This window comes from Bidens hawaiensis, unplaced genomic scaffold, assembly GCF_021521415.1.
Source record: "Bidens hawaiensis isolate Kalapana, Puna unplaced genomic scaffold, B.hawaiensis_p1.1 tig00008883_1, whole genome shotgun sequence".
Classification (NCBI taxonomy): domain Eukaryota; kingdom Viridiplantae; phylum Streptophyta; class Magnoliopsida; order Asterales; family Asteraceae; genus Bidens; species Bidens hawaiensis.
In genome coordinates, this window is record NW_027491643.1 from 472087 (window position 1) to 544175 (window position 72089).

Below are 72089 nucleotides of genomic sequence, written 5' to 3' on the forward strand. Positions count from 1 at the left end.
TACCGAGCCCTAATAATACTCGAGGAATGTAGGGCGTAATGCTCTTTATAACGTAAGATATGAAAGTAAGTTAATACAAAAGAAAGTATGAAAGTATGAAAGTATGAATGAAAGAATATAAGTTTATGTGTATTGTATAGTGTATGATTAACTAGAACTCACTCAGCGTAGCTGACTTTTAGTATGCACGCAGGTGAGTAGAATGAGACAGCTAGCTTGAGCGGGCACATGGTGGGCGAATAGGAGACTGGCATCTGAAGACTCAAGATGTTTTAATGTAATTGACGTTTATTTTGAAAGAAAAGAATGTTTAATTAAGGCAAGTTTTGGATTGCTGTAACGTTTCATGAAAGTTTTTTTATTCCGCGAAAGTTTTAATGAACTCTGATTTGTAAAAACTGTGTTTATGAGTAAATCCGACGCTAAAGTAGGGTTACCGGGTTCGGGGCCTTACACCTAATTTGGCACAATTACACGCTATTTGTATAAATCACTTTGCCATATTTGATAAACAAGTTGTATGTGGCCCAACACCGGACCTTCAATCGGATACAGATTGACTCTACATGTAGAACTCTAGCCAATCTGGTTTGGTGTTGCTTCACTAAGAGTTGCATTATTAACATATGATTATTGTATGGATGTGATCCGGTAGTATTAGTTAGGAGTGCAAACGAGCTGAGCTACTCTCGTGAGCTACTCAAGATTGGCTTGTAAAAAATCTCGATTGAGCCAAGCTTATACGAGCCCGAGCCTAAAAATATGGTCATTAGATAAACAACTATAACTTTGTCTTATATCATTTGTGAGATGTCTATCGTCTACTAAGAGAATTCACATCCAACTGTCTATCCTTAATCCAAAATTACATTAAAACACATTACAGTTTCTCTCTTCTTTTCAGTTAAATAATATGTTTTTATACCTTTATCATTAACATTTCTCTTTCCTTCATTTACAACCACTTTCAAAATATATTAAAAAATTATAGGGAGTGAACAGTAACTTTTCAAATATACAGAAAAATTATTACGTTTTTAAAAATATAAAAACTTTTTACTCATAACACCCTAAATTATTCTCTAAATTATAAAAACACCCCTCACAAAATATGAAAGATTGGATAAGAATGCTCTAAGACCCGACTTGGCTGCCTCTATTCTCCAAGGGGAAGTCGTTTATGCACAAATTAAATAGTTGTGAAGCTATTATTAAAAAATCCCGGCACAAATAATATATATAAAAAATGAATAAATAAATTACAAGGTCAAAATATACACATTACAAATATAGTTTTCTAAAATTGGTGGGTTTGTTGAACTTAAAAACTAATTTGTTAGTCAAAATGAATTCATTTCTAACGTATACGACTTTTTGTTCTCAATTAACTTCCTAACAGCTTCGGCTGCGAAATCCTCCTCAAACGCCCCACTTGCCAACCAAACATCATCATCCTTAGCCACCGCCGTCGGCCTAATGACCGCCAATGTGGCCCCCTTCATCACGCCACCCGACCCCGGCAGCTCCAGCATTGGCATATACCACATCTTTATCGTTACAGCCGGAACTCTGGTCCTATCAAGCTCCCCAGCCATTGTTGACCTCAGCTCCACCACCTGCTTCTCCGTCATCTGTATATTCCCTTGCTTGCTTCCGTCGATGATCTTAACGTCTCGTATCGTTCGATTCGATGATATGATTTGTTTTAACATGTGATGACGTGCGGAAGAAGCGATCAGGCATGAGATCATCCAGATGACACGTTTTTTAAGTTGCTTGTTTGTCAGGTGTGTAGAAACTGATACGGGCGGTATGGGTTCACCGACGGTTTTAGGTTTCGGTTCGGATTTGTGAAATCCTGTGGCTCCTAAAATCACGCAGCTCTCGAGTTCTTTCCCGAATTCGGCTTTCCATTTCAACAGCGCACCTGAAATCGTCACCCAAAATCAGACCTTAAGCAAATTATACATTATAAAAATTATATTCTTTTATAAAAAATTGTGAATTCAGTTTTGGGTTTGATTTTTAACTTTATTTAAAATTGGGATTCGGTTTTTGATACTTGATTTTTTTAAATCGGTAATTTGGTTTGTTAAGATATCTATGGTGAGGAAAAAAGTCAAAATCTGAATAAACTAATACGAACAAATCGAATAACAACGCATCGATGAACCCCCCCTAGTCATTGTTTCTTGGTAGGGGTGTAAACAGAGCTAAACTGGATCGTTTATAATTATATAATTTTATTCAGTGTGTTTATAATTTATTTTTTTTCTTTTTTTTGTAATAGCTATATACATATTCAGTATATTTTAATTATAAATTTATAAATTAAACGAAAATCATAAAAAATAGATTAATTAGGGTAATCTTGTTTAAGTTTGGCTTGATTAAAGCTTTTAGCTAGCTGATAATGAGTAGCTCGTTAGCAGCTTTGCTCGTTTACAGTCTGAATACGTTTGTTTGTTTGTTTACCTGAACTGTTTTCGGGCGAGATATCCCCATCATGACCAGGAAGTTTCACGGACAAAGACCGGATTTCGTTAAAAGTCTTAAGCAAATCATTAGGCAATCGAAACATATTATCTTCATCATCATCACAACAATTCGAACACGTCTTCGGTCTCCTTGAGACGATACGATGAAACAAAGCATGGATGGGCTTCAAAATGAACCTACCAACGAACCCTTTCGACTTGTTCATATCCCAACCCGAACCCGACCCAGAACTCAACTCTGGCAGCGTGTTTCGTCGAGTGATTTCGAGCGAAACATTATGCGTTTGGGCAACGAGATCGCCGAAACGCTTACAAAGAACCGCACAAGCGGATAACGACTTGGCGTCTTGGACTCGGTTAAAGATTTCGAAAACCAGGGCGTCTGGTAACATGTCGAAAACATCGAGTAGTTGTTGTTCTGAATTGTCTTCGATTCCCATTTGCAGATGAATGTTTCAGTGAATTTGAATTGGGTTTTCTTTGAATTGACTGATTGATTGATTGGTTGAATGTTATGAAGATTCATGGTTTATATATATATGGGAATGGCGGGTGGAAGAAGCTTCGTGTAAGATGAAGGCCGGCACACACGTTTAATTGGCAGGTCAAGTTTTTTGACTTAGAATAACAATTATAATAATAATAATTTATTTTATTATTATTAACAGTTTACAAGACCCTAGAAAGAACTGTATTGTATATTCTTCTTAAAATTGTTTCATTTGAGTCCATGCTTTTTTTAAGTTATGACAGAAGATCACCATTAGTTTAGTGATTTGTCAATTTGAGTCCCATAAATAACTTTTTAATTCTTTGGGGTCTTTTTCTTTTAGTCAACTAGAAACATCGACAATAGTATTTTATATGTCATTGTCCATGTAGCAACTAGCAACCACTTGGTATTATCTAATGTTATATTACTATGCTACCAAACCATGTAAGATAATTCTGATGTTGTTTATAACCTTGTGACCTTATTACGTCACCTTAATTTTTAACTATCACAATTGAAAGCGTAAAGTGCACATATGTTTTCAAAAGTAGGGACGAGCTTGGTACTGGTATAAGATATACCAATATAGAGAATCTTTATAAATGGTTACTAATGCTAGAGTAGGGTACCGAATGCAAAAATCCTATAAAATACCAGCATCATACCGATCCCAAACACTAATAGAAAATAAACACTAATAGAAAATGCATTGGTTTGCTACATAAATAATTTCTGATGCAATATTTTGTGTCACAATTTTCCACACATTCAGACAAATAACGAAATCCTATTTCTTTTATAAACTTTCCAACACATCTACGAAAAAAAATAAAAAATTACATATTTCGTCAGAAATGTGTCGGAGTTTCCACATAGCAAATTAAGTTTGTATTTTATTTATGCTATATTTTACCATGACAATGCAAGTTGTGTCAAAAATGCGTTGGAAATTCTGACAACCTCAAAGAGTGAGTGTCGAATTGATCCAGACGGTAACCAATTTGGTATTGAAACCTGATATCATTTGCTCGTCCTTACTTGAAAGTCGAACAACATGTTACTAAGATGAAATAATTCACAAAATATTGATAATTTATTTAGTGCCTATCAAGGATCGCCCATAGGGTTTAATGTAATCATTGTAGTGTAATGCATTTTAATAATAACCCTAAATAGACAGAAATATATATATGTTTTTTTAATATTAAACTTTACCATCATAAGTGGCTTAACAACATTTAACATCCATAAATATGATTTTAAGCTCAATAAAATGCGAAAGCAACAAAGACAAGTCTTGTGTCCAGTCCACATCACGACTTGATCCTCATTCGGTGCCATAAGCTTTTAGTTACCTGATAGTTACCGCCATAAAACATTTAGTAACTTATTATATAAAACGAGGCGTCGACTCCGAAGTGTGAAATAGTAAAATCATAAATTTGTTCGTTCGTATCGCGACCGATTTTGGAACCAAACTGTCGCGTAGCATGACAGTTGCTAAGATGACTCGGGTCAGTTAACCATCTCACTCACGCAGCAGGTGCTCATTGTTGCACTCCGCTAAAATTAACATGTGTCTAGATTTGTAGTTCCCTAATATATTAGCAGGTGTCCAGATTTGCACTCCTCTAATATTAGCAAGTGCCCATATCTGTTGAGTTTATTAGATCTCAACAAAACATGGCTGATCATTTAACCAAAGGGTTAGGAAGAGATCTCGTAAATAAATCAGCCATAGGGATGGGTTTGAAGTCCATTTCTTAGTATCTCATGTCAAGATACCCAATTCCCATTTAATACAACGTTAAATGCTGAATTCAATGTGGAAGGCTTGTCATGAAGATATTGGAACACAACATAATCATCCCAAGGTATGTGTTCAGACTGTAAGATAAAGCAGGTTGAAACATGGTTTCTTAATAGTTCTTTGGTAAATTGCATTTACAGGTGCAAGATGAGAATTACCTATAAGAGTATGAAGTTTAGCTACTTCAAGAAGCTTGGACTTGGCTTTGATATACTACTTTGAAGGAGGGGACATAAGCTAGTAAAAATTTGTGTCAGGTTATGTTGGTGCATTATGTCAGTAGTTCAGTATCTAGTGTCTGTAATCGTGTTAGTTTGTTTTATTTTGGTTTAGATAGATTGTCTCACAAGTTCGCCTGATATAAGCGAACTTGTGGACAAGCGAAGTTAATGACAACTTCGTCTAGTCTGTTAGGCGAAGTTGTCGAAGTCTTTATATACCTATGTTACGGCTTGTATTGAGTGTGGATTCTAGTACGTGTAATTGTGATTGAACATCACGTGTTGAAGGGTTGCAATACAACGTGTCTTTTGAGTATTGTAACGTGTATTTGTGCTTGGTTTTAACGTATATCGCATCTAACGCTCGTATCGTCATACGTAGGGATTCCGCACCTACGTAGTACGAGATACTTCCGTGTAGATCCGGCTGGGATCTTACAAGTGGTATCAGAGCCTTAGGCTCTTATGCTATGGTTCGAGATCTGCGTTTTGGTGTTTCTGGCACGTTTCTGATGCGTTTTTGGCCGAACAGCCGCCGTAGGTGAAGTTATTGGGTTCAGGCGAAGTTGTCGCTTAAATTTTAGGGTTTAGGCAAAGTTATAGCCAGGCGAAGTTATAGCCAGGCGAAGTTAATGAGGGGCTAAGTTGACTTTTAGGCGAAGTTAAAAAAAAATTGGAGTTTTCGTCTGTATGGCCAGGTGTACACGATTATTGTGAGACCGAAAGTGTTGTTCCGACAACGAGTGAAACTTGGTATCTCTTGGTCTTACGTGTGAACAAATACGGGTCAACTCTAGATATGGAGTTGAAGTTGTGAATGGGATATTGATTGAAACTGGATATTGACACATATTTGGGTGTTTGTGGGCAAAGAAATTGTTGTTGTTCGAGGTTGACCAACTGAAGAAAGTCAAATCGAACTGAAGGTTTTCGTCATTACTGGATTGCGGTCAGATCATATTATTTATGTTATTTTCAAGGCGTTCGAGAATTGGACCCTGTTACGATTTTGGAACAAGTTGGATTTAATCGGGAATTAATTTGTTTATGTTCTTGATCGTTATCCATGGTGATTGAAGATGCTTCGGATTAATTAATGGTCATGTGTGTTAGATTCTGTCAAGGTGGTTTTGTGATGAAATTGATCACTTGATGTTGAGTAGTTGAAGATTGAACCTTATCTTACTATACAATTCCGACGTATTGGTGAAGTTGTGGAGGGAGCCCAACTTCACGTGTTGATGAAGTTAGAAGAACTTCACGTGTTGGTGAAGTTAGAAGAACTTCATGTGATTGGTTGAGATGATCAATTAGGCACGGGGATGCATGCATGTCAAAGACCTCAATCGATATAGTCGGAGAAGCTTACACTGAAGGGGAGATCTGATATGGAAGACGCCGGGTGATTGGTAGATTTGTGGAGTTACAAGGCAGTTTCAGACACGGCTGGTTGAAGACAGGATGGATGTGAAGTTCAAGTCTGAAGATCACAGTGCAATCGAGTCATACAAGAAGGAGCAAACAGAAGATCATCAGTTAAGAGGGAGTCTGTTGGTGCATGCTTTGTAACAGATGATCTTTTGTGTTTGTTAGAATTGAGAGCAACGATCAAAGGGGAGTCTGTTGGTGCATTTTGTGACCGTCGCTATGCAATTCTGACCAGCGGAGACGAAGTGGCGAAGTTAGAACAACTTCGCCTACAGGCCCAAGCCCAAGCCCCCGAAGTTGGTTTATCTATACATATGTGTGTCTTGTTTAGGGTTTAGTATCCAGAAAGTTAGAATTTTGTGTGTTAAGTTCAATTGTCTAGAGAGAAACAGAGAGGGAGAATCGTGTGGGACGGCCCGAGGTAGAGCTCACCTCGGGTCGGCCGTGTTTTGTTTTTGTTCGGTTTGTAACGTGGTTTGGTGATTATATAAAAGATCTGCAGATTTGTTTATCCCATTCATGTGTTTGTTCGTGTGTTTGTTTGAGTGTAATCGTGTTCTTCGTCTTCTACACCATAAAACGAGTCTAGGACGATTCCGCACTCCTAGACCTCGTGCGGATCTCGTATCGATCAACGACGCCCCGGGGGGGATTTACAGGTTAGAACTACAGAATTGTGAACTTATGTGTGTATTACCTTCAAGTATTCAAATGAATAGAATAGGTTCAATCATTGCGACACCTTGATATTCGAATATTTTGATCGCGTAATACACTAATGTGAAATTCAATCTGTAGGACATTTCATTTATGCATAAGTTTGATTATGGTGAAGTTTGTTTATGTTGATCATGGATATTACTAAAATGGGGGAGGAATGTTGGAATTTTAGTAATATGGCTTATACATATTCATGGTAATATATTATAGATAAAACCTATTAGTTAAGTTTTAGGCTAATAATAAAACATGGAATAAACTCAAGGGGTGTAAAGTGAATATGTTATTATGATCGACGGTTTTTTGGGATAATATATATAATCATATAAACGCACATATAATCAGTTATAAACACATTTGGGTACGACATTTAACACCTACATCTTCGGACTGACTTGTGTTATTGTTATACATGACCCGTATGATAACGGAGTTTAGGTTAACGGTGTTAACAAGAAAATTTGGGGTGTCACACACGGCATCTCATATTTGACACACAAACACACTTCAAAACACACACATGTATCGTTAGTGTGTGTGTCACAAATACCAAATTCCGATGTTTCGACGGTTTAAGCCCCAGTATGTGGCGTAGAGTAGAAGTGTTTCGCATACATGTAACATCCCATTTTTTTAGTTCGGTTAATAAAATGAAAATACAAGTTATTATGAGTCGGGCTAGTGTTAAGTTAAATGGATACGGGTTATGGACTTGGGTTAGGAAAGAAAGAGGAAAAGACCATGGGCTTAAGCCCATGGTCCATAATTATATAAACCTTAATTACCCATTTATCATTCATTTACACATATTCCATACACCACAAAAACACACACTTAAGAAGCTTGGACTTGGCTTTGATATACTACTTTGAAGGATGGGACATAAGCTAGTAAAAATTTGTGTCAGGTTAGAACTACAGAATTGTGAACTTATGTGTGTATTACCTTCAAGTATTCAAATGAATAGAATAGGTTCAATCATTGCGACACCTTGATATTCGAATATTTTGATCGCGTGATACACTAATGTGAAATTCAATCCGTAGGACATTTCATTTATGCATAAGTTTGGTTATGGTGAAGTTTGTTTATGTTGATCATGGATATTACTAAAATGGGGGAGGAATGTTGGAATTTTAGTAATATGGCTTATACATATTCATGGTAATATATTATAGATAAAACCTGTTAGTTAAGTTTTAGGCTAATAATAAAACATGGAATAAACTCAAGGGGTGTAAAGTGAATATGTTATTATGATCGACGGTTTTTTGGGATAATATATGCAATTCATATTGCAAACCAAATACACGGAAAAACACTCAGACGTACAAAGGATTTTGTAAAGCACTGGTTCTTCATCAATTCAATTCAGGTTCTTGTTTTCATCTTCTTGATCTTATCCGATTAAATCAATTGTAAGGGCACAAATGGTTTAATCTGAAAGAGTAATCGATTTCAAGAACATCCTAGTTATTTAATTTCAATTTCAAGTTCTTTATCAAATTAGGGTTTGATAAATTAGTATAGTTTTCCCTTTAGTTTCAACAATTAGTACGTGTTATTTGGATCCAGGACTAAAGATTTTCTAAGAAAGAATTTGTATAATATGAAGAAAGGGGTTTGTGGATATAGGCGGATTCATTCATGCTTCAGAGAGGGGATAGACTCCCTGAAATTAGTTCATCAAGATTAATATGTTAGTGGAAGCAAAAAAAAAATCCACATGCCCCCAAGAAAAAATTAAGAATGCACCTTGGTCTTTAAAACACCCAAATGGAAACGGAAAACATCAAATCAATTTCTTGTTTTTTTAAATGAAATGGCTATAACATCAACCCTTAGAGCAATAGTATGCATTAATTATTACTTTTCTACTTATATATTTTTGATGCACGGGTAAGTGGGTAACTGACGATGGAGTACATAGGTCTATACAACTATAAGACTCCTGAGTCCTGACATAGTGGCTATTCATTCTACATGTTTTTTTCTTTAAGTTGAATTGATTTATGCAATGAACCAAAACTTGCACAATCGACATGTTTTGACCCATTATACTCGACCTGTTTTGACCCGTTACAACCGAATGTTTATATCGAACATAATTTTTCCACCCACTGGTGAAAGTTTCTGGATCCGCCACTGTTTGTGGAATAGAACTTTGAAATTTTTGAGTGGAAAAAAAGTCAATAAATAATTAATAATATTTTATAGAGTATTTTTTTAATAAAAGTAAAAAAAAAGTTGAAAACCCCACTAAATAGTTTGAAACGGTCTACTCCAACTAATTGAATTTTAAATTTTGATGATTCATAATTATGTGATCATGATCTTTTCTTACCTCGTGATCACTTGATACCACCTAGAAAACGACCTTTAACCAAATGACGAAGTAAATTCTCAGTTGTTATAAATTACATGATGGTCTTACAATAGCATTGTTATATTAAACTACTAATCGCTAAACTAAACTAAAAAATTGTTGATCTTAATCTCTTAGAGAACAACTTATATTGCGTATAATTAATCCTTCTTTATCAACTCTTATCTTCACCTTCAATAATTCATGTCAGCAGTTCTCTTGGTAAGTAGTCGCTTCATTGAGCAGAGTAACTTTTAAACACTTATTTTTTATGAAGAAAAAGTGATTTTAGATAAGTTGCTTGTTTAATCTTTGGCATATCAGTCCTTTACAATGAGTTAAGGAACTAAACTACTTTCCCTATATGTGTATCAACACCATGGGGAGCCAACATCAGAATCAATAGAGGTATAGCATTTCGTTCTTTATTTCTTTGGATGGAATTTCAACATAACACGAGTTGCATGAAAACTATATTCTTTCTGTTATATGCCAAAGCAAGACCATACTACCTATCTCATCCAGTTTTCTTAGATACTTATACACGTGACTAGTTACTTCATGAGTTGATTCCCATATGCACCTTTATTCATATAAAATACACTTCAACGTCATTTACAATGCAAATAATTATAATTTATATACTTATGAAATGGCATCAACATGACCCTCTAGTATAATCACATGATACTTGTGGCCATAAAATGTCTAGAACATAAGAATCACGTGTAACAATTTATATTGTGGGTCAGAAACCAAAATGCAAATAATATTGTAAATTAAAACAATATAAAGTACACTAAAAAAATGGGCAACATGGCACGGAACAATGCACGTTACGATTAGGTGGGCGCATACGTGGCAATCTTATCCAAAGCTATTGACCAAACCGACAGAATTACACGCTTCTTTTCCTTTTTTACTTTTTTCATTTCTATTTCGTTTTTTATAAATTTATATTGTTTTCGAGGGTCCAAAAAATGATTCCTATTTTGACGGGTGATAAGGTAGTCTGAGTATAAAATTATTGAGCAAAGGTTCAATACCCACAGTGTTTTAGCTGTTTAAAAAAATAAGAAGTATAAAAAATATTTATGATAAAAAAAATCTCTTAAAATAATAACAAATTAAATAAAATTCATGTCTCAGAATAAAAAAAGCGTAGAAAATACAAGAATGTTTTCCGGTCTAAAGAAATACAATATTGAGGGGAAAAAATCATTTTGTCTTTTTATTATTATTGTTGTGTTTTTTGTTTATTTTCGTCATTAATTGTATCTTTTTTTCTCTTAACATAATGTTCTTTTTATTCTTAATATTGTGCTATATTACTCAACATTGTGTTAGATTATTGTTTGGCGTTGTGCTTTATTTTGCGATCTATTGTGTCTTTATTATTTATTATTGTGTTTTTTGTTTATGTATGGCATTGTGTCTTTTCGTCTTTTTTTTTGGAATGAGAAAGACATGACAACATTTCAGTTTTTTTTTTTTTACATTTTTCATTTTTTTTATTTTTTTTATTTCTGATTTCTATTTTGAGTTATGAATTATTTTATTGAAATTTTTTTAATAAGTATTTTTAGGTTATAAATTCTTCTCACATTTTTTTTTGTCTTTTTTTATGTTTTAACATTCTCCTCTTTTCAAACTTAATGAGACCGATGGAACGGTAGGAGTATTTTCATTTCATATCATAACGGTTTCGAGGTTTGAATCCTACAGCATAATAGATAATTTTTAGTTGATAAAGAATATTAGGTGTCAATATATATACATATACTTGGTTGAGTTAAAATAGAAAATTATTGTAGATTAAAAAATCATGAAAACTTAACATGAGCTATCGATTTAGGAAATGGATGAATGAGATTGGTTTGATGGCTATGGACGCACCTGGTTACAATATATTTTTCATCAGTTATAAGATGATACGATGGTATTTTTAGTTGATAGCTTCTCTCTCAATTGTTTTCTCTCACCAACATTTACATTGTTTTATTTGTTTTGATTAAAAATTACCGAAGCAATTTAATGATCAAATTTAGAATGTCAGATAGTGTGTTTGAAAAAAATGATAAGTTCACTAAAGTAAATGGTCGACGCCCGATGTAGAGAGGAAAAACCATTGATCTTGATGAGGATCTCCAACAAAAAAACCTCGGGAGAGCAAAATTAACAGCCTGCCTAAGATTTATTGAAGAGAAATAAGAAGTATAACTTGAGAACTATTGAAGATTGATGCTAGAGTCCAGAGATGAAAGTGGCAAGTGTGAAATGTCTTATTTCATTCTCAATAGCCTCCTTATATAGAAATATAAAATAACAAACTACACGATATATCCGGGATCACTACCTTTGTGACCATTGTGAGACCTCTTCCTTCTCCTTCACATGCATATTGACTAGTCTTTCGATATTTAGGCAAGACTAAGTCCTACTAGCCGTTTAGGTTGTTACTTAGATGGGTAACCTGCAAGCAAAAATAATTACAATATCGAAATGGTTATTTCAAAATACCAAAGCTCATAAGGGATCCCAATTACCGAGATACTCATCAGGATCACTATGAATAAAACCGACCCCTAAAAATTGTCCTTAAAAATATGATAGTTGTAAATTACACATTACCACGACTATATTTTTATATTATGTATAATTACGAAATACCAACAAGGGTGATGCGATAAGACTTGATACTAGTTCCAAGGCACGATAACCTCACCACCTTTAAACTAGATGATAAACTTCTATATTTACTTTATCAACCCCCCCCCCCACCCCACCCCACCCCACCCTACCCTCTCCCCCCCCCCCCCCCAATTATTTATCATTTCACAGCCTCTTAAGTTCATGCCCCCCCCCCATCTCTCTCTCTATATATATATGTATATATATATATCTTTCTCTCTCTTCTTCTTCTTCTAGGGTTTTTTACTTTTTCGGTAAAATGTTTAGGAAAAGAACTATATCTTCATCTTCCATCGGTGAGAATCCCCATTCCTAGTTCGCATGTCAAGATATTCTTGTTGATTCCGCCTCAAGACTTGCAATTTCTCCGATTTGGACGCGATAGCGCTTCAAGCCGACGAAGCTTTTTCTAAGGCGACCGTCTTTCGCCCTTTCAAGAAGAATGCTCATTCTGACTTCATCTCCAAAACCTGGGTTAGCTTCATGGCATATCCTTCTACGCTTGGCCTAAGCTACCCATTACCCCGTTTTATTTCTCAGTTTTTTGAGACCACCAACTTCAGTTACATTCAAGTTATGCCAATGTTGTGGAGAATTATGTTTGTTTTCAACAAGATTATCACAACTCACATCCAACTAGAAGTCTATGATATTGCCACCATTGATAACCTCAGAACCCATGGTTGTTGTTGATATGTTCTTCAGTTGATATTCGGTCGATCTCACTTAGTCTTAAACACAAAAAGAAACGACATGAAATGGTATAGACGGATTTTCTTTGTTCGGAGGGATTCCATCCCTAGGGGCAAATAACTTCAATGTCAATGGGTTAAGAAGGATAGGATATAATTTTAAGATTTAATATTAATATAATCTCACTGATACTTATTTGTTTCTTGATTGTTCAGCAAAGTTTCGGATCTTGCGACTCCAACAGCTGGCGCTCTTAGAATGATCCCTGCAGTATTAAGGATCCATGACGAGGAACGTTCGTTCTATTTGGAAATCTCCATTTCTTCAGACTCCGAACAAATTCTCGTGAGAATGTCTAGTAATATAATCTCTTTCAAAGATCATGCACTAATAATTTACTTACTTTGGAATCTTAAACTGAGTTGTAACTAGGTCAGCGTATGGGATTAGATGATTTGGAGAGCATCATCATGAGAAAGAACCCGCAACCATTAAAGTGTCCAAGCCTCCTCAAGCTTCAAGAACTAGAGCCTCCATATTCCGGAAGAGAAAGAACAACAAAGCTTCTGAGCCTTCCTTTGAGACATTGAACTCTAAAAACGTCGAACCATTCTTTCTCCAAGTGAGGCACCTGTATAATTTTAGTATAGCGAATATGTGTTGTATTGACTGATATGGGCTCAATTCTGTATAAATAATATAAATATTTCTTACACTTTTACTATATCTTGAGTTGGTTTTTAGTAAATTATACTCGCCTTGGGTTCATATATAAAGTTTTAAAGATTTTAAGTGAATGTGGGCTAAAACGATACAATTATGCTAGATATATGTAAATAAGTATTAATAGTTAGGCGGGTAAATAATAAACTGTAATTATAATTATAACTTATCACCTAAATGATCTTAAATACAAATAAATGTAACTAATTAAGATAGAAGTAATGGAGTTCAAATTTTGTTATAGTTACATCACGTTAATTCAAATGAAAGTTAGTGGTCTAGATTCAAATTTTGATATATGAAATATTGTGGCAAAGATCCCAGTTAATGTAACATGGAATAAATTGTTTTTCACTTTTCATGAACCAATCGTAGAACTTGACGCATTGGAAGTTTTTTGGTGAAGTATTTGGTGGACTTAAGAAATACAAAATTCTGAATGGGCTAAAGATAATTAAATGGAGATGTAGATATTTTTATACGCAGGCCTGTGAAACAACAACAAAAGATGGCAAAATTGTTTTAAGGGTTTCTCTTGGACCCTAACAACGAGTTTCACGACATATTGGAGTCGAATGGAAGAAGGAGATCCACCCCTGGTTTTTGACCAACAGAGATCGAGGGGAGTTCGAAGCCAGAGAAAGAAAATAAAGAGAAGCGAGCACGCATTAGAGAAGCGCTCGTGTTTAATATCCACTCATCCAAACATTGTTTATCGGGTTCTATCGTATTGCTTATTCAATTATGAATTCAGTTATTGAGCCAGGTTATTTTGTTTTGTTCTTCATCATAACTAACCAAATAACTGAACTACCTAGGTTTTGATGAATACTTGTTAAATCAATGGTAAATTCTTGGGTTTTGGATATTATTGTTGGGTTAATGATAGAGTACATAATCTTTTCACAATTGATTTGATGTGTTCGCATATATAGTCTAGATTTATTATTGATCTTTGTTCCGTATGTGTCTTGTTGAATGTCTTTCAGTTATAGGTGCATGTTTAGGTCACTTATTGTGTGTCTGTAAATATTTTATGGTTTTGCTAGACGTAGTAATCCATAGGAGCATTGGTTGGTGATTTGTTAGAGCTTTATATTCTACCTATCTAGAGACTGAGAGGTAATAGATAGTCGGGTTGTCTTTTGGATAAGGTGTTTAGGCTATAACACCCTGAATGAGGTTTCCTAGATTACCCTAGTTTCATAGTAATTTGTGTCTTATTGATTATTCTTAGGTTACCCATTACATTTAGGTGCCCTGAGATAGTGAGACCGATGAGTGATCTTTATTTTAGGATACGTTTGTATTGTTGGAGAGACTGGTGCGTAATTCGACCAATCGGTAAGTTTACACGCCCCTTATGAATTCCATTTAAATAGGTCACACCCGGAGAATGATCGGGGGTCCACAAGGTTTTCCAAGGGTGTCGTATATTAAGATCTCGGTTCCACAATAGTTTCCATAGCCAAGAGAGATCCAAGATTCTCAAGTAAGATTCAAAACCTAGGTAGTGCTTCTCCTATATTTGAGTTAGTCTAGGTGATCTTATCAAAGTGTGTCAGTATCTGTTTAGTTTGATTACTTAATTATCAAATAAGTAAAATCATTAAGTTCTTAGTCAGACTCTAGTTTAGGTGTCGCTAGTGTCCTTTGGGTTCGATCTCCGAACTTCATTAGGCTTTACTATAGTCGATAGGTACATTTGTCTGTCTAGCGGTCTAACATTAGGAGAGTCTAGATTTATAAATTTAAAACTTGAGTGTCTAATTTTTTATGAATACTAGTTAAATCAATGGTAATTTCTTAGGTTTTGGAATTTGTTGTTGGGTTAATGTTAAGAGTAAAGAATATTTTTACCATTTATTTAATGTGTTTTCATATATAATTTTGATTAATAATTGATCTTTGTTCCGCATGTGTCTTGTTGAATGTATTTCATTTATAGGTGCATGATTAGGTCACTTACTAGTGTTTGTGATTATTTTATGGTTTTGCTAGACGTAGTAATCCATAGGAAAATTGGTTGGTGGTTTTGCTCGACGTGGTATTACAACCAAGTATAAGTTTTCAAGCATACTACTTTACTCGAGATCAATTAAGTTCTCAATAAAAGTAACTTATAAATATTTCTAAATGTCAATCCACACTCGAACATCAATAATCCTGAAACTCTACTTGAATATAAACAGATAACAATAGAGATCCAAGATTCACGAGTAGGATTCTAAACCTAAGTAGTGCTTCTCCTATATTTGAGTGCGTCTAGGTGAACGTATCGAAGTGTGGCAGCATCGGTTTTAATTTGATTAGTTAATTATCAAATTAATAAAATCATTAAGTTTTTAGTCAGATTCTAGTTAAGGTGTCTTTAGTGTCCTTTGGGTTCAATATCTGGACTTCATTAAGCTTTAATATAGTCGATAGGTACACTTGTCTGTCTAGCGGTCTAGCATTATGAGAGTCTAGATTTATAAATTTAAAACTAGAGTTTCTTGTTTCAGATGAATACTTGGCAAATCAATTGTCATTTCTTGGGTTTTGGATTTTATTGTTGGCTTAATGTTAGAGTAAAGAATCTTTTTACAATTGATTTGATGCGTTTTCATATATAGTTTGATTTATTATTGATCTTTGTTCCGCATGAGTCTTGTTGAATGTCTTTCAGTTATATGTGAATGTTTAGGTCACTTACCATGTGTTTGTTATTATTTTATGGTTTTTCAAGACGTAGTAATCCATAGGAGCATTGGTTGGTGATTTGTTAGAGCTTTTTGTTCTACCTATCTAGAGACTGAGAGGTAATAGATAGTGGGTTATCCTTAGGATAAGGTGTTTAGGCTAGAACGCTTTGATAGAAGGTTTCCTAGATTTCCCTAGTTTCTTGTAATTTGTGTCTTATTTGTGTCTTATTTCTTGTAATTTGTGACCTTCAATTTTCCGGGGTGCAACGTGATTGGACAAATACACAAGACACTATTTAAAGTGACAATATTTATTCAACTCATTTTAGTTCAACAAATCAATAAACAACACATCTCATTCACACAACCAAGTTAAATACAAGTAACAAATATATTATTCGTTTTACTAATATCCTAATAGTCTTGGTAACGTTTTCGTCAAGTCCTCGAGTCAACAATAGTCAAACCTGTAACATTTCATAAAATAAAGTTTGTCAACACAAAAGTTGGTGAGCAATTCATAAGTTTGAGCAACAATAGTATATAGTATGAAAAAGCCATAAAACTAGTATACAAAACAATAAATAAGAGCTATAAACCTAGATAAAATAGTTATCGCTAAACAAGTTAGCGACACCTAGCTATTGGCAATTAGTCTAGGATTTTATTGACAATTGCTAATAAGCTTACATTAGCACCACCTAACTACAAGGGGTTGCCAAGTAGTCTAGGATTTTATAGTTATCGTTAATTGCATTACGTTAACGACACCTTGCCATTGCCAAATGGTATAGGATTTATAGTTCCACCATCCAAAAGCTGTAAACACATAGGCAAATAAGCATAGAACACCAAATCGAGCAATTATTCAAGTCAAGTATACAATCACGTTTGTGGGTTTAAGACTCAAGTAAATAAAGCATTTAGTTTGATAAGTATGAAATGTCACCCCAAAACGAAAGATGGAAAAATGGGTATGAAAGTACTCACCTTGAAATAATAAAGTTAACGAGAAATTTAAGGATGCGGTTAAGCGAGCTGATTGGTCAGAAAATAAATAAACCTGAAACTTTGAGGGAATAATGTACAATTAAAAACGAGAACGTAGCCGCTAAAATCATGTCTAACGGATGTCTAGAACTTGAGTTATGAAATAAACAATATTTAAGCGAGCTGGTACTGTTCAGAATCCGAACCGCGAGTCTGGAGTCGGGCTCTGACCACCACACTCAAAATATTATGGCGAACAGAAAAGTCTTCTGGTCTGAAAGCTAGTTCTAACCAGAAGATAGAGTATTCGAATTATTCCAAAATTGACTAAAATGCCCCTTAACGGGCCGGGATCGATTTGACCACCGAAAGCTCCAAATTTACAGATTTTGATTTAAGGCTTACGTTTATCATGTGAAAATGTACATCTTTTATGAAAACAACTTTACCCAAAAGATGGTGTCGGGTTTAAATAAGTTAGAGTTTGTTATTTATATATTTACGATATATACATATATATATATAGATATATATACACATATATACATATATAAACACGAAAAACCTTGAAACGAGATCGACATAAAAGTGTCGGTTTTTTTATAAGTTTATTAGAAACTATTTTTAATATTTATTATGATTTTTAGTTAATTAAAACGTATCTATTAAACATTGTATAAATATATATTTATGCATATATACATATATATATGTATAGATAAAATTAGTTTAACGAGTCGAGCCGAGAAAACAGGTTATAATGATGTTCGGTTTTAATACGAAAAAGTTTATTTATATTTAATATTAACTTTTATAAGTTTTATAACCTTTAAAATACTTAAAAATAGATTAACAAAAAAAATAACGAAAATTTGAGTTGAGCCGGACTCGAACACGCGACCTGAGCCGTGCAACCCAAGTGCACTGGCCAACTGAGCCAGTGGCTAATTCAGTAAAGAAATGGAAACTAAACTTTAAATACATTAACCCAAAACCCCCAAATTGATTAAGAACCCTAGAAAATCAAATCAATCAATCCGTTTATAGTTAATCAAAACGAGTTTAGGGGTTTTGATCCTCATGTAAACGTGATCAAAACTATGTATTTAATTACCTAAAACGATGATGGATTGATGGTGAACAAGGTGAAGAACCCCGCGGCTGGAAGTGGGTTCAAATCGATATCAAACGATCTTGTTAATTAGATTGGTTATAGGGTTTTTGATCGTTGGCTTAAGAGGATGTTGTGGTATCAATTAATTGAGTTATGATTGAGAATAATTAGTCAAACGGCTCGTTTGTATGTTTCCGACGAGTCCGTGATGTCGATCCGCGAATCCCGGCTGTGTAACGTGTTAAATCACGTGAAAACTGACCTAAACTAGCGGACAAACGTAATGGAATCGTTGTTTGGAATTTATTGCATGTGATAAGGGGTTGCCGGAGGTGGTGGTGTTCGCCGGAGATGGTGGCCGGAGGTTCGCCGGAAACGACGGCCGGCAGGGGTGGCGGGTTAGAGAGAAAGAGATGGATGGTGTATGTTTATGTTAGGGTTAGGTTTTGTATTGGTGGTATATGTAATGCAAATTTTCAAAACAAGCCCTCCAAGTTTCAATCGTTGTTTAACACGAGTTTAAAGGTTTCCAAAGTTTATAACGAGTTTACGAAAATTCGTTTGAACCTCTTAGGTTTTTCTTAACAACACTAAATTATGACAAACATCGGTTTATTTAAGATCGAGGTCTTTAATAATATTATACAATAATTAAATAAAGTTCTAAAAAAATTTGAGTCGGGTTTGCATGATAAAAGTTTTCGACACGAGTACAAATCGAGATTCGAATTTTGACGAATGTCACATTTAAGATCCCGGTTCCATAATAGTTTCCATAGCCAAGTGAGATCCAAGATCCACAAGTAGGTAGCTAAACCTAGGTTGTGCTTCTCCTATCTTTGAGTTCGTCTAGGTGATCCTATCAGTAGGTATCAATATCAGTTTTAGTTTGATTTGTTAATTATTAAATAAGTAAAATCATTAAGTTCTTACTCAAAGTCTAGTTTAAGTGTCGTTAATGTCCTTTGAGTTTGATATCCGGACTTTATTTGGCTTTACAATAGTCGATAAGTACACTTGTGTGTCTAGCAGTCTAGCATTAGGAGAGCTTAGATTTGTAAATTTAAAACTAGAGTGTTTAGTTTTTAGTAAATACATGTTAGAAAATCAATGGTAATTTCTTGGGTTTTAGATTTTATTGTTGGGTTAATGATAGAGTAAAGTATCTTTTTACAATTAATTTTATGTGTTTGAATAAATAGTATTGATTAATAATTGATATTTTTTCCGCATGTGTCTTGTTGAATGTATTTCAGTTATAGGTGCATGTTTAGGTCACTTACTGTGTGTTTGTGATTATTTTATGGTTTTTCTAGACGTAGTAATCCTTGTGAGAATTGGTTCGTGGTTTGTTATAGATTTATATTCTACCTATCTAGAGACTGAGAGGTAATAGATAGTCAGGTTGTCCATGGGATAAGGTGTTTAGGCTATAACACTCTGAAGGGGGTTTCCTAGATTTCCCTAGTTTCATAGTAATTTGTGTCTTATTGATTGTTCTTAGGTTACCCATTACATTTAGGTGCCCTGAGATAGTGAGACCGATGAGTGATCTTTATTTTAGGGTGCGTTTGTATTGTTAAAGAGACTAGCATGTAATCCGACCAATCGGTAAGTTTACACGCCCCTTTTGAATTCCATTTAGGTCACACCTGGAGTATGATCGGGGGTCCACTAGGTTTTCCAAGGGTGTCGTATATTAAGATCCCGGTTCCACAATAGTTTCCATAGCCAAGAGAGATCCAAGATTCTCAAGTAAGATTCAAAACCTAGGTAGCGCTTCTCCTATTTTTTAGTTAGTCTAGGTGATCTTATCGAAGTGTGTAAGTATATGTTTAGTTTGATTACTTAATTATCAAATAAGTAAAATCATTAATTCTTAGTCATAGTCTAGTTTAGGTGTCGCTAGTGTACTTTGGGTTTGATCTCCGAACTTCATTAGGCTTTACTATAGTCGATAGGTACATTTGCCTGTCTAGCGGTCTAGCATTTGGAGAGTCTAGATTTATAAATTTTAAACTAGAGTGTCTAATTGTCACGCCCCGACCAAAGGCGGCAGAACATGCCAGGGTGCAATGGATTGCCCATGAACACAAGACACTATTAAAGTGACAATATTTAATCAACTCATTAATTTCATTAAATCACAAAAGTAGCACATCTCGTTCATACAGATAAATACCAAATACAAGAAATTAATATTGTTCGTTCTTCTAATAACCTTGCGGTATCAAATAGAACGGCGTCTTCAAACTCCAAGTCAAGTAATAATCAAAACTATAACAATGCATAAAATAATATTTGTCAACATGTATGTTGGTGAGCAATTTCATAGTTTTGAGTATATATAATATGAGCAAAATCCACAAACGTATATGAGATAATAAATAAAAGCATCGATCGTGGTATATAAAACATATGTAAATGAGGATCCATTCTAATCGGTAACAACCGACATACTCGGATAATGATGCCCTATGCTACCTGCACAAGGCTAAGTAGTTAGGGGTGCGTATAATCATACTTATTGTGTTCCACAACAACATAAAATAAACACTCGTGCACGTAAAGCATATGAAGCATATAACACACAATAGAGCAAGTATTCTAAGCATCATACACCCTAAATTTTGTGGTTTGAAGATAAGTGTTATAAATCGTTCTTGTTTTGGATAAGTATGCATGTTACCCCCAAAGTATAAAAGTGAAAAACGGGGGGGGGGGGGGGATGAAATGTACTCACGTGAAGTAAGTAACTTAAAGGATTGTTTGCGATAAAACGGGGGAATGGTAGGTTCAACGGGCAAGACCTAGATTAAAAAGGGTCTTGAGTTAGTAGATGGTTTTGGAAGCTTTTAAAGTAAAATAACTTGACAAGTAACATAGATAAATTAAAGTTTGAAGGTTAAAATGTAAACACATAAGGAATTAAAGTATTGATTTTTGAAAAGTAAATTTACTCGAAGTCGGGTCTCGGTATTCTATTTATTATTTTTTATTTAACCTTTGTTATGTAAATATTTGGGTGTAATTGCAATATTGCAAAGTTAAATAGATACCAAAACAAGACTTTACGAGTGTTTGGATTTGTCGGTACAAGTCTTGATAATTTGTCAAGCTCCAAGCTGAGGTTCCAAAATGTTATGAGATAACTCAATGAAATCAAAAGAAGCTTAGCCAAGTGTGTAGTTCTATTAAGAAGAACCTCGACGTCCGTTAAGCGAGTGTTTGGTTTTGTCAGTCCAAACTTGTTATAAGATCAAGTTAGATTCAACATACCAAGTGTTTTTAGAAAAAAATTTAAAATTAGTTTATAAAATAGTTTTAGAGAAAATATGAGATTCGGTGGCTCAAAACACACTAGTGTGTCTTAAGCGAGTGAACTTGGTTTAGTTCGGTCTTGGTTCGGTCCTTGATGCGGAATAAAACCGAGGATGGTTGCCACATACCTAATACCATAGAACTTATTAACTTGAGCTTAGAAATTATAATACACTATTCATACTTGTTACTAGGGGTATTCACGGTTCGGTTCGAAACCATGAAACCGTCCAAACCAGTCATCAGTTTGGTTTCACGGTTGGTTTTCTTTCTTAACTTCCGGTTGGTTGGTTTGAAATTTTTAAACCGTTACGAACGGTTTGGTTTACGGTTTGTACCGAAAACCAACCGTATAAAACAGGACCTGACCATATGATTTAATCATATATATTTCTAAGTATTTGATATATATATATATATATATATATATATAAATATCTTACTAGACACATAATACATTTTATACTATTAAGTATTAGTATGTGTATATAAATATGTGTTAATAATTAATAAGAGTAACTAAACAAGGTGGGCTAAGCCCAAGTCTAAAACACAAGAAACATTGTTCGGTCTTTAAGTTTTTAATTGAGAATAAAATCAGTAGATGTTTGGTAAAATTCATAATTTATTAAAAACTTTACAACAAAATATCAGAAATTAGCTTAGACATTTTATATAAAATTCTGACACACCCAAACCGTGAAACCAAACCGGAACCAAACCGTTACTAACAGTTTGGTTTGCTTCGGTTTAAGAGTTCAACGGTTCGGTTTTGGTTTACGAAAATTAAAAACCGTTACTTACGGTTTGGCCTAAAAACCGCGAAAACCGGACCGTGAACACCCCTACTTGTAACATATTAATAAATCATTTTAAATATAAAGTATTTAAACAAGAGTTCGGTTTTGGTTCGGCTCTTGACTCGGAATGAAACCGAAAATGGTGGCTACATATCCAATACCATAGAACTCATTAAAATAAACTTAAAAATAATAATACTCAAATATTTCATACAATATGTTAACAATAAAGTATTTAAACAAAAATTCGGTTTTGGTTTCGGCTCTTGACTTGGGATGAAACCGAAAATGGTGGCCACATACCCAATACCATTGAACTATTAAAAATGATTTAGAAATTAAAAGTAAGGACTAAACAATATTGATGAGCATAAACAAAATTAAAGCATAAACTAAAGCATAAGTTAAGTATATATCAAGGACTATAACAGTCCTCCATGTAGCCTTGCCTTGTAGCACAACACTTCAACCGACCGTGACTGGAGAAGTGAAAGCCGAAGGAAACAAGGGGTGAATATTGTATATATATATTGCAACATCAAGCTTTAAGTAACAAAAAATAGTTAGAACAAGGTTTGAATTAGTTTGACCTTAAGTAATCAAACTAACAAGAGGTTGAAGATGAACACTTGGGTTGGGAGAAAGTTTAGAGAGAATACTTAGATCTAGATTGGGGAGAGTTTGAGGTGAAAGAGCAAACCCAAATGGGGTGGTATTGGCCTTGTTTATATAGGGAAAGAGTGAAGGGTTGGTTATAAAGTTTCTTTTAAGGTTTTCATGTAATGGGGTAATTTAAGTTGGTCAAACAAGGTGTAAACAAACAAATATAAATTAAACCCAATATTTCATTAATAACGACGGATCCGAAAAATCAAAACGGGTCGGGTTTTTGATACAAATATAAATATAAGTTAAACAGAAAATGACGAATGTTACAGTCTTCCCTACTATAGGAAATTTCGTCCCGAAATTAAAGAGAATAAGTCATAAACAAGTGCGGGTACTTTTCCTTCATAGCGTCTTCTCGTTCCCAAGTAAATCCAGCGCCGCGCCGTAATTCCCAACGGACGTTAACTAAACGAATGCGTCTATGTTTGGTTCGTTTTTCATTGCGGTCCACGATTTCAACGGGTTTTTCGATCATTTGCAAGGTTTCATCGATACGTACTTCGTCGAGAGGTATGTGAAGATTACCTTCGGCTATAACACTCTGAAGGAGGCTATAACACTCTGAAGGAAGTTTCCTAGATTTCCCTAATTTCATAGTAATTTGTGTCTTATTGATTGTTCTTAGGCTACCCATTGCATTTAGGTGCCCTGAGATAGTGAGACCGACAATTGATCTTTATTTTAGGGTACGTTTTTATTGTTGGAGAGACTGACACGTAATCTGACTAATCTGTAAGTTTCCACGCCCCTTATGAATTCCATTTAGGTCACACCCGGAGAATGATCGGGGGTCCACTAGGTTTTCCAAGGGTGTCGTATATTAAGATCCCGGTTCCCCAATAGTTTCCATAGCCAAGAGAGATCCAAGATTCTCAAGTAGGATTCTAAACCTAGGTAGTGCTTCTCCTATATTCGAGATCGTCTAGGTGGTCGTATCGAAGTGCATTAGCATATGTTTTACTATGATTACTTAATTATCAAATAAGTAAAATCATTAACTTTTTAGTCAGAGTCTAGTTTAGGTGTCGCTAGTGTCCTTTGGGTTGGATCTCCGAACTTCATTAGGCTTTACTTTAGTCGATAGAAACACTTTCCTGTCTAGCCGTCTAACATTAGGAGAGTCTAGGTTAATAAATTTAAAACTATCTAGAGATTGAGAGGTAGAATGTTAGACGGCTAGACAGGCAAGTGTTTCTATCGACTAAAGTAAAGCCTAATGAAGTTCGGAGATCCAACCCAAAGGACACTAGCGAAACCTAAACTGGACTCTGACTAAAAAGTTAATGACTTTACTTGTTTGATAATTAAGTAATCATAGTAAAACAGATACTGATGCACTTCGATACGACCACCTAAACGATCTCGAAGATAGGAGAAGCACTACATAAGTTTAGAATCCTACTTGAGAATCTTGGATCTCTCTTGGCTATGGAAACTATTGGGGAACCGGGATCTTAATATACGACACCCTTGGAAAACCTAGTGGACCCCCGATCATTCTCTGGGTGTGACCTAAATGAATTCATAAGGGGCGTGGAAACTTACAGATTAGTCAGATTACGTGTTTGAATGAGGTTTGCTAGATTTCCCTAGTTTCATAGTAATTTGTGTCTTATTGATTGTTCTTAGGTTACCCATTGCATTTAGGTGCCCTGAGATAGTGAGACCGACGAGTGATCTTTATTTTAGGATACGTTTGTATTGTTGGAGAGACTGGAACTTAATTCGACCAATCGGTAAGTTTACACGCCCCTTATGACTTCTATTTAATTAGGTCACACCCGGAGAATGATCGGGGGGGGGGGGGGGGGCACAAGGTTTTCCAAAGGTGTCGTATATTAAGATCCCAGTTCCACACTAGTTTCCATAGCCAAAAGAGATCCAAGATTCTCAAGTAGGATTCTAAACCTAGGTACTGCTTCTCTTATCTTTGAGTTCGTCTAGGTGATCGTACCGAAATTTGTCAATATCCGTTATGGTTTGATCACTTAATTATCAAACAAGTAAAATCTTTAAGTTCTTAGCCAGAGTCTAGTTTAGGTGTCGCTAGTGTCCTTTGGGTTCGATCTCCGAACTTTATTAGGCTATACTATAGTCGATGAGTACACTTGCCTGTCTAGCGGTCTAGAATTAGGAGAGTCTAGATTTATAAATTTAAAATTAGAGTGTCTAATTTTTTATGAATACTAGTTAAATCAATGTAATTTCTTAGGTTTTGGAGTTTATTGTTGGGTTAATGTTAGTGTAAAGAATATTTTTACAATTTATTTGATGTGTTTTCATATATAATTTTGATTATTAATTGATCTTTGTTCCGCACGTGTCTTGTTGAATATATTTCATTTATAGGTGCATGATTAGGTGGAACTGGTGTTCTTGGGCTCACAAATTGTTGGTTCGGTGGCCCGAGTGTTTCTAGAAGAGGGTGCATGTGGTTCGTGGGGTGAGTGGTTGAAGTCTGAATCAGGGTTCCAGTCAGTTAACATAAGCTTCTCAAATCATTGTCAGGCCAAACTGTTGTATTTAGTCATCTTCTGCAACAATGATAATTAAAAACTAATTGCACTACAACTGAGTTGATATAAGTTTATTAGAGTATGATTAACATGATGAAAAATTATAACATGATTTTTCTACAGTGTTGATGAAAGTTTTCTACTGCAATATTAAATGGCATAAATAACCTCATTCTAGGTTAATTAACTTATAAATGTTAAATTGTATGATATAAACAAAATAAACAACTAACAGATTATCCTAATAATAATTTGATTATGAGATCATGTTTGAAAATATTTAGTTGAATAATTGGAATGCAGACTTGGTTTAAAACATTTGTAACATAACAAAAAAAACTAAAAACATGATGATATAAATTCTCAGTTTTTAATACAAAAGTGTGTAAATCAATAACTATGTTTAAACCAGAAAAAAATCGATGAAATAAAAAAAACAGTGTAAAATATTATATAGTCAATTAACGAAATTAGAAAACAAATATCGAATTCGAAGAATTCAACAGTCAATCTAATAAATTTAAGAACCTGTAGTCGATGAATGAAATCCGAAAACGAATATCAGCGTTTGAGAATTCATCGACTTCATCTCCGTTATCAGATTAATTAGTAATTGTAGAGTTAGGGTTTGAGGGTGAGAGGAAGAAGAATTGAGGCAGATGAGTGGATGTGTGAATGATAGGTTATAACCCGGATTATAACCCATTTTCTTAAAACGGTACCCAGACCGACATATACAACCTATGACACATGAAATTAAAAAGAGAGATTGAATGAGTAGCCAGAATTCACGAATGGGGAAATCTGGTGGCACGGGAGTGAGGGAGCGACGTGAGGCCTCTAAATGCAGATGATCTAAAATATATATAAACGAAACTTTTAAAAGCTCTCTAGTTGCTCCCTACATTCTCTCAAGGCATTAGATACCCAAAATCACGGGTATGAGTCTCACCAAACTCATATATTCCTTAACAGGGTTATAATATCTCATTAAATTAAAAATTAATTTCACCAAATATTTGATATGAAAATCCTATTGAGATATAAATTAATATCTTATTTCTTTAAAAAAAATATATACTATTTACAATTAAAAAACATATTTATAGTAAAAAAAATAATAAGCGGGTCATGTGTCTCACCAGACCCAAATAGCTTTAAACCGGGTTATAACATCTCAATTAGTTGTAAAAACTTTTCATCATTAAATACTAAGTATATTATTAACTTCAGTGCAATAAATAAAATTAAAATCCGAAAAATATACAAATATTAATTGACATTCATTTTTTTAAACATATTGCCATATCCTGCCCACCGCTCACCACCCAAGTTGTTGCCCTGAATCGAGTAACAGTTCCTGCTATGCAACTAAATTGAACTTGTATTGAAGGGCTGAGATTCGACTATATAGATAGATAGATAAATTCGAGTAATTAATATTTTTAAGGAAGTTTGTATTTTGTCATTAGTATTTAATTAGTTATTATGCTTAAAAAAAGTAAAGTAATAAAAGGATGATGTACTGCTAGTTCATTTCCTCCTCTAAACTTGGTCTGTGAGTTGGCCATAATTATCGGGTGTCCGTCGAACACAAGAAGAAAACAAGGAACGCCCAAACAAACGAGGTTGATCGAATTAATTTGTATAAGAGATCAATCAATCAATCAATCGTTGATCGAAGTGTGTCAGTATCGGTTTAGTTTGATTACTTAATTATCAAAGAAGTAAAATCATTAACTTCTTAATCAGAGTCTAGTTTATGTGTCGCTAGTGTCCTTTGGGTTCGATCTCTGAACTTCATTAGGCTTTACTTTAGTCGATATAAACACTTGTATGTCTAGCGGTCTAACATTAGGAGAGTCTAGATTTATAAAACTAGAGTGTCTAATTTTTTATGAATACTTGTTAAATCAATGGTAATTTCTTAGGTTTTGGATTTTATTGTTGGGTTAATGTTAGAATAAAGAATATTATTACAATTGATTTGATGTGTTTTCATATATAATTTTGATTAATAATTGATATTTGTTCCGCATGTCTCTTGTTGAATGTATTTCAGTTATAGGTGCATGTTTAGGTCACTTACTGTGTGTTTGTGATTATTTTATGGTTTTGCTAGACGTAGTAATCCATAGGAGAATTGGTTGGTGATTTGTTAGAGATATATATTATACCTATCTAGAGACTGAGAGGTAATAGATAGTCGGGTTGTCTTTTGGATAAGGTGTTTAGGCTATAACACTCTGAATGAGGTTTCCTAGATTTCCCTAGTTTCATAGTAATTTGTGTCTTATTGATTGTTCTTCGGTTACCCATTGCATTTAGGTGCCCTGAGATAGTGAGACCGACGAGTGATCTTTATTTTAGGATACGTATGTATTGTTGGAGAGACTGGCACTTAATTCGACCAATTAGTAAGTTTACACGCCCCTTATGAATTCCATTTAATTAGGTCACACCCGGAGAATGATCGGGGATCCACAAGGTTTTCCAAGGGTGTCGTATATTAAGATCCCGGTTCCACACTAGTTTCTATAGCCAAGAGAGATCCCAAGATTCTCAAGTAGGATTCTTAACCTAGGTAGTGCTTCCCCTATCTTTGAGTTCGTCTAGGTGATCGTATTGAAGTGTGTCATTATCCGTTATGGTTTGATTACTTAATTACCAAACAAGTAAAATCATTAAGTTCTTAGTCAGAGTCTAGTTTAGGTATCGCTAGTGTACGTTGGGTTCGATCTCCGAACTTCATTAGGCTTTACTATAGTCGATAGGTACACTTGTCTGTCTAACGGTCTAGCATTAGGAAAGTCTAGATTTATAAATTTAAAACTAGAGTATCTAATTTTTTATGAATACTAGTTAAATCAATGGTAATTTCTTAGGTTTTGGATTTATTGTTGGGTTAATGTTAGAGTAAAGAATATTTTTACAATTTATTTGATGTGTTTTCATATATAATTTTGATTAATAATTGATCCGTGTTCCGCATGTGTCTTGTTGAATGTATTTAATTATAGGTGCATGATTAGGTCACTTACTAGTGTCTGTGATTATTTTATGGGTTTGCTACACGTAGTAATGCATAGGAGAATTGGTTGGTGGTTTTGCTAGACGTAGTATTACAATTAAGTATAAGTTTTCAAGCATACTACTTTACTCGAGATCAATTAAGTTCTTAATAAAAGTAACTTATAAATATTTCAAAATGTCAATCCATACTCGAACATCAATAATTCTAAAACTCTACTCGAATATAAACAGATAACAATAATCATTTGAATAGCTAACTTTGGTCCAAGTATATAATGTGTATACTCGAATGACAAAGTTTACTTGCGGAATATTAATTGTACTCGAACATACCCAAATTTATCAAGTATGCTTACCTTCCCCATTTTAGCCACCGAACAACGTCTTTGGTGGCTTCGGTTCTCACATGATCAAAGAACTTAAACCAGAAACTCATAACACTTGTGAGGAGAAGGCGTGAAAGTTGAAGGTGGGTTCGAGGGACGGTTCATGGACACCTTGCACCATTATTCGGCCATGTACGACTCGTTGGAAGCTAGGTTTTCGATGCAGGGTCAGACTCGAACGTTGATGGAACTGGTGTTCTTGGGCTCACAAATTGTGGGTTCGGTGGCCCAAGTGTTTCAAGAAGAGGGTGCATGTGGTTCGAGGGGGTGAGTGGTTGAAGTCTAAATCAGGGTTCCAGTCGGTTAACATAAGCTTCTCGAATCATTGTCAGACCAAATTGTTGTATTTAGTCATCTTCTGCAACAATGATAATTAAAAATTAATTGCACTACAACTAAGTTGATATAAGTTTATTAGAGTATGAGTAACATGATGAAAAATTATAACATGATTTTTCTACAGTGTTGATGAAAGTTTTCTACTGCAATATTAAATGGCATAAATAACCTCATTCTAGGTTAATTAACTTATAAATGTTAAATTGTATGATATAAACAAAATAAACAACTAACAGATTATCCTAATAATAATTTGATTATGAGATTATGTTTGAAAAGATTTTGTTGAATAATTGGAATGCAGACTTGGTTTAAAACATTTGTAACATAACAAAACAAAACTAAAAACATGATGATATAAATTCTCAGTTTTTAATACAAAAGTGTGTAAATCAATAACTATGTTTAGACCAGAAAAAAAATCGATGAAATAAAAAAAAACAGTATAAAATATTATAGAGTCAATTAACGAAATTAGAAAACAAATATCAAATTCGAAGAATTCAACAGTCAATCTAATAAATTTAAGAACCTGCCGTCGATGAATGAAATTCGAAAACGAATATCAGCGTTTGATAATTCCTTGACTTCCTCTCCGTTACCAGATTAATTCGTAATTGTAGGGTTAGGGTTTGAGGGTGAGAGGAAGAAGCATTGTGGCAGATGAGCGGATGAGTGAATAAGAGGTTATAACCCGGATTATAACCCATTTTCTTAAAACGGTACCCAGACCCATAGATACAACCCATGACCCACGAAATTAAAAGGAGGGACTAAATGAGAAGCCATAATTTACGAATGGGGCAATCTGGTGCACGAGAGTGAGGGAGCGACTTGAGGCCTCCAAATGCAGACAATCTATGTTATATAAAAACGAAACCTTAAAATGCTCTCTGGTTGCTCCCTACATTCTTTCAAGCCACCAGATACCCGAATTCATGGGTATGAGTCTCACCAAACTCATATTCCTTAAAAGGGTTATAACATCTCATTAAATTAAAAATTAATTTAACCAAATATTTGATATAATAATCCTATAATAATAGAGATATACTAAAAATTAATATCTTAATTCTTTAAAAAAAAGATATATATACTATTTATAATTAAAAAACATATTTATAGTAAAAAAAAAATAATAATAAAAGGGTCATGTGTCTCACAAAACCCAAATAGCTTTAAACCGGGTTATAACATCTCATTTAGCTGTGAAACCCTTTCATCACTCAAATACTAAGTATATTATTAACTTCAGTACAATAAATAATATTATAATCCAAAAAATATATAAATATTAAATGACAGTCATGTTTTTTAAACATATACCGCTCGCCACCCAAGTTGTTGCCCTAAATCGAGTAACAGTTCCTGCTATGCAATTAAATTGAACTTGTATTGAAGGGCTGAGATTCGATTACATAATCTGAGAAATAAATTCAAGTAATTAATATTTTTGTCATTAGTATTTAATTAGTTGTTATGTTTAAAGAAAGTAAAGTAATAAAAGGAAATATGATATGGTGCATTTCCTCCTTAAAACTTGGTCCGTGAGTTGGCCATAATTATCGGGTGTCCGTCGAACACAAGGAACGCCCAAACAAACGAGGTTGATCGAATTAAATAAATAATAATTTTGTATAAGAAATCAATCAATCAATCAATTCGTTCCTCCGGCAATAATGGCTTCGAACGCCCTGTCAAGACTGGCCAATCTCCACCGCCATTTCCATATCACTAAATCAAGCACCGGCAAGGTATTATTATTATTATTATTATTCATTCATATATTCGTTCTAACATAACATGCATCATCTGTTCTAAGATCAATTACGAATGAATGAATCAGGGTGGGAGCAATGACAATGCGAGTATGGGGACGATTAAGATCTCTCCGGATGTTACCACAGCTTTAGCCAATGGCAAGGCCGTTGTTGCTCTAGAGTCAACCATAATATCTCATGGTTGGTAATTGATATCAATCATTCATAACATATGTTATGTGTTCAATACAATACATGATGATATGTTTCTACTTCTAGGGATGCCTTATCCTCAAAATTTGGAGACTGCTAAAGAGGTGGAGACTATTGTAAGGGAAAAAGGAGCTGTCCCTGCAACTATCGGTATCTTGGAAGGCATTCCGTGCATAGGTCTTAACGCTGAAGAACTCGAGAGGTTAGCTAAACTAGGAACCAGTGCCCGCAAGATATCCCGAAGGGATATCGCACATGTTGTGAGTAACTAACTCCTTGTTTATATATGCTAGCTACAATTGCAAGTTTTCATCAACTTGCTTTTAAATAGTTTGATTTTTAGTTTGGTTCAGTTGAGGTTTCTATTTGATTATTTTGTTAATTCAATTCATCAAAGTTTTACTTGGCCTATCATGTGAAGCGGTCTCAATAACCTTATGTAACTATTACACTTGACGTGCCAGGTGGCTACAAGAAGCAGCGGTGGAACTACTGTGTCTGCAACCATGATCTTTGCTTCCATGGTACTGCTTCTATCTTTTAGGCTAAATCATTATGGTTAGACTTGTAAAAAAATCCGAACGGAGCGTGTTCTTTTGCTTGACTTTAACTATTCAAACAATCGAACATGAACAATTAAACGTTCATGTTCGTGTTCGTATAAATGAATGTTTCGCACGCATTAACAAACGAACAAAACTGAACATAAATGAACGAACATATTTGAATAAATTAAAAGTTGCTCTTTCTACTCAACCAAGAGCCTTAAGCATTGTACGAGGTAAAACTGAATAAAATTAAATGTGAACAGCAATTTATTCAGTATTTCGGTTTAAAAAGTTGTTAAAACTAGACTTAACTGTAAGAGGCCTAAAAAATTTAAATAATATACTAACAAACGTAAACGAACAAACTTAAAAAATGTAAACTAGCGAACATAAACGGTTGTTCATGAACATATATGAATTAAAATTTTGTGTTCATGTTTGCTCGTTTATTAAATAAGAAAACACAAACAAACTTCACGGCGAATGGTTCACGAATAGTTCACTGAATGTACGATTCGTCTACCGACCTAATTTTCTGCGGGATAATAGGGTTGTTGCACAAGAAGTTTTCATATCTTTGTGTTATAAAAAAGTACGATTAAAACATATATCAATAAGACTTGTCTCTAAGATTGTCATAAAATGATCAAAATAAGTTTTTAACTTTGTTATTTTACCCATTAGTATTAAACATAGCTTGCATATTTCTTCAGGTTGGCATATCAATATTTGTGACGGGAGGCATTGGTGGAGTCCACAAACATGGAGAAAGCAGTAAGCATTCTGATCACTATATGCATACAATGCTGCTATATATTTTTATTTAGCTTCTTAAAATGGAAGCCCTCATAGTTTTTAGATATTCACAATTTAGATGCACCAAAGAACATATACCTTGGTCTCAGAAAAGGACTATACCCTTCTTACTGGTGGTTAGTTAGACTTGTAAACGAACTAAACGTTCAGTGAACGATTCATGAACTGTTGGACGAGAAGTTCGTAACATTACAAAATATCTGTTCATTTAGTTAAACGAATGATCATGAACACTTGTGTCGTTCGTCAACATCCGTTTACATTCATGCATTTAAGTTCGTTTACGTTCATTTATAGTCGTTGATATATTCATTTAGCAGTCATTAGCCCATGACAACTTAGTCTAGATTTAATAACTTTTTATGACCAACACATTGTTATTCACATTACGCCTAAATGATTTTAAATTAGTTATGAATCTATGATCGTTCATCTATGTTCAAGTATTTCTGTTCGTTTATACTATTAACGAACGAACATATTCATTTTTTTGACGATCAAACATGAACAAGAAAGGTTTGCTTGTTTAATTGTTCGTGTTTGATCGTGTGTTCAGTTTAAGTTAAACGAGCAAACATGAACGCTTCCATTTGGGGCTTGTATACCGATGGCAAAATGTGTGGGTCTGGCTGACAGTTTGCACCAATCAATCAATCATACCCAGTGAAGTCCCACCAACAGCAAAGCTATAGGTAGGGTCTGGGGAGGGTGGGATGTAGGCACACCGTACCTCTATCCAAAGGGATAAAGAGGTGGCTTCCAGAGAGACCCTCAGCTCTAAAGTCCATATGTATGAAGCAATACAAAGGAAATCAAAGTTTAACAGTAATGATAATAATATTAATGATAATAATAATAGTAATAATAATAATAATAATCATAATACTACTAATAATATATATGAAAAGAATATACTAATACTATGTATATGGGAAGAATAATACTAATACTAATACTATAAATGTGACCAAAATAAGGTAAATAGAAGCCCTAAGGAATTCCTTTCTCACTAAAAATCCTTAACTTTAATTCTACTTCTCCATGAATTCCTATCCTCAACCATGTCCTCAGAAAGGGTCTATCAAATCATGCTTAATCCTCTCATCCCACGTCAGTTTAGGTCGTCCTCTACCCCTCCTCCCTTCTATAGTAATGTTTTCTACGGTTCTAACAAGATTCGTCGGCTGTCTTCTCTTCACATGTCCAAACCATCTCAATCTCCCCTCTCTTATCTTTTCTGCTATGTTCGCCACCCCTAATCTCTCTCGAAACACAACGTTTCTTATTCGGTCTAACCTTGTGTGCCCACACATCCAACGTAGCATTCTCATTTCTGCTACCTCCATATTCCGCACTTGTGCCTTCTTGATAGCCCAGCAATCTGATCCATATAACATTGCAGGTCTAACCGCAACCCTATAAAATTTTCCCTTTAGTTTAGATGGGAAACTCTTGTCGCACAGTATACCTGTGGCTGCTTTCCATTTACACCATCCTGCCTGAACTCGATGGGTCACATCACTGTCTAATTCCCCATCGCTCTGAACAAATGATCCTAGATACTTGAACTTCGTTACCTGCGGAACCACTTGCCCTTCAATGGTGATCTGTACATCCTCGTTGTCATTCCCCCCGCCGAAATCACAGTGGAGGTACTCCGTCTTAGAGCGACTAATCCTTAAACCTTTTGTCTCTAAGGTTGTTCGCCACTCCTCAAGCCTCATGTTTAGATCTTGTTTTCTCTCAGCAAGTAACACAATATCGTCTGTGAACATCATGCACCACGGAAGCGTCCCCTGAATCGACTTTGACAACTCATCCAAGACTACTGCAAAAAGAAACGGACTCAGCGCTGACCCCTGGTGAAGACCTACCTCTACTGGGAAGAAATCAGTATCCCCTACTGGCGCACGGACACTTGTTGCACTCCTTGTATACATATCCATAATTATCTCTATGTATTTCCTTGGTACTCCTCTACCCTCCAAGCACTCCCAAAGCACCTGTCGTGGCACACTGTCATAGGCCTTTTCTAGGTCAATAAACACCATATGCAGGTCACGCTTCTTCTCCCTAAACTTTTCCATTGACTTCTTAAAAGGTGTATTGAATCTGTGGTGGAACGCCCCGGCATGAAGCCAAATTGGTTCACCATAACCTGAGTTTCCCGTCTAAGTCTAACCTCAATCACTCTTTCCCATAGCTTCGTAGTATGGCTTAGAAGTTTGATTCCTCGGTAGTTACCACAACATTGGGCGTCTCCTTTGTTCTTATAGATAGGAACAACAACGCTGCTCCTCCATTGGTCTGGCATCTTACCAGATTTGAGGATAATGATGAACAGAGTAGTTAACCACATGACTCCTTCCTCACCCAGACACTTCCACTTTGCATAACAGGTCAAAATGGGTCCGGATCAAAACAGGGTATTTTTTATACCGGTTGGGTTGACCGGAAGAACTTTATGTCCTATATATATAGTTCTTGTAGATAACCAATCATCATCATCATACTCAGAAAATCCCATTAATAGCAAAGCTGTGGTAGGGTCTGAGGAGAGTAAGATGTATAAAGTCTTACCTCTACGCCATAGGAATAGAGAGGCTGCCTCTGGGGAGAGCCAGGCTCGATAGTTGTTTTTCAACAAGCCTTGGACATAGGGCACATAGCATAGCACTCAGCCATCGGGACACCGGCCGATTGGTGCATGCACCCTTGTCTTTCGGCTATCAACGTGACCAAATGATGCATGATTAACCTTCCGCCACTTTTAACGTTATTTTCACGTAATTAGTAAAATAACGTCAAAATTATTGCAATTTCACGTTTGCCCACAGGAGGGCCCACACATGTATACATTATATGCAAACTCCACAAGCAAGCATGGTGTCCTTGTAAATACCCAATGTGTTAGTTATATTTAAAATCAATATTGTTTGATAATAACCTAAATGTTAGAATCATTTACTTAAGAGGTTTTATGTTAATATCAAATTTTGGATGGTCTAATTGGTCAAAATTCATCCAAAGTGTGTTCAAATACATTAAACATCTTCATCCGTACTAAACAATTAACCGCTCATTTTGCCAATAACTGATTGTTTCAGCTATGGATATATCATCTGATCTTACCGAGCTTGGAAGAACTCCTATAACTATAGTGTCAGCTGGTGTCAAGTCCATATTAGATATCCCCAGAACCTTAGAGTATTTGGTATCTTCATTCTTCAATTTGTTACCATTTTACCCTTAGACTGCCAGATTGGCGTTTAACTGTAAATTCTCATTGTTACAGGAAACACAAGGAGTTTCTGTTGTTTCATACCAAACTGATGATTTTCCTGCTTTTTTCTCTGAAAAAAGTGGCTGCAAGGTATGTATGTATATCTATTTAGGCTCGTTTATGTTTGTTCGTTTATATATTCGTTTTAATTCTCAATGCCGTTACAGTTTAGTCTAGGTTGTTTAAATAAAAATGTCAGACATTGCAATTTAATATAGTTATATGAATTTACTATGCCAATAGATTTCATGTTCACGTTTACTTTTTATTGGTGTTTGCTCGGTTATGTTTGTTCACTTATGTTCAGTTACGTTCGTTCGTTTGCATTCTTGAACCGTTCGCTTATACTACTAACAACCGAACATAAAAACACTAATTTTTAACGTACGAGCATGAACATGAAAAAGAAACTCATTCGTTTAAGTGTTCATGTTCTATCGTTTGTTCAGTTAAAGGTAAACAAATGAACATGCCCTGTTCGTGTTAGTTCATCTATGTTCAGCACTTCAGCTGCGTTCATTCGTTTACATTCGTGAACCATTCGTTTATACTATTAACAAAAAAACATAAACGAACATGAACACGCTCAATTTCTTAACGAACAAACACGATCAAGAAAACCTCGTTCGTTTAAATGTTCATATTCGACCATTTGTTCGGTTAAAGTTAAATGAACGAACATGCCCTGTTCGTTTAAATGTTCATATTCGACCATTTGTTCGGTTAAAGTTAAATGAACGAACATGCCCTGTTCATGTTCGTTCATCTATGTTCAGCTAGGTTTATTTGTTTTGAGTTCGTGAACCGTTCGTTTATACTACAAATGTACATAAACGAACAAGAAAACCTCGTTTGTGTTCAATCATTTGTTCAGTTAAAGCTAAAGAACTAACACGGACATGCCCCCTTTATGTTCGTTTGGTTCGTTAACAAGTCTAGAAATCACCAACCCACTGAAACGAGGTCAAATCGACCACTAATAATGTTATTGCAGGCACCATGCCAACTGGATTCACCCGAAGAATGCGCTCGCTTAATTGGCAAGTCTCATTAAACTTTATTTTCATTCTTCAGTTTACATCATTAAATTAAAGGTAAATACTAATATTAATAATATAATGATAACAGAGGTGAACAGGAAACTTGATCTTAAATCGGGTATATTGATAGCAATCCCGATACCAAAAGAACATTCGGTTTCGGGTAATATTATAGAGTCTGCGATACAAACAGCACTGAGGGAAGCTAGGTATGAATATTAGTTTGATTATTATTTATTTGTTTATGTTTATGTTTATGTATGCTTGCATTATTATTTACTGCTATATATTTTGGTGCAGTGATAAGGGCATAACGGGCAGTGCGGAAACACCTTACTTACTTTCCCGAGTGAATGAACTGACCGGAGGAGCTTCTCTCGAGTCGAGTATCCTTTATATTATGTTAATTATGTTTACATACACAATAAATTTTCACAATAATAATAATAAAACATTTCATGAGATTGTGTGTAATTTAGGGGGCACGGCCTAAATCACCACACGGAAATAATCAGGCCTTGGGTTGTCATGTTCAGCCTGTTTAATAAACAGGTGTGCTCAGGTTGACCTGTTTAATTAGATTCGTCGTGTTAGGTTTGATATGTGACGGGGTTGAAATATCGTGTGAATGTTGTGTTCTTAACATGGTTAATAGACATTGCACTTGTGAAGAACAATGCCGCTCTCGGTGCTCAGATCGCTGTTGCCCTTTCTCAGATCCAAGACCATAGCTCGTCATCATAAAGGTTTATGTTACCTTGGTACAATAATATATTAGAGTCCGCATAACAAGTGTGCGTAACGTTTCAAGTATGATTACGAAACTTATTTCATTAAGGGGCACACGTTTTTTTCAACAAATAAATGGATCAAACATTCATGTTTTGTATTGGACTGTAACATTGTTTGTTTGGCATGTGCAGGATCGCGGGCTGAAGAGAGTGACTCTTGATATTGTTATGTTTGTTTACCTTGAGAATTTTCTATCTACTTGCATAAGTTTTAAGTTAATTGGAATGAACTTTGTAATTTTGTAGTAAATGTTTGATAAGAAGGAATTGATATGAAAATATCGGGAGATGTTTTTTTGTGCTAATTATGTTCCATTTCATTTTTACCTGTCTTTTATGCTTGTATGTTCCATTTAGTCACTTTGTATGTTGGATCCCAAGTTTATAGGTAAGTTATCGTAATTGTTTAATTAAAAGGAGTGACGAGTTATAGTGGATGTTGTTCATTCTTTGTTTATTTAATTCTTCACTAGTTTCTTTTATAAACTAGTTTAGATCAATATTTTACAATTCTTGGCTTTAATTTGGTAGAGATTAAAAATATATTTTCATTGTCACCTAAACAACTTTTACGAAGTACCAAATTTTCTTACTAGCTATTTTATCGCTCTAAGTTGGAGTGGTGTATATTATTATTAGTGATTTGGTGGGTGTAACTATTGGTGGTTGGCCATGTGCCTTGTACGTTTACTTTTGTATAGAATAAAATTTTGATTGGTGTTTAAAGGAAAAAAGAAGTAGCCTATCAAAGGTAGTTGAATTTAAAGAAATTTTTATGGCATCACCACACTATTGCAGCAACTCTAATCTCCAAATTTAACAATACCCTGCCCTAGCCGAACCATATACCCCTAAGAATCGTCAAAATCCAAAACATGATGTGTTGCGGGAGTTTTCCATAATCCAATTTCGCGTCATTAAAACATTACACAAAAAGAACTGGGAAGTAATATGTCCAACTATTTAAGATAATTTTTTTTAATAATTAGTTAAGAAATCCTTTTGTTTAAAGTTATGCTTTTGAGATTTAAAAGGATTGTAATTTGTCAAATAAATTGTGTATATTGTGTATGGGTAATATCACAGCCATACATCCTATCTACAAATATAACTTACCGGAAGAAAACAAAATAACTATGTGTACACCTACCCTTAGTATTACTTAAAACATTTTTAAATTGTTCTTAACTAATTATTAAAAAAAATTATCTTATATAGTTGGACATATTACTTCTCATTTCTTATTGAGTAATGTTTTCATGACGTTGATTGCTTCGAAATTGGATTATGGAAAACTCCGACAACACGGTTTAATTCTTGTGTTTTGGATCTTGGCGATTGTTAGTGGTATATGGTTCGGCTATCGCGGGATATTGCTAAAATTTGGAGATTACAATTGTTGTAGTAGTGCGGTGATGGCCATAATTTTCGGAGTTTATGGTGTGATGGAAGTTTGTAATAGTTCATGAAGATTGCCGTAAAAGAGGAGTTTTGAGTGGGATGAAAGGGAAAGTTTCTTTTTTTCTTTTTAACTTTATTAATTTATATAAATATTCTCTACATTTACACTTATGGTCCATGGAAATAAAAATAGGCTTAATTCATAGATACTCTCTTTGGTTACTGTCACACCCCGACCAAAGGCGGTGGAACATGCCTGGATGCGACGGATTGCCCATAAGCGCATGTCACTATTTAAAACGACAATATTTAACAAACTCATTTAATTTCACAACATCAAAATGTCACATAACATACTTGTTCATAAGATAATCATAATAAAATATAGCAAATCAAATATTGTTCATGTTCCTAATATCCTAGAGGTCTTGACAACGTTTTCTTCACGATCTCGAATCAACCTAAATGCAAACCTGTAACATTGCATAAAATAAAATTTGTCAACACAAAGGTTGGTAAGCAATTCATAGTTTTAAACAATATGTATATAATATGAAATTTTCACAACTTGTATACGAAACAATAAATAATGTCAGTAATTTGGATAATATGAGATCACTAATAAGAATACATTAGTGACACCGTGCTATAAGAGAATACCCATTAGTTCACAGATTTATGAATGAGATCGTTAATAAGAATACATTAACGACACCATGCTATAAGAGAATACCAGATAGTTCACGGATTTATGAATCAACTCTCCAAAAGCGGTAAGCACATTAGCATGTAAGCATAGAACACCAAATCGAGCATTTATTTAAGTAAAGTATACAATAAAGTTTGTGATTTAAGACTCAAGTATAAAGCATTTAATTTGAATAAGTGTGCAATATCACCCCCAAAAAAACGGGGTATGAAAGTACTCACGTTCAAGTAACAAACTTGAAAGATTGATGATTTGGAGTCTAACCGGAACGGCGGATTTAACGAACAAAGCCTAAAGGAAAAAGTCTTATATTAGAAAAGTTGTCTTGGAAGTCTTTAATAAAATAAATGATGAGACATGTAAGCAATTAAGGTTTAAAATGCAAATAATTAGGAATTTATAACAATAGTCCTTTAAAATATAAGTTTGCTCGAAATCGGGTTAAAGTATCTAGCCTTAATATTTACTCAACTTATGTTAAGTAATAAGGTGGGTAAAAATGCAAGAATGCAAGCCCCTTTATAATATAGATACTAAAACGGGTTTTAACGAGTGTTCGGGTTGTTGGTTCGGGTCTTGATAATTGGTCAAACCCAAAGTCAACTTTCCAAATAATAAATGTTATGAGATAACTCAATAAAATTTAGTAAGACTTAACCAAGTATGTAGTTCTATTGTTTTAGAACTAACAACGTCCATTAAGCGAGTGTTCGGTTTTATCGGTCCAAACTTTGTTATGAGATCAAGTTGGATCGAGACGTGTTCCCAAAACTTCTTGAAGTGAACGCCAAAAATGAGAGGTAAAACGAGAATCGCGATCGGAGATGATAGTCAATGGTAAACCGTGTCGGGACACAATTTACCGAACATAGATTTGAGCAAGCTGCTCGACAGAATACTTTTCGCGGATCGGAATGAAATGAGCAGATTTAGGTAAACGATCGATGATCACCCAAATACTATCGTTTCCTTTTTGGGTGTTGGGTAGTTTAGTGATAAAGTCCATAGCAATGTCTTCCCATTTCCAAACGGGAATCGGTGGTAGCTCGAGTAGATCAAAAGGTCTTTGGTGTTCGGCTTTGACTTTTGAACAGGTAAGACATTTAGATACAAACAACGCTACGTCCTTTTTCATACCCGGCCACCAAAAGGTAGCACGAAAATCGAAATACATTTTATCCGCACCAGGATGAAGGGAATATCGCGAATTGTGAGCTTCGTCTAGTATACAAGTACGAAGGTCACCGCGATCGGGAACCCATAAATGATTGAGAAAGTACGAGAGACCATCGGGTTTGGTTTCGAGTTGAAGTTCGGCTCCACATGACATTTCGTCGTACATGTTACCTTCTTCAACGGAGGTACGTTGAGCTTGAAAGATACGGATTTGAAGAACGGTTTGAACAACAACGCTTAGAAGCAGAACGGATTTAACATTAACCTTTCGACTTAGGGCATCAGCGACAACATTCACCTTACCGGGATGGTAGCGAATTTCGCAATCGTAATCATAAGTAATTCGGCCAATCGTCGTTGTCTCATGTTGAGATCTTTTTGGTCAAAAATATGTTGATATGGTCAATCTGATGCAATAAACAATTTCATTAGGCTATGCGTAGTGGAGAGGCTACAAATGGGGGCGAATTGCGACACGTGACACCCAGTCAGCAAGTGGTGAAAATTTGTTTTTGGGGTGTAATGGTGTAGGGGATACAAACTGGGCCCACAATATCTTTTTTTTATTATTTTCTTTGTATAATTAAACTAAACAAATAAAAACCAAGAAAATTAAATAATAAAATAAAAATGTATTAAAATTAAAAAGAAATACAAAAAAAATATATATAACTAAAAAAAATACATAACTAAAAAAAACATAAGTAAAAAAAAGAAACTAATATCCGTAATATTCGCGCATTTTTTTCACGTCGTGATTGAAACAATAATGCGGGATCCTCGTGAAACCCCTCCGATATGAGGGATTCGTAGTCTTCTTTCATTTGACGTAATTCCAACGTCTGGTTCAGATTTTCTTGTTATTTGTTGGATGCTCGAATGTCGTTTCCTATTACCGTGGCATTTGTTTCCAAACAATGGACCAACTCGTTTAATTGTCCGACGTCTTCACTGGCGCCGTATTGAATTATGTTGACGACGAACTTTCCCCTTATTTTTTCTCGATCTCCCGCGTGGTCGAGGCAACTCCTGTACTTCTTCGTCGTCGGCTAAATTAACTCGCGTCGTCCTCGAAGAAGCTACGAGGATCGGAGGGTGTGTTTGGTGTGCTCGGATTTGTCGACGACGATGTCTTCGACTTTTTGAAGGCCGGGATGAGCCGGCTCGTCTGGAGACCGGAACGGTTGGTGCCCCGTTCCATTTCGCGCATTGGCGTAGTTTTTTCCAACAATTTAAATACTTGAACGGTTTCCCGGACCGCCCTTCGGGTTGGCCTTGAGCTCGAAAGTCGCTCAAGGCTTGAGTTATAATGTCGCCGTCGTTATACCCGCTACGCCAACCGGGCCCCTGCAACCGGTTATATATCCCGGCAAATTTTGACAATCGGCGTTAAGCCCCTTTCAGTGGGCTTGGACCGCTTCTTTTCCCCTGTCTTCGGGTTTACCGATTATTGCGAGCAGTGGCGGACCCAGGATTTTTTGCCAATGGGGTCCCACATTTTCGGTGTTCAAATTTTTCGGGTCGGTCGTTGTTCAGGTCGGGTCGAGGTGAAGAACATAATAAAAAACAATATCATAATAAAACTTTCTTTTCAATCATCACTACCTGAACGGGTCAAAATGGGTCGGGTTGACACATAAACACTTTGTTTTCCCTTTCTTAAACATTTTTGAGATAGAACCTAGATCCACCCTTTCATAAGCATGTGTTGAAAACCATTAACTTAAACTAGTGAAAAATAAAGCTGATATTTTAAAGTGTTTGAATGTTTCTAAAGAAAACCATGCATAAAGTTGAAAACAATGATATGTATTTTAGAGGTGTTTGAATGTTTCCAAAGTTATCATTGCAACATTAGCAATCAAATGATTGATTAACACTAAAAATTAACACAAAAAACCAAAAACTGAGCCTTGTAAGACTTGAACCCATGACCTTTCAAAGATAAAACAAGGGACTTTCCACCAGACCACATCAACATTAATAGTATGGGTTCCAAGTATTAAATCTTATGGGGTCCTCAAAAAATTTAATATACCGCTTCTAATAAATTTTTAAAAAACATTGGTGTCCCGGGACCCCGATCCACACTATGTGGGTCCGCCCCTGATTGCGAGCCAAGCTTCAAATACTTTCTTCCAAAACACCCTAGTGGCTTGAAAGTTAGCTACAAATTAAAATTATTTGTCACAATTATAATACATTTTAATAAACACTAAATACATTTTTAATAAATACTTAATATTAAAAAACTTACCGACGTTGGGATCCTCCGAAATGACGATCCAAGCCCTTGCGAGGGCCACCTCCTCCTCGGTCCATTGCTTGTATGGATCACGTTGCGCCATCGGCTCCCCCGATTGTTTATTTTTGTGTTTACGGGTCGGCTTTTGGCTTGAACCGGAGGCCCGTTCCGTTTGCGTCTCCGGCACCGTCACAGGCTCCGACTCCGGTGGTGTAGAGCCGAACGCCGACATTAAGTTTTGGGGCATGAGATAGTTGGCGTACATGTTTAGGTTCGGGTCGGGAAATTGAAACGGATAGCTCGGTTGGTTTAGGTTCATCGGGTTCCATTGTAAGTTCACGTTCGGTTGGTTTTGCGAACTATGGAGTTGACCGAAAGGAGGGAATGGATGTTTCGGTTGGTTCGGGTTGTTTCTATGATTCATTTTGCTAGATTTTTTTGAAGAATTTGGGTATGAATTGTGTATAAAATGGAGAAGAAGGTGTTTGTTTATATATATATATTGTTTTAATTAATTATTTTTTTTATTGTTGACCGTTGTCAACGGTAATATTAATAAAATATTATTATTTTTAAACATGCTGGGCGATAACTTCCACCCGCCCCCGCCCCTTTTCGCCAAATATCGCCGCGGGGCGGGGGGGGACACTTCTCACCCCTTTTCGCCCCAACCATAACATATGGCTATATATGCGTTAGTAGTTACTTAGAAGTTTTTCATATAAGAAAATGTAATTTTGATTTAACTTAATTTTTACAGTAAAGGATGGAGCGTGGTATGCATTTTTTGTTTTTTAATTCATACCAAAAGTGGGTAGATTGTGATGGTTAGCATCAAAGTTTTCATAACCGGACCGGACACCAAACCGGACGGCCTACCGGTTCAACCGGTCGATCCGGCCGAACAAATTTGGTCAAAAAATGACGCGTCAAGCTTAAAAAATGATTTTTCAAAAAAAAATATTTTTTTTTCATCCAAAACCGGTTCAACCGGTCCGGTTTTCCGGTCCGACCGGCCGGTTCTCTGACAGCCGAGCGAAACTGTGTGAACCGGACCGGTCGGTGGACCGAATCCCGGTCGAACAGGTTCGACCGGCCGGTCCGGTCCGGTCTCAACAACATTGGTTAGCATTTAGTGTTTTGTTTTGTTTTGGTACGGTCTGTTTGGACTTTGGAAGGATGCAAATAAGTTAGGGATAATAAAAGGCAAAAGGCGTTTTGGCCACACCTCTTTGATTCCCCCTCCACATTAGGACATGCCAAAATACATTTTCTGAAATAATTTTACTATCAAATATGTCCATTTTAATAATATGCACAAATGTTAATGCATGTTTGAGGTTATAAAAATCTCAATGTGTTACACACTCTGATTTAATGATTAAAATTAATGATTTGTGTAGATGTGTGGATACTAGAAAGTTAAGTTCAAACGTATAACATAGGAGTTGCCCAAAATCTCTTGTTCTCATTGCTAACCCGTTCTTCGTATTTTTTACGAGCTTTTATATGTGATTGAGTGCGAACTAGATCTTTGCGATTGAACACGCCAAACAAGTTTATGCGAACAATCTATGTGATGACTAATTTCAAGATTTGAAACAACTATCGAAGGCAAAAAAAAAAAAAAGTCGAAGAAAATTAAAGAGGAGATAAGAGGGTGGAGACTAGTAAAAGTCACTGTACTCCAAGAGAAGTGCAGATTATTCTTCTCAAATTTGCAATTCTATTCTGGTTGAAAATTGGACTAATGGTTGGCGTGTGACCCATCCCCCCTCTTTCCGCTTTACAAACCGAATGTACTGAGGTCGTCTTTCAGGCACTTCCAGTTGGTTATACTTATTCCCTTGAAATATTCGTTTTAAAAAAATCAAATATTTCCTCCATAATTTTCGTTAAAAAAATAACGGAAAGACATAATGACGAAAATGAACAAAAGACACAGTTATAATTTAAAAAAAAACCACAATAGATCGCAAAATATAATACAATACATAACACAATGTTGAGTAATATAACACAATATCAAGAAAAAAAGACACAATGCCAAGGAAAAAGACAAAATCGATAACGAAAATAAATACAAAACACAATGATATACAAAAACACACACATATTTTTCCCTCAACATTGTGTTTTATAGAACGATGAAGATGGTGGAAAAATTTTTATGTTTTTTTTTTATTTTTTTCGTTTATTAAATTTTGAGCTATTTTTTTTATTTTTTAAGAGGTTTTTTTATATGATTATAAATCATTCTCGTCCGTTTTTCCCCTCTGTTAATAATTTGAGCCATGTATTAATCTACCTATTCTAATAAAGTAAAATAATTGTGACATGTGTCAGTTTGTGGTTGATCCTTACAATTTTTTCCTTTCAAAACTAATATATGACATAGGTTAATAATTATTCACTTTTCTTTTACACTACATTTATATTATATCTAATTAAATTATTTACTTTTCTTTAAACTCTATATGAATTATATTTATACACTTTTATACTAAAAATATTTACATATTATACTAATGTACAGTGTTTGAATATATTTCACAACTTGGTGAAATCCAAAAATCTACAACAAACCATGTTTATTAAATATTGTAAAGAATATAGTTTAATTGTTATCATTAACATATTATACTATGTATATTGTTAAAGATTGTAAATTAAAAAAATAAAAACACTAATATGCTTTTAATTTACAAAGTAATTTTTTAATCATTAAATTATAAATATATGCTTAAAAGTTGATCCATTTTTTAAAAGTAAATTCATTTATCTGTTGCTTTTTTTTACATTGTCATATAAGTATATAAATTATAAATATATGATTTAAATCTATCTATTTAATTTTTCGGTTAATTTAGTAAACTATACATAATGGGTTAAATTGTAAGTATAATATATACCAATCACTTTCAAATATAATAAAGTTTATCATATTTAGTTTCTTGGGTTTTTTTATTAAGGATTGCTTCGAGTTTTTGGTGAAACTTAAATTTGATTGTTACGGGTTAAATGTTGATAAATAGATCGTTTGGTACGAATTAACAACATTTAGCTCAAATTTGTTACGTGTAAAAAAGGGTAATATGAATATTTTTAAAATTTTGAGAATGCAAATAGATTTATCGTCAAACTTGTTACGAGTTCAAAGTTTTGACTTGAAAATGTAAAACAAATGAAAGTTAGAATTTAACATGTGACTGAGTTTCGAATTTATTTTTAATGACATTTTTTAATAGTCAAAAGATTCGGGATTTTGCACATTGAATATTTCTCACATGACTATTAATATTTAAGGAAAAATGACAACCGCTTCTGACATGCTACCTCCAGACTTATCAATACTTAAACTTTTATCAAATTAGAAACATTTGTATCAGCATTGACTTTTCTTGAATAGCGATCAGAAAGTTGTATGTGAAGCATGTCGTACAAAATTATGCTCAAGTGAAGCAAAAAATTCACAAAATTGAACGGGTTAATATGTTATTTTTTTTTGTCCATTGGCAAAGTCGAAAAGTCTCTCAAACTTATCAAAATCTTTTTAATGATGCAGCTCGAAACTATTATTATATGAGAAGTATTCTTCGAAATTTGGTCATAACCAAATTTCTTTCAATTATACATACATGATACTGAGAATAAATTTTCAATAGACAGAGTGTTCTTGTGTATGTTTTTGCACGTGTGTTTTTTATTAAGGTTATTTTTTGGAAAAAAATCATTTTATGATATAAAAAGAATCAATTTATGTATAATGATACAAGCATAGATGTAACACATTTTTCTATATACATTATGTATTGCTTTATTTGTAACTTAATTATTTATATTATTATGTGTGCTCTAAAGCTAGTTGGTGAATAAACTATTTGATACTATAGTATATTCATCGTTAAATAAATGCCTTTATCGGAGAATCCATTTCAATGAGTGACTCACATATCATTATTTTGTATTTTTTGGTAGCCGAAACACGACAAAGGAATAAGATAAAAATGATGATGAATGGGGTTGGTGGTGATGTGTGGGTGGCAGTGGTGGGCAGCGAGGCGTTGATGGTGTTGTCAGTGAAGTGGCACGACGAGTGATGGTGGTTAGTAGTAGTGGTGGCACCCAACATGTGGTGTGTGGGTGGTGGCAACGGAGGTGATGGCAGGAGGGTGATAGAAGTGGTATCTGGTAAAATAGGTAATGGGATAAAAAAGTATAAGCGTGGATATAATAAAATTGAGATGTTTAAAGAAAATGAAATAGATACATAAAAATGATTTTATTAACCGATAAAAAACTTGTTTTCATTTTATTTATTCGTATTCATAATAATCTATTTCATTCTCTCTCCCATTTGTAGATACATAGGAAACCTCACTTAAGAGTTGCATTACTATTTCTACGGTGAATACCATTTCTTGGGATTTCAATTCCTATACTTGAAGACCGAGAGTATCCCTTAGGCTTAACGTAGTGGGCAAATTTGGAGGGCGATTTTGGGGGGAACACCGCCCCCCGGGCGATATTGGGGCGATAAGGGGCGGTGGCAAGAAGCTCTCGTCGCTTGGAAGAAGAAAAAGTAATATAATAATTAATATTACTGTTGGATAACGGTCAAATATAAAAAAAATCAAAATTAAAAACTTAATATAAACATCAAACCAATTCAACCATTTTCACCATATCATACACAAACGCAAACATAAAATACCAACCATTTTATTCATTTCATACTTCTTCAAAAAAAAAATGGGTTCCCCGGATTCCACGAATTCTGCCGAGATTTGGGATCAAATAATCAAGGAGAGTCGAAGATATCATCAGATTCATCGACAAGCGGCAGAGGGGCATTGATATACATTTATTCATACATCTCGAATCCCTTGTAAAGTTACGTTTATTTAATGTTTGAGTTTCTTTTAGTTCGTGTTTCGTTTATCTTTATTTAATTTAAGTTTTGAGTCAAGTATGTTATGTTTATCGTGTTTTTATATCTTTTGGTGTCTTGCAAGTTAAACTTAATTCTTTCTATCATTTTATGCGAAGTTTATGCTCGTTTTGCTTATCATTGATTACATGATTACTTCATTTACGAGTTTTGATTTATGTTCATGTAGATGGTGGCTGGGTGATCAAGGGAAGGAAGATCTAGAAGGTTCTAAGCATTACTTAGAGTTCAAGGAAGAATAACATCAAGATTTGGCAACAAATAACAAGAATTAACAACAAAAATCCGTAGCCCATCCATTGAGTACGCCGCTCCGCGCGGAGGTGAAGCCAAGGGGGGCCGCGCGGCAGCCGATTTTTCGCAAGCCCAAGCCCGGTACTCGTTTATATAAACATCTTTTGCAAACCTAGCCGAAACTAAGCTTAGTGGCAGCCGATTTCAAGAGGTTTTCCAAGGATTTAAAGGTGATTTGAAGCTAGGAACTAAGGAGGATCAAGAGAGCTTTCATCCGGGTGTTCAAGGATCAATCGCAAAGAGTTTTATCGCTCTAACTTTCGTTCCTTGTTCATTATTTTTGATGTCTTTCCTCTTTGTTTTTAATATTTGTTTAGAATTGTTTTCAATAATAATTCTAGGCTAGAATTCATGTCTACCTAGGTTTGATGAACATGTTAGAGACTTGATTCTTGCTTTGGACTTATGCTTTGATTATGGTTTCGTTTTATTAATAGTAAAAGACTTGATTTTGTTTACATGATGCATATGAATGTTTAATATCTTGGTTCATTATTAATTATTGCTTCACATGGATCTTGCTTTCTATTGATTGTGTTCTTTAGATATCAGGGTTCATGTTTAATCATTACTTGGTGTTTTGATTATTATGGTTGAATAGGCCTATTAGATCATAGAAGCTTATTAATCGTTAATTACGACTTTCATGTGTCTTGGTCAATTGCATGTTAGGATAGTAGTGACAATATTCTTGCTTATTGTGTTGATCCTTTTTCATGATGTCATGTTAAGTTTATCAAGTTATCTAGAGTTTTGTGTTTCGTAAGATTGCTTGCTTTAGATACTATTAATTAACCCTATTTGATAACCATAAGGAAGTCAATATAACTGATTGCTTAATAATCTAATATTCATTCTTTGGGATTTCGTTTGATTCAGTCAATGGTCCTTAGGGTTTGTTAGATGAATAAGTTTAGAAATCAGTTTCCATAATCATGTTATTTGTCCATTGCTTGATGATTGTTGATTCATGGGATTCTTACCTAGGTAGATTCCTTCTCTGATTGGTTTCGATCTCGTGATTAATTGCTTGTTTTCTCGTTCACTTGTTTATTTAATTTCTTAGCTTAATCTTAGTTTAAAATCCCCCTTTAAATATTAATAATAAATAGTCGTGTCGTAAGTCGAGTCTAATTAGTTAATTAACGTAATTTATAGAGTCCCGTGGGTTCGATATTCCGGACTTACTTAGCTTTAGTACAATTGATCGGTTCACTTGCCGGTGTTTTGTGTAGTTGAGTCTTAAGTCTAGTTTTTATTACTTGTTTAGTTTAGTTAATATTTAATTGACTGTTTCTAGCACATCAAGTTTTTGGCGCCGTTGCCGGGGACTCTTGGCGATTGCGTTATTAGTTTTGATTGGACTTACTTGTTATATATGTGCTATTGTGTTTTTGCTTTTGAGTTTTTTGGGTTTTAGTTAATTAGCTTTTTACGTGTTTATTATTATTATATTTTTTTATTGTTAGTCATAGGTGTCTAACTGTCCGTGTCTTTTGCTTGTTTAGATTGTTGTAATTATGTGTGAAATTTGTAATGGACCTCACTTTACCATTAAATGTCCATATAATAGTAACGTTAATTGTGATACATGTGGTGATCCTCATTTACACTATGATTGTCCATACAAGGGTTCTCGCTTTATTTGTTATAGATGTGCTGGTTGTCATATGACTCGTGCATGTCCATATAATCGTACTAACCCTTCTGTGCAGCCGGTGCAAAATTTTTCACAGGGACCTTTTCCGTATTATTTTGAAAATTCCTATCAGTAACCTCAGCAACACCAGGAGCATTGTTATGATCAATTTTCTAAAAGCCTTTCTGATGAGGATGTAGCTGCTATGGGTAGGATAGAAAAAATGTTGGTCCAATACATGGCTACAGATACCCAAAAGATGTTCGTTAAGCATGATACCATCTTCAAAAATCACCAGGATATTATTACAGATCTCCAACGTCAAGTGGAAGAAATTTCTAGGAGACTGGATGAAGAAGATGAAATGGAGAGGTTGAGATCCTTGGAATATGTTGAGCAGTCAGATGAGGAGATCACTCAAGTCACGGAGACTGATATAATGCTAAATATATATGTTTCCTTGTTCATTTTAATTAATATTTTAATAGCTTTTGTTCATTTTCAGTCGATATTTGTATACTACTAACATTTCTATGTTTCGTAGGTTCTGGGATTTGATCGTGATTAAAAAGGGCAAAAAACGAGCTAAAACGAGCCGAAACAGAGATCCGGAACGCGTCAGAAACAACCAGAACAGAGAACCTGTCAGATCGAGCCGGTCTGACCGGCCCCCATGGAGAAGCACGCCGCACCGCGCGAAGGTGGGAGGCCAAATGCCCTCCGCGCGGAGCCTAGGCAAAACTGGGCTTAATTAATTTCGTTTTCGCTTAATGTGGGCCTTGTTTTGGTTATTTAAACACATTTAACTTAAACCTGACATAACCTGAAACCCTTGGCCGATTTTGGAGAGTTCTTGGAGCTATCTTTCGCGTTTGTTGGTGATTTTGAAGGCGAGAGAACATCCGGTGAAGAGCTACACGTTCACGTTCGAGTTTACGGGTTTTATCATCTTCGATTCCCCGTTTCTTATACTTTCACCATGTTTTCGTTATTATTTGTTTTGTTTGATTTAGATTTTAATATGCTAGGCTAAATTCCATTGACTGCCTAGGTCGTGATGAACCTTAGTTCAGTTTGATTTTATTTGGATTTTCGTTTTGTTATGGATATTATGTTCTAAGTAAACGGTTGAGTTTGATTTAGTTGATGCGTATGATTGCTTGGTTTTGTTTACTTGAATTTATTTTTTCACATTGCCCTTGTTGATTGTTTCATAGGATAGGATTTTGTTAGGTCATTTACTGTGTGTTCTTGACTAGTTTATGATTAATATCAAACAATAAAATCAATTAAACAAATAAAAGTGAGCTGCTAGTCTAAAAAGCTGTAAAGTGATAGGCTATTAATAGATATTTGCTTGTCGGGATTGCTAGATTTAGTTCTTCGTAAGGAGTCCGTCTAGATTTGATTGTCAGCTTAGTCTATTAAATTAATTGGGTTTGCTTTGCTATCTTTTGAATTCCGCGCTGTAAGGTAGGTTTTCGTCATAAAAGATACTTAGACATAAGCAATTAAATAACCGTAAGGAAGTTTAATATAAAACTGGTGAGTCTTAAAACTTGTTAGAAATCCATAGGCGTCTTCTTGAAGTTCAAAGGTCCTGTTCGGGTTTTCTGTCAAGGGTCTATCTTATGATCCCGGTTCCATAACTTGCTTTTTTTCCATTTAAATTATTAACCGTAACTTTGGGGATTCCGACCTGGGTAGTTATTTTAATCATCTGAATTAATCCAAGTTTTCTAAATTGTTTATTAGTTAAAACTAATTAGGGTTTAAGTTTTATTAATTAATTAATAAGTAATTATTATGTTTTATTATTACTATTATAATAATTAGGGTTTGTTTTATTATTATATTAATTAGTTTATTAATAGTTAAATTAAAGTAATCATTAGTTAATTATTATTAGAGTTTTAATTAATTAGTTTTAAAATCCTTCTCAAATATTATTAATAAATAGTCGTGTCTTGTAGTTGAGTCTAATTTGCTAGTTTCGTAATTTAAAGAGTCTTGTGGGTTCGATAACCGGACTTACTTAGCTGTACTAGGGTCGACCGGTTCACTTGCCGGTTAGTAGTTTAAGTTAAGTTTAAGGGTCTAGAGTATTAGTTAGTGTCTAGATTAGTTTATTTTTAGTTAATAATTATTTGACTACTTCAAGCACATCAAGTTTTTGGCGCCGTTGTCGGGGTCTCCTAGCGATTGCGTTATTTGCTTTATTTGGACTTAATTGCTACATACGTGCTATTTGTTTTATTTTCGTTTGAGTCGTAGGAGTCTAAGTTAATTTTAGTTTACTTTCGTTTTTAGCTTTTAATTTTATTTTTTAGTCTACTTACTTGGTCTGTTGCGATTTCAGGTTTATGCCACATCTTCGTTCGCAAGAACCACCGCTGGTAAATCTGGATTTTTCTCCATTCAAGACCGAGACCAGCTCGTCAGCAGAGAAACCACCGTCAGAAGCTACTTCTTCACAAAAATCGTCACCACACAGTTCACCACCCGAAAGTCCAAGAATTCAACCAAACGTTCAAATGGCCGACGATAGGACAATTGCTGCTCAAGCCTTCGATAGCTTAACCGGAAACCAGTCATGCATCATTGTCCCCGCAATCGACAACCCCATTTCGTGGCAGATTCCGTCATACATCATGAACAACATCGTTCAAACTAATCAGTTTCATGGGAACGATGACAAGGATGCGCCGTCTCATATTAACCGACTTTACCGCGTTTTGAAAACTTTTAAATTGCAAGGTGCTACTGAAGATGCAATTTTCTTACATGTTTTTCATTTTTCACTTACAGGTAAAGAAGCTATTTGGCTTGACACGCATACACCTGGCACGTTCACCACTTGGGAAGCACTACGTTCCGCATTTATCAAGAGGTACTTCCCACCGGCTAAAGCGGCTGTTCTTCGCGATCAGATTCATTCGTTTCACATGGAGCCGGATGAGCAATTTTGACATGCTTGGGAGTGTTTTCAGAGCTTGTTATCTCGATGCTCACAGAATGGTCTCACACCATGGGCTCTCGTGGAGAAATTATACAATGGGTTGAACTACGAAACCCAAGTTCGGTTCGACACGGCCGCAGGAGGAAGTCTACTGGCTAGGAAGACTGTCGCCGAATGTAACGAGATGTTTGAGAGCTTCGCTCAATCAGACCTCGCCAAAGGGCCACGACGCGGGAATTCCACTCCCGTTAGCAGTACATCCTCATCTTCTCGAGGTGTACACCAGGTTAATCTGGATATTACTGTGGCTTCTGCTTTCGAATCACTAACCCGAGAGGTGAAGGAACTCAAGACTAAGGTGGACAAGTGTGAGTTTTGTAGAGGTGGAAATGGCACCTTGGAGTGCCCGGTGATGAATCAACAAGTCGATTATGTTGGTTCTCAGAATAGGTTTCCCAACAACAACTTCAACAACAATCAGAATTGGAACATCTACAAGAATCCGAATCAGAATAACTCCAACTGGCGTCCGACTGGCGCACCACCCGGCTACCAAAATTCTTACAATCAAGGACAAGGTCAGTATAATAATACTAATAATAACAATGGTACTAATGTTCAAAATAATGTGCAGGATTCTAATGGAGGAATGAGACGTCTAGAAGATATGATGAAGCAAATCTTAGAGAGGGATCAAGTTACACAGAAAAGTTTGCCGAACCTGATATGCTCTTAAAGAATCAACAATATTCTTTGCTTGACCTTCAAAGGACCGTTGGTGACATTGCTCGTCGTCTCGATGAAAGGCCTCAAGGACAGTTTTCGGGTTCTACTCAGACGAATCCGGCCGCTCAACTGAAAGCAATTACTACTCGTAACGCAAGGGTTTTGGGTCCCGAGGTAGTTAAAGAAACGGGTGGAGTTGAAGAAGAGGAAGCGGTGGACGAAGAGATCGAGTTGGAGGCTCCGGGTAAGTCACAAATTAAAACACCAATTATCGAGCCACAAGTTGAGAGAGAGCCGGTCGTATTTCGGCCACCACCTGAAATTAATATTGCCCATGTTCCTTATCCCGCTCGTCTCAAGAATCAAAAGTACACGCGGGAATACGGGCACTTTCTAGATATGTTCCAACAATTAAAGATTAAACTTCCATTTGTTGAAGCTCTCCAACACATGCCAAAGTATGCGAAATTTTTGAAAGATTTACTCAAGAGAAAAGATCGGTTGGGAGAGATTTCATCTATTCCACTTAGCGGGGGTTGTTAGGCGGTTGTGTTAAATCGGGTCCCGGAAAAGTTATCAGATCCGGGTGTGTTTACAATCCCATGTACATTCGGAAGTGATATGATGAGTCAAGCGTTGGCGGATTTGGGTGCGAGTATTAATCTTATGCCGTATTCGTTTTTTGAGAAGTTGGAGTTGGGTGAGCTTACACCGACTCGTATGTCGTTGTCATTGGCGGATCGTTCGGTTAAGTATCCGTGAGGTATTATTGAAAATTTATTAGTAAAAGTTGACAAGTTTGTATTTCCGGTTGATTTTGTGGTACTTGACATGGAGGCCGACGAGAAAGTCCCCATAATTCTCGGCTGGCCGTTTTTGAGAACGGCTAAGGCTCTTATTGATGTGTATGAGGGGCGAATTACACTTCGGGTTGGTGACGAGAATGTTATTTATGATATTGCAAAGTTGATGAAGCACCGGGATGATAGTGACGATGTTAGTGGTCCATGCCATTCGGTATATTTTCTTAATTCTTTTATTTCGGGTTTTGATAAGTGTCTTGATTATATTTGTGGTACCGATTTGGTTGGGATGGAGATGGATGACGAGTTAACGGAAATTATGGAGGATGGTGAGGAAAAATTGGTAGATGATGTTTCTTGTTCGGCGGAGATTATGGAGGTTAGTGAAATTATTTGTGAAAAAGAGGTCGAAAAACCCGCTCCGTTGGAATTAAAGGTTCTTCCGTCACATTTAGAGTATGCGTATCTTGAAGAGGACTTGGATTTGCCCGTTATTGTTTCGTCTAAGTTGAGTGAGGAAGAAAAGTCAAAATTGATAGAAGTATTAAAGATGAATAAAGGGGAGATTGCATGGAGACTTTAGGATATTCAAGGTATTAGTTACGCTTATTGTACCCACTGGATTTTGATGGAAGATGAATATAAACCGGTGGTTCAACCCCAAAGGCGTTTGAATCCAAATATGCAAGAAGTTGTCAAGAAAGAGGTTCTTAAGTTGTTGGATGTCGGGGTGATCTATCCGATTTCGGATTCTCCATGGGTAAGTCTGACTCAAGTTGTTCCAAAGAAAGGGGGGATGACGGTTGTCATGAACGAGAAGAATGAACTTATCCTTTCGCGTACGGTTACCGGTTGGAGGGTTTGTATTGACTACCGGAGGTTGAATGATGCTACTCGAAAGGACCACTTCCCGTTACCGTTTATTGATCAAATGTTGGAGCGTCTCGCGGGTCAACAGTTTTATTGTTTTCTTGACAGTTTTTCAGGTTATTTTCAGATTCCAATCGCACCAGAAGACCAAGAGAAGACGACTTTTACGTGTCCGTATGGTACATATGGGTATCGTCGCATGCCATTTGGGTTGTGTAATGCTCCGGCTACCTTTCAGCGTTGTATAGTGGCAATTTTTCAAGACATGCTAGAGACGTCCATGGAGGTTTTTATGGATGATTTTTCGGTGTATGGTAATTCTTTCGATCATTGTTTAGTTAATCTTGAGAAAATGTTGAAGAGGTGTATTGAGATGAAGTTGATGTTGAATTGGGAAAAGTGTCACTTTATGGTGACGGAAGGGATAGTTTTGGGTCATAAAATTTCAAGAGATGGTATAGAGGTGGATCGGGCGAAGATTGACACGATTAGTAGGCTTCCTCCACCGACAAATGTCAAAGCTATAAGAAGTTTTCTTGGTCATGCGGGTTTCTACCGGCGGTTTATTAAAGACTTTTTCAAAGATTACCCACCCGATGACTCGGATCTTAGAGAAAGATGTCCCTTTTGTGTTCGATGAAGATTGTTTGAAGGCGTTCAAGTTTCTGAAAGATCAACTTGTAAGTGCTCCTATTCTCGTGTCACCGGATTGGAATTTACCTTTTGAGCTCATGTGTGATGCAAGCGATTATGCGGTTGGAGCGGTTTTGGGGTAAAGGCGTGATAAACATTTTCACCCTATTTATTATGCGAGCAAGACTTTAAATGATGCCCAGAAAACTACACCACCACCGAAAAGGAACTTTTAGCCGTTGTGTTTGCATTTGACAAGTTCCGGTCTTATCTCGTACTTTCAAAGACCACCGTTTTTACCGATCATGCGGCGTTGCGTTTTCTCTTTCACAAGAAAGACGCGAAGCCCCGTCTCATACGATGGATTCTCTTACTTTTCGAGTTTGATATAGAGATTAAAGACAAGAAGGGGGGCGGAGAATGTTGCGGCGGATCATCTTTCTCGTTTAGAAGATCCAAAGAGAGAAGAGATTCGCGAAGAAGAAATTGGTGATAGATTCCCGCATGAGTCGATTGATTTTGTTACGGTCGAAAAGCAAGGTTTGCCATGGTTCACCGATTTTGCTAATTTCTTATCTACGGGCCTTGTGTTAACAGGGATGACTACTCAACAAAAGAAGAAATTTTTTCGGAATGTTAATCGGTATGTTTGGGATGATCCTTTTTCTTTTCAAGATTGGTGGTGACCGAATTCTTAGAAGATGTGTGTCGAAAGAAGAAGGGTTGAATATTCTAAAGCATGTTCATGAAGGTTTAACGGGCGGTCATCATGGAGTGCATGCCACAGCTCAAAAGGGATTTGATAGTGGTTTTTATTGGCCGTCGGTTGTAAAATATGCGGTGGAATTTGTTAAGACTTGTGACGCTTGTCAGCGCACCGAAAATATTTCATCGAAAAACGGGATGCCTCAAAACCCCATACAAACTCTTGAAATTTTTGATGTTTGGGGCATCGATTTTATGGGACCATTTCCCGTTTCCGGTTATCATAGATGTATCCTTCTTTCCTTGCTGTTTTTGGGCGCTCTTTCTTTATTCAAGTGCCGTTCTTATTTATGGGTTTACTCTGGCTCTCGTTTCCTGCTTTGTTTATTTTTGTTGATATTGATAATAGCGGGAGGCGTTTTAATTCCTGTCATAGCCTGGTGTGACACGGGGAACCCCTCCCCCCCACTTAGTCCACCAGGGCAGCCTCTTCCTCTTCCTCAACCCGAGTGATTTGTGAAAATGTATAATATAAATAAAGAACGAATCACAATTAAGCTTTAAATTTATAAAAACGAAAATCCTATAGAAACCACACAAAACCGGCACGTGTACCGATCATAAATAGTATAGCATCAAGGAAGTCCGGATGTCAAACTCAAAGACACGTGAAAACGTTTTTAATTACGAAACTCTAATTAAGACTTACCAAAATAATATTTATTTGATTTTTAAGATTTTATTTAACTACTTAACTTAATTAAAAGAAAACTGTTAACAAAACTCTTTAAGAAAACTTTGATTTAAATTCAATGAATAAAAACGTCTACCTAGGAATGAATCATGTTGAAAGAAATAACAAGACAACGGATTGAAAACATTCAAGACACCGATTATAAAAGATGACACAACTAAAACTTGTTTAAGAAAGTCAAATTACCTCTCAGTCTCTCTAACAAACTTTAACTTATTTTAGTTGATTTTAAAGAACAAACCGGACAAACAATCATTAACGTGTTCAAATGACGACTCACCTCTCGGTCTCCTCGACACACTATCCTAATGGAGACGAATACTACGCAACCAAGAATAGAGGAACAATTTAACTCAACCCAAATTAAATCAACTAATTGCACATAAACACTCAAACTCGACAAGACAAAACCCGCTCTCGCGCGGTCTTAATTCTAACAAGTAAAAGCAACGAGACAATGTTACTTCTTATCACCTCTCGGTCTCAAAGAAGGTGTATTCTAACTGATTTTATATGATATATTACCCACTTATCCCTACGGTTGTACACCCCGCAAATAAACCCAAAACACCAAGTAGAGAGCTTAACAAGCAATCAATTAATCAAAACCGATTCAATTAACTAATGCAAGAGGATTATAAGTAATTACAAACAAAACACAGCCATCACACACAATTTAATTCATGATTTAGTTAAACTTTACATCAATAATTTAAGTCTTGAACATTAACAATCCATTAAACAAGTTAAAACTATGCAACAATCATCTATCCTAGGTAGAACAAACTAGTTTAGCCACTCATCACTTTTGGACAGCCACAAACACTTAATAAAAACACCATAAACATCATCATAAACATTATAAAATTCAATCAAGATCCAAACTTAATCAATAACAAGTCTAACAATCAAACAATTGCAAAACAATTCAATTAAAAAGACCAAATCAATCAAAGTTAGGGTTATTGAAAGATAAACAAAGTTTAGAGATTTATACTAAAGGTTTATGGCTGAGATTTTGGATGTTTGAAACCCCTAGCAGCTGCACAAAGATCCCTTCTTCCTTCCTCAGCCGTCAACAGCCTCAGCCGCCACAGCTTTCTTCCTTTTTTCTTCTTTTTTCAGTCGGCGGCAGCTTGTCCGATCGGAACTTAGGGTTCTTGGGGTTAGGGTTTTGATTTTCGGGATTATGGGATGAAGAATGGCTGATTACATCAGATATTAACTTAATATAATATATTATAAGGCTTTTAACTTATGGGCTTGGACCGGGCCTTGCTTAAACTTTAAAAATTTGACCAAAAAGACCCCTAAACTCTTCCAAATTGTCTCTTTTTTCACCCTCTTCTATAAACCTACAAATAAATATTCAACTTTGTAAAATCAATCATAAACAAACCATAACACTTAATAATTAAACTAAAAACAATTAAAACATGATAAAAATGCTACGGAAAGTCAATGTGTTTTACAACACATCAAACATCCCCACACTTAAACCTTTTTCGTCCCTGAAAAAGTCTAATGCAGTTGGATCAGAATCGGAAAATCAAAGTTAAATCAAACATATAGGTTAGATTTTAAAGCTCAGAAAAACGCAAAAACCGCGATCATCGATATTGTTGTCCACCTAAACCCATGCCTTAATCTTTACCGAGACAAATAAGATCCAACAATATTACTCAGTGGTTTACACAATTAAGACCCGCTTATTTTCTACTTTTACCGGACCAGACCACCCCAACTTGACTTAAACCTCAAAGTTAGTAGAATTAAAACTTTGTTGCTCCACATTTATGAATAGTTAAGACGATCAAGGGTATTGTTTATCCACCTAAGCTTAAGCATCAAAGTCTACCAAGCAGCCATCAGATATGATTAAGGTTCAATTAATCATAGCCAGTGCTCCCCACAACATGACATATCCCCGTTATCAAGCAATACCCCAAATCCATAACCATAGGTGAGTATGCAAAATTTTATCTGTAGGGCTTACATGTGGCGTGTCCCTTGTAGTCCGTTTCTTAATGGTAATGAGACGCGAGCAAGGGGACCCCACATGACTAACAGCGTGGATGATCAAGTCTGTAGTGTATATGTACTTTCGTACTGTTGTGATCATGTTTATAGACTTATAAAGGTTTGCTCTTTGGCTTTATTTTAAATATCCACAACCCCACTTAGGAATTGTGAATACCCAGCTAAATAGATTGCATACAGACCCATGGTCTCCGGACCCGAAGCATCCCATCAATACAGGATTTAAGATTATAAAACCATACGCCGATGAGGTGTAAAACACTAAACTATCATTTTAAGATTTATATCACAGACTACACGGCATAATCTAACGTTAAACCTACCCAAGCATCATATGATAACGTATTCAAATGTTTTTAAAACTCATGATATTTCCAATTTTTCATACTAAAATTTGAGGCTTGAGTATGGCCCGACCTTTCATTGCTTATTTTCCACGGACAAAACGCTTAACCCACAAAAGGTTTCCGTTTAACCGTTTTATCAAATTTGCCCTTTCATTTTCAAGGCTGAGCCTACCGACACATCCCAAGTTAAGTGCGTTTTCTTTTATTTATCTCATATTATTAGTAGTTTGAAAAAAACCGATTTCTGAATAAAATCATCATCTCTGACTTTTAACGCAAAAGAAACTAAAACAAGGGACATTTTTTCTTTCTTTTTTGTTTTTTTTTAACTTTATCAAACTTGAACAATGTACGAAAACGAAAAACGAGTGAAAAATTTTTTATTTTTAAAATTTTTTATTTTTTTTTAAACAACTAAGTAAAATAAATTCGCATCCCCACACTTAGAACGAAATCGTCCTTGATGAGAACAAGGAAAAGAAATAAAATAAAAACAAAACGTAAAGCATAAAATAAAAACTTTAAAGAACAGAAATTAAAATAGAGAATGGGTTACTCCCCTGGTTTAGATGCAAATTCTTCATCAGCTGTGTATGACTCGAACGAACGACCGTATAGCATTTCATTCACGGCCGCAACCTCGGGTAAACCAGTTCCAAAACGCCATCAGAGCTACCATGCGCATAATAATACCTGTAACAACTCAAACTCGCTCGCATGTAGCGGCGTACATAACAGAAAACAAAAACATAAGAAATAAACATATTTTTGTGTTTGTAATTATTTTTAATTTTTTTTTATTTTTTGAATTTTGGAATTTATTAAAATTTTTAATTAACAAAAATAAAAGAAACAAAACTCTAAATCTCGGGCTGCCTCCAGAGAGTGCTTAGTTTAACGGGTCCTCAGCCTGACCCCAAATCTCAATTTCAATCAGGTGGCTTCTCCTTTATCCGTTTTCCACTCGACCCGTTTAGTTTTATTTGTCTACTAATAGTTGGGAAAAACTTACCAGAAAAATTTAAAGAGATTTTGAAAATCTGAAACGGGTCGGACCACCAAGACTTATACTTACCCGGACCAAACTTTATACGAGTCGTGTAATGAAGGAGGATGCCATCTTTGTTGTGTGTCAACTTTTTATGTTGTTTCGTATGTCGTATACTAACTTTCAAGTTCGTTTGATCCAAGTATACATGCTCCCTCTTCTGTGATGTCTCCCTGAAAATTAGTCTTCCTATTCCTTCAATGTCACCTCCCGGGTCAAATTGCGTATCATCTACTTCCATAGAGGTATCCTCCACAAGCTCTTCATGACAACCCTCGATATCAAAGATAACCACATTCGCCTTCTTGACCTCCGTCAAAGTAGATGCAATGATATCCGGCAGCTTCCTCTCTTCATCTAAAAACGCATACTCAAGGTGGGCAGGCGAATCCTTAATCTCTAAGGAAGAAGGAGGAATCTCGACCGAAGGTCTGTCCATCGGATCGTCTCGTACGATCTTAGCAGACACGCCAGATTCAGGGGTATGCAACTCGGTGTCGGCATCAAAGGACTAATTAGTTACGGCAACCATCTCAATCTCTGGAATCTCCCTGTCGAGAATCTGGGTGTCGGAGGCAGATCCTCCACAGATTTCGTTGAGAAACTCCCCGACATGCTCCATGATGGTATCAATGAAGTACAAGGAGTCATCAGCAGACTTAGGGTGTTTCAGTGACTGTCGAACGTCAAAGGTGACGTTCTCATCCCCAACTCTCAGAATCAACTTACCCTCGCAGACATCGATCAACGCCTGTGCAGTGGCAAGGAATGGTCGGCCTAAGATAAGTGGGACACTATCATCATCGTTCATGTCCAGGATGACAAAGTCCACCGGGAAGATGAACTTGTCGACACGAACTAGCATGTTCTCGACCACCCCTCGGGGGTATTTCACAGAACGATCAGCAAGCTGGATACTCATACGGGTAGGCCTCGGTTCGCCTAGACCCAACTTGCGATACACGGAATACGGCATGAGATTAATACTGGCACCGAGATCTGCCAGCGCATGGACGACCGTATTATCACTCAAGATGCAGGGAATTGTGAAACTCCCAGGATCGGACATCTTTTCTGGTAACTTTCTCTGCAAGACTGCAGAGCAACCAGCACTCAGAGGAATGGAAGAGACTTCGGCTAACTTCTCTTTGTTCAAAAGAATATCCTTAAGGAACTTTGCATATTTGGGCATTTGCATGAGTGCCTCAAGGAATGGGACATTTAGATGAAGTTGCTTCAGAAGATCAAGAAATTTGGAGTTCTGCTCCTCGTCTCTATCCCTACGGACTCTCCCGGGATACGGGAGTCTAGGTTTGTAGACTCTCGGTGGTGTGCTGGGTAGTGGCTGGTTCTCGGCCTGTGCTGTACTTCCTGGGCTGTGCCTCTGATGCACCCTGGCCGGTGGAGACTCCAACTGAATCTCCTCATCTACCTGCTCCTCTACATCTACCGCAGGTTCGTTAACGACTCCTCTCGTCGCTTCCTGAATCACGGGCTCGCTGCGTGCCCATGCACCGCTCCTTGTCGTCACAGCCTTCGCGAACGCCTTCGGATTTTGTTAGTGTTACTTGGAAGTGTACCTGGCGACCTTTCATTTAGACGACTTGCTATCTCTCCCATCTGACGGTCAAGATTTTGAATTGACGCTCCTTGATTTCTCATGAATGACTCGTGCTCCCGGAATTTCTCTTGAGTTTCTTTGTGACGGGAGTCCCCCCGAGTCATATACTGCGACAACATCTGTGTCTGCTGTGCCATCATCTCCTCTAATGTGGGCTTCTTCTCCCAACTACTCGTTCCCTCACCGGAATCCTGGAATAGGCTCTGACGTTGCTGGAAGCCGGACTGATTTCCGTTCCTCCAGTTTGAGTTTTGGTTACCTCTCCACCCCGAATTATAAGAATTGAAAGAATGTTGATTTCGGTTTGGATTATTAACGAAGTCGACTGCCTCCTCCTGGAAACCTACGGGGCATTGAACGGTATCGTGTCCCCCTCTACAGATTTCGCATAACTTACTTTTCACCTGCAAGTCCTTCACGATCTTTGCTAACGCTTCAACTTGTGCCGCAAGTGCGGTGCTCGTGTCGACTGAATGCATGCCGCGTGATAGGGAATCAACGGTTTTGGTACTCTTAACTAGTGGTCGCTGGTATCCACTCATGGCTAAACCGTTAAACAAGTCAATGCACTCATCCGTATCTTTCGTTGTCAGTAGGTTACCTCCTGCAGCTGTGTCGAGCATACTTTGAGTTGCGTACGTCACTCCGTTATAGAACTTCTCGACAACCGCCCAGTCTTGTAGGCCGTGGTTTGGACATAATGCGAGTAGATTTTTGAAACTTTCCCACGCCTCGTAGAAGCTCTCGGTGTCCTCCATCTGGAAAGAATGAATTTGGTTACGCAAACGAGCGGCCTTAGCCGGAGGATCGTATTTTTCAAGAAATTGGGTCTGCATGGCAGCCCAAGTAGCAATGGATCCCTGTGGGAGGGACTCAAGCCACAGACTCGCATGATCCACGAGTGAGAACGGAAAGATTCGGAGTTTGATGGCGTCTTCGGATACGCTGGCAAGATGAAACGTGTCGCAGATACGTGCAATACGAGTGAGATGAGAATGCGGGTTCTCGTGGAGCAACCCGTGAAATTGAGCAGAATGAGCAATCGTGTTCAGAACGTTAGATGGAATCTGCCAAGTCGTTTGAACTCCTATAGCTGGTGGAGCAATGCTGGATCTCGCGCCAGCATCGACCGGACGGGCCCGGTCTGCAACTGTCCTCCTCGGTAGTGGATTCGCGTCGCCCATAATCCTATCCCTAATGACGGGTTCAGAAAAAGTAGGGGAAGAGAACGTATTACCGACGGATGTAGATGAACTGGAAGACGGTTTTGTACGACAAGTAGTAAATAAAAGAAATTATAATTAGCTAAACTATTTTAAACTAACAAACAAAACAAATAAGAAAGACAAGTAGTAAACAAGGAAAATCTTGACTCGAGTCGTTCTTAAAACGCTTCAAACCGTGTCCCCGGCAACGGCGTCAAAAACTTGATGTTTGAAAATGTATAATATAAATAAAGAACGATCACAATTAAGCTTTAAATTTATAAAAACGAAAATCCTATAGAAACCACACAAAACCGGCAAGTGTACCGATCATAAATAGTATAGCATCAAGGAAGTCCGGATGTCGAACTCAAAGACACGTGAAAACGTTTTTAATTACGAAACTCTAATTAAGACTTACCAAAATAATATTTATTTGATTTTTATGATTTTATTTAACTACTTAACTTAATTGAAAGAAAACTGTTAACAAAACTCTTTAAGAAAACTTTGATTTAAATTCAATGAATAAAAACGTCTACCTAGGAATGAATCATGTTGAAAGAAATAACAAGACAACGGATTGAAAATATTCAAGACACCGATTATAAAAGATGACACAACTAAAACTTGTTTAAGAAAGTCAAATTACCACTCAGTCTCTCTAACAAACTTTAACTTATTTTAGTTGATTTTAAAGAACAAACCGGACAAACAATAATTAACGTGTTCAAATGACGACTCACCTCTCGGTCTCCTCGACACACTATCCTAATGGAGACGAATACTACGCAACCAAGAATAGAGGAACAATTTAACTCAACCCAAATTAAATCAACTAATTGCACATAAACACTCCCGCTCTCGCGCGGTCTTAATTCTAACAAGTAAAAGCAACGAGACAATGTTACTTCTTATCACCTCTCGGTCTCAAAGAAGGTGTATTCTAACTGATTTTATATGATATATTACCCACTTATCCCTACGGTTGTACACCCCGCAAATAAACCCAAAACACCAAATAGAGAGCTTAACAAGTAATCAATTAATCAAAACCGATTCAATTAACTAATGCAAGATGATTATAAGTAATTACAAACAAAACACAGCCATCACACACAATTTAATTCATGGTTTAGTTAAACTTTACATCAATAATTTAAGTCTTGAACATTAACAATCCATTAAACAAGTTAAAACTATGCAACAATCATCTATCCTAGGTAGAACAAACTAGTTTAGCCACTCATCACTTTTGGACAGCCACAAACACTTAATAAAAACACCATAAACATCATCATAAACATTATAAAATTCAATCAAGATCCAAACTTAATCAATAACAAGTCTAACAATCAAACAATTGCAAAACAATTCAATTAAAAAGACCAAATCAATCAAAGTTAGGGTTATTGAAAGATAAACAAAGTTTAGAGATGTATACTAAAGGTTTATGGCTGAGATTTTGGATGTTTGAAACCCCTTGCAGCTGCACAAGGATCCCTTCTTCCTTCCTCAGCCGTCAACAGCCTCAGCCGCCACAACTTTCTTCCTTTTTTCTTCTTTTTTCCGCCGGCGGCAGCTTGTCCGATCGGAACTTAGGGTTCTTGGGGTTAGGGTTTTGATTTTCGGGATTATGGAATGAAGAATGGCTGATTACATCTGATATTAACTTAATATAATATATTATAAGGCTTTTAACTTATGGGCTTGGACCGGGCCTTGCTTAAACTTTAAAACTTTGACCAAAAAGACCCCTAAACTCTTCCAAATTGCCTCTTTTTTCACCATCTTCTATAAACCTACAAATAAATATTCAACTTTGTAAAATCAATCATAAACAAACCATAACACTTAATAATTAAACAAAAAACAATTAAAACATGATAAAAATGCTATGGAAAGTCAATGTGTTTTACAACACATCACCGAGACGCCGCCAATCCCGGGACCTGCCCCCATCATTATCCCGCGATTGCCCCAGCCTCTACTTACCGATGAGTATAGGCGCCACGTCCTGTATACCAGGTACTCGGTGCTCAATCTCGGAGGTGACGATGACCTTATACGTATGGCCTCTACAAGTGTATTTTAGTGGCGATAAATTACGTTTCTAAGTGGGTTGAAGCCCAAGAATTAGCCACAAATGATGCTCAAGTTGTTGTGAAGTATCTAAAGAAGTTATTTACTCGGTTCGGAACTCCACGAGCGATTATTAGTGATTGTGGTACTCATTTTTGCAATTCCGTCATGGAGAAAGCATTAGCTCGTTATGGAGTTACTCATCGCACCTCTACCGCTTACCATCCTCAAACGAATGGTCAAGTCGAGAATGCTAGTAGAGGGGTGAAGAGAATTTTGGAGAAGACGGTTGGGATTAGTCGGAAAGATTGGTCGGAGAAATTTGATGACGCGCTATAGGCATTCAGAACCGCGTACAAGACACAGTTGGGTACTACAACGTTTATGTTGGTTTACGGTAAAGCTTGTCATCTGCCCGTTGAGTTGGAACATCGAGCGTTTTGGGCGTTAAAGACGGTAAATGTTATCTTACTGAAGCCGCAAGGAAGAGGTACTTTCAAATTCATGAGTTAGAGGAGCTTCGTGATGCGGCGTATTTTCGATCGTTGGATATTAAGGAAAAGACGAAAGTGTTGCACGATCGACGTTTAAAGGGAGGTAAAGACTTCAAGAAAGGTGATAAAGTATTGTTATATAATTCTCGTTTGAAGTTATTTGCAGGTAAGCTGAGATCCAAGTGGACGGGACCGTATTTGGTGAAAGAAGTATTCCCGTATGGAGCAGTGGAGTTAGAGAATCCGGACAATGGAACTTCGTGGAAAGTGAACGGTCATCGTCTAAAATATTATCTTGGAGGGACGGAGGAGTCAACCGAGGTGGAGGAAACTCCCCTCGATCCATCGAACTGAATCATCACGAAAGGTTCTTGAGTGAAAACTCAAGTGTAGAGTTTGTATAATTCTTTTACTTTATTTTCATTTCGTCGGGTCACTAACTTTAGTTTTTGTAGTTTAATTGCGTCGTCGAGTCATTGCAAGAGATCATCACCAACTAAACGAGAGGTTTTAAGAGGTTTCGAAAGATGCCAGGTAAATTTTGCACGTAAAATTAACATACAATAGGCATAAGAATGAGTGGGTAATTCTCTAAAATTTTTTATAAGGCAAAATGAGGTCCCAAAACTTAAAAACTTTCTGTTAAAACACCCCGTCGCGCGCTCGACGGGGGTCTTTTTCAAGCTTGGCGCGCGCGGAGACAACACAAACAAAAAAAAATGTTCCAGCTTCGCCTAGGCGGCCCGCGACCGGCTGAGGCCTAGCCCTTCGCGCGGCGCGGCGCCCCGCTTGCACAAAATTCCGATTTTTTTATTTTATACCATTTTATATCAAATACTTCATCTTCTTCAAAACCCATCTTTCCCCCTTCCAAACCCTAGCTAAATCACCCATTCTTCACCATTAAATTCGATTTTTTCAAACATTATTCACCAAATTAATCATCTTAATCACTTACATATCATCCAAACATCATAATCCACCATTAATTTCACCTTAAAAGTCACTAAATCTCTCACTTGCACACACTTTAGTTCTTAATTACTTGCAAGTTCATCCGGGTTTTCACTATCCAAGGTATGGTTTCTTGTAATTTTTATAATCTTTGTACTTTATTAGTGTTAGTTTTAGCTTAGATTTTACAAACTTTGTGGTTAGGTTTTGTTCAAGTAAGATGTTTAAGTTAGATTATTGGGTGCAGGTTGAAGGGCTGGCAGTTTCGTTGTGATTTTTGGGTGCGGTTGTTAGGTTGGAATATGTTGAAACTTTATTTTCGGTTGCGGTCGGGTTGTCGGTTTGGGGTTTTTCGAGTGTATCTAGCGTTGGATTTTGGTTTGAGATGTTGAATTTTGTTGTTTTAGTGGTTAAAAACGAGTCGGAAAACAAGTTTTAAACAATATATATTTTACTAAAAGTGTGGTTTTTCGCTCGTTTTCGACTAAATGTTTCGGGTTTTTTGGCACTTGGGTTTAATTTGGACAATTAAAGTGCCGGGAGGAGGTGATGTTTGTTGAGTCGGTATGATCGTTTTCGGATTTTTTAAGCTAGTAAAAGTTTTAACAAGTTGGTTATCCGTTACCCTTTTAAGTAAATATATAAACCACTCGCGCTTATTAATTTTTCATCTAAAAAAAGCCGGTTTAATTTGTTTTGTAACCCGGAATTCCAAATTCATTTTATTTTCAGTTTTTATATATATATGATTTTAATTTTTTTTTAAATCCGGAAATTAAAAAAATATTTTGTCTTTTCCTTTTAGTTTTTATTTACTTACTCCCATGTTTGTTTGTTTAAATGTGTTTAGATGTCTAAAGAGGCGGGAAAAAGGAAACAAGGTCCAACCGCGCGAACAAGTGGCGACCCGGAACCGGTTATTTTCATGGACCCGAGGGCTCAGGTGATCGAGTATCAACCCGGACAGATTGTGTTTAGAAAAGTTTCCAACCTTAAGAAAAGCTCCTTGCTTAAGTTTGATGTTAATTCGCCCGAGTACGATCAATTATGTAAGTTAGTTAACTCGGATCTCCTCACATTCAAAACGATAAATTGGGAATTAGTTGGTTCGATTGGTCAAAAAGAGCGTATTGAAGAGTTATTGGGCTCAAAGTTTAGGGCGATGTTAGATTTAAACGAACCACAGTACCACGAGCTGACACTTGAGTTCTTGAGCACATTTCAATATAAAGATGGTAATTTTGCTCAATCGAATGCGGTATCATTTTGTTTGGGAAGACAATTGCACAATATGACTATCGCACAGTTCGCGATAGCAAGTGGTTTTTATACGGATGCGGAGGTGAGAGAACCGGGGTTTGTGACGGGTCTAAGGGGTGCGTTTTTGAATAAGCATGATGTGAGTATCAGTTCGGACGAGTTGGCCACTTTTTGGAACAAAATTTCTATTTGTTCGTTTTCGGGAGCGAATGTGGCGTCGGATATTCGAGATCCGTGCTTCGGTTTATCCACCGGGTTTTGGTTAATACTTTGATTGGTCGCGGTTCGGGCGACAATAAGGTAAATTGGTTGGATAATTTCTGTTTGATGGCGATGGTTGAGAAGGTTCCGATAAACTACGCGAGTCTTTTGCCGTGGTCGTTTCATCTGAAGAGACGTGGGGGAACAAAAAAATAGGTCAATGTTGGATATGGGCCCGTAGTTACACGGATTGCTAGCTATTTGGGTGTGTTTGATAGGTTTAAACCGGATATTTTGACAGAGGGACCCGTTAGAGAGTTTTTGGAGGTTAAGGATTTGAGGAATACTGGAACTTTGAAGGGGTCCGATCCGTTAGAGTGGGAGGATGTCAAGACGGGCCCACAGATTCATCCACCGGCGAGGACCGCAGCAGCTGCGGCTATGAGAGCCGGCTTACCGACACGTCACCAGAAGCCACTTCACAGGTCAGATAGACCGGGTGTTCAGTTCCCGGTCAGAGAGCCTCGCCCCAAGGATATTACTTTGGATTCGTTATATGACCGGATGGAGTCCGGTTTTGATCAGATCAGGGGTTATGTGATCGAGAGTTGAGAAGAGTTGAGACAGATGATAGAGGCGAACTAGCGGAGGAAGGATGAGCACATGAGGCATATGATGAGTGCACTGCGTATTGATTTGCCTGCTTCTCTGTAGGTTCCCAGCCGGATCTACACGGAATATCTCGTTCTACGTAGGTGCGGAATCCCTACGTAAGACGATACGAGCGTAGAAGACGATATACGTTAACACGATTAAACACACGTTACAATAAACAAAGACACGTTGTATTGCAACTGGAAACACGTGATATCAATCACAAACACTGGACAACTCGTTACAACTCGATCAATACTGATTACAAACCTAGCCGTAACCTAGACTTATAACAGACGACAACTTCGCCTAACATGTTTAGGCGAAGTTGTTCCTAACTTCGCTTGTTCCACAAGTTCGCCTATATCAGCGAACTTGTGAGAACTTCGCTTATATCCAAAACACAAATCCAACTAACTCGATTACAGACACTAGACACTGAACTACTGACATCATGTACCAACAGACTCCCCTTTGGCAGTAGCTTCATATCTCTATCTTCAAGCACGTGTCTTGTAATCTTCAACAATCTTGTATCTTCATCTTTAAGCATGAACTCCTTCTCGTACACATACCGAAACAACTCTTTGATATTTCTTCGCTTCGTCTTTCCAAGCAGGAATATAAAATATCTTCTTCTCATTCAGCACCTGCAGATCAACTTGAGACAAGTTCACTAGATGCATCGGATCATATACTCTCAGCAGCTCTTGTTCATCTTCGTCCTCCATTACTGCTTCAGCTGTCTCACAATCTACATACCACCACTTCAGATCTTTCAGCACATCCTTGGGCATTTGTTTCATCGGCACTTCTTTTAGACACCGGATCGGCATATACTTCATAATCATCCAAGGCTTGCCATCTGCTCTCAATCCTCTATCTTTGTCTTCAATAAGTTTTCCCTTTTGTGGTTTCAACAGCTCGAACTTCTTCTCTTTTATACTTTCCTTCCAAACAATCTTTCCAATGACTCTAGCCATGTTATCATCACTCCTGTTTATCAACCCCAATCTGGCTAAGTCTTTCACTTCACACTCAGGCAACGTGTTCAACGTTCTCAACATCCTCTTGAAGTACTGAACACCATCATACCTTTTAATCACAAAGAGCCTCAACTGCTCATCATATATCCAGCATATAATCCCCTTCTTCGATTCAGCATAACCTCTAATGTTGTAACTTTTCTTAAACATAGTAGGGACTGCCGGTTTCTTCGTTTTTACGAACCACTGAGCATAGCCTTCTTTCCATCTTGGCTGCTCTTCCCATTCCGTCCCGTCGTTTCCCATATCTTGACTCATATCTGCCTTATCAACATCCGGAATCTCATGCTCAACATTCTCTTCTAGAATCTCTCCCTCTTCAATATCATTATCAATAACAATCTCTGCCCCAATCTTCTCTATCTCTTCAACCGGTAATACATCATCATCACCTACAATATCATCATCCATCATCTCATCCACAACCACCACATCATCACCCGAACCGCCAGCTGCACTCGTTGACTCCCCCTGAGTTGTGGAAGTCCCAAGAGCTTGCTCAGTTCTTGGCAACTCTCCACCTGCACCTTCTGATGCATTGGGATCATCGTCTCGATCATTTCGCTTCTTAGTCCTCAGCTCATCACCTTTACAGCTCGTCTCCCCCTGAGATGCCAAGAACTGCTTCAAGGCATCAATTATTTTTCCATGTTCGATCAGCAGGGACGACTGAATCTGATTCTTTGCAACGAGGCGCTGAATAGCATGGGTCTGGATAAGATTTACCCTTGATTGTTCTGCCACGACCCTTTCAAGCGCTGCTATTCGTTCCGAGTCGGATAAGGTTGCATCGAAATCAAACCTCAGATGTGATATATCTTGAGTGTACTGAGGAGGGATTTCCAATGTAACCGGGACCTCAGAAGTAGGCGTAAACGTAACCGCAGGTGGTATCGTAACCGACAGCCCTGCAGTAGCTACAACCGTCGACACAATAAATCTTGCCACGACCTCCGTTGGAGTAAGAGTTGGAGGTGGCAAGGATACGATTTCCGGAGTCGATAGCTGGAATGAAGTGGGTGGGAGGCCAAATGAGGATGAGGTAGCCACCACGGGAACATCCGTGGCGCTTGGCCTTGTAACTGGCAACGATGAAGGTACAATAGTCATACCGGACAGTGCGGGTGGAGTGAAACGTACCACCCTTGAGCTCTCACCAGCTCCCGAACCTGCACCTGCCCGTTCCCTTCTTGATCTACGAATCAGCTGATGTACTTCTTCCTCAAAATCTGACTCACTGTCATCATCTGCTCTCTTTCTTTTCCCATGAATTCGTTCTTGAGTTACTAAAATTCATCTTGCTTCAGCCACATCATCATCTGAATCA

At 36.4% G+C, this 72089-nt stretch overlaps 2 protein-coding genes across 2 annotated transcripts; one reads left to right on the forward strand and one right to left on the reverse strand.

Annotated features, from left to right (window-relative positions):
- Nucleotides 1-1339: 1339 nt before the first annotated feature.
- Nucleotides 1340-3027, reverse strand: LOC143530267 (F-box protein At4g18380-like). Its single transcript, XM_077025850.1, has 2 exons — nucleotides 2476-3027; nucleotides 1340-1927 (listed from the first exon to the last, which is right to left on the reverse strand). Exons 1-2 carry the CDS (start codon nucleotides 2936-2938, stop codon nucleotides 1341-1343), a joined length of 1050 nt encoding a protein of 349 aa, XP_076881965.1. The 5' UTR covers nucleotides 2939-3027; the 3' UTR covers nucleotide 1340.
- Nucleotides 3028-27330: 24303 nt separating this feature from the next.
- On the forward strand, nucleotides 27331-38234 carry LOC143530268 (pseudouridine-5'-phosphate glycosidase-like). Its single transcript, XM_077025851.1, has 13 exons — nucleotides 27331-27364; nucleotides 31101-31248; nucleotides 31341-31455; nucleotides 31534-31727; nucleotides 31932-31991; nucleotides 32729-32789; nucleotides 35939-36045; nucleotides 36127-36204; nucleotides 37109-37154; nucleotides 37243-37363; nucleotides 37455-37540; nucleotides 37810-37900; nucleotides 38078-38234. Exons 2-12 carry the CDS (start codon nucleotides 31174-31176, stop codon nucleotides 37896-37898), a joined length of 1032 nt encoding a protein of 343 aa, XP_076881966.1. The 5' UTR covers nucleotides 27331-27364; nucleotides 31101-31173; the 3' UTR covers nucleotides 37899-37900; nucleotides 38078-38234.
- Nucleotides 38235-72089: the final 33855 nt, after the last annotated feature.

Coding starts and splice junctions, on each gene's coding strand:
- LOC143530268 (XM_077025851.1), top strand. CDS start 31,174: ATGGCTTCGAACGCCCTGTCAAGACTGGCCAATCTCCACCGCCATTTC. Junction 31,249..31,340: donor CTAAATCAAGCACCGGCAAG/GTATTATTATTA, acceptor TGAATGAATCAG/GGTGGGAGCAATGACAATGC. Junction 37,541..37,809: donor AGGAGCTTCTCTCGAGTCGA/GTATCCTTTATA, acceptor CATGGTTAATAG/ACATTGCACTTGTGAAGAAC.
- LOC143530267 (XM_077025850.1), bottom strand. CDS start 2,938: ATGGGAATCGAAGACAATTCAGAACAACAACTACTCGATGTTTTCGAC. Junction 1,928..2,475: donor CTCGCCCGAAAACAGTTCAG/GTAAACAAACAA, acceptor TGACGATTTCAG/GTGCGCTGTTGAAATGGAAA.